We start from the raw sequence: 72,089 nt of genomic DNA, 5'->3' as shown, positions 1-72,089 counted from the left end.
TATTTTTGAAGCCTTTTTTGCTATTAGCTGAAAGGTCTTCCCAATCCCACCACTGTCCATTATGAATGTTGAGATATTAAAATTGACCAATATTCTCTCTTTCTGGCTCTCCTTCTTCAGCAACCATGTCACATTGTAATTTATATAAATATAGTTTGTTTAATTAGCATCTGTCTCCCACGGAATTGGTTGTCCACTAAAAACTGGTTTATTATCCACTTCGCTTCGAATTGAATTTTTGCGACACTGTTCACATAAAATAAGCCAGAAGTTGTATATTTCCATTATCATAATCGTCAGCATTTATTATTCCAAATACGAAGTGATCTGGCACTTTGTTATCAAGAGCAAGAAAAGGTTTTATTTCTACTCCCGTAGCAACATTATTTTTAGTTATGGAATTACTTATTGGTAATTCTAATTTATCAAAAGTCGAAAAAAGTAATTCATCTTTATCAAAAAATTGGTCTTGCATCAAACGGTTTTGATCTAGTGGAAGCTGTCGATAATCTATTTCTAAATAAGTGTTATCTAAATTTAACAGATATTGAGCTCCATCATTTACAGCTCCTGTACCGTCAGCATGTGCTGCTCTAGACAATAACATATACATTTTAAAAAATTAAAATTTTAAATATACCTCTAAATACGTAACATTTATGGTGCAAGGTTATTTAAATGATTGCTTTAAAAATATAACAATTGTAATAATTATATAGTCAATAGATCACTGGTGTTTCTAAAATTGATATAAACAGAAAAATAATCTGATTCATAGTCAGAATCTTCCACATCTTGTTGATTGTTATCACAGTCTTGGAGCTGGAGAGCTGCCACATAGGCATCAAAGTGTGGCTCTTCAGCACGTTCTGTACTAGACTGTGGCACCTGGGAGGAGCTCGGATCAAGCTCCATAGCGAATGGCATTAAGTCCTCTCCAGCCTGTTGTTCCAGTTCTTGAACAGATTCAGCATGGTGTGGTGCATCGCCTTCTACGGCAACAACCTCTGGCAACTGAGATGTTGGTGTGGCTGAGTTAGCAACAGTTGAGCGAGCCAGAAGCTTCTTTAGCTTTCTTCCATATTTTTCCTTTGACCACTCTGCCACAACTTCCAGGATAAGTGCAGGCAGCTCCTTTGATTCCTGCTTTGGACCATTGACGGAGATCTGGAGCCATGGATTGAGGAGGTCGTTCTTTATTCATGACTGCAACCTACTTTTCTGCCATTTCAGGATACTGGCAGCCCTCTCAGGCCAAGCATTGCTTTGGACCATTGATGGAGATCTGGAGCAATGGATTGAGGAGGTCGTTCTTTATTCATGACTGCAACCTACTTTTCTCCCATTTCAGGATACTGGCAGCCCTCTCAGGGCAAGCATTGCTCACAGAACAGCTGAAACAGACTTCAGCTATAAACGACAACATTGGATAGTGTGCGGTCGGCTGTAACAGTCTAGAGAGGCACCAGTCTGTAGCTGTAATGGATTCAGCTCCCTCAGATGGTTTGGGGCAGGTCGTTCTCTTTCCCCTGAAGCACGTCATACTTAGCCTTTTGCCATTCAGGAAAGATCTGTTGCCGGTCGTCTGTATGCTGAGGCCCTGGATAGTAATGGTCCGCCAGCTTTGCAATCATCAACCTGGAGAAAATCCAGAATTTTCTTGTTTGATCGTTAAAAATTTATTCACAAAAGGAATAAAAAGATCATCTCTACCTGGATAATCCCACAATTCATAAATTTCTTCAAGCATATGCCCCAATTTCAACCTTTTTGTAAATTTCAGGCGTACACCAAATACCGGCAAAACTTCTTTTGGAAGCTGAATGCAAACAAACTAAAGAATAATTCATCTCCCCCGAACAAGCTATACAAAGCGAAAAAGACCGAAATATCTATATGGCGAATAATCAAAATCAACAGGCGAACCCCCAAAACATTTGGATGACTAGTTGGAAATTCGTCTTGTTTCATAACAGCCGGATAAAGAGAAGTGAAGTCCACCCCTTTTATAGACTCATCCTTACTCAAATCGGCCTTGGCATAAACTGCTGTAGCCTCTGTTCTCCCTCCCAACAAAGCGTGTCTTGGTTCAATGGGATCTTTACACAATTTCAATTTGTCATCAATTTCTGACAAATGAGCAATAATCTCAGGTTCATTCTTTATCAATTCATTCCACTCACATTGCCACATCAAAATCGCTTTGTAACCCTCATCCTCCAATTGAACTTTCCTATTGTATACCTCTGTTCTTGAAGATCTCATCGTCTTAACTCCAAAAATTGAAAAGAAATCATTCTTGTAACAATTACTACCATGAAAAACATAACCCAAAAATTCCGAAACTGTCGTTGAATCTTTGTGAAATCCACCCACTTGATACCTGTGTCTACTGACATGAATGACCCTTTCCCCAAATTTCTTTACCACGTATTCCAATTCTCGTCCATAATAAAAACAAATCATTATACTTCAACCAGATTAGAGCGGCTTTTGACTGCTGATTTTGAGAAGTGTAATTGTTTTTTGGAACAAGGGAAATGTTGTTCTTAGGAATTGTCGTCCTCCAAACCATGTCAGTAAATCTGGTTACAGTCACATTTTCAATTCCAATGGGTTCTTCCAGAAAAAATCCACACCCCCCGACGGATGGGGTCGTTTTTTAACCCCCCCTCTCACCTGGATTTCCTGAAGCACAAGACCCCCCTCCTGTCTGGATTTCCAAAACAAAAGACCCCCCTCCCACCTGGATTTCCGGAAAAAAAATATTGGCTTAAATTGAATTTATTTTTAATATAAAATACGCACAACCACGTCTAGAAGATGTTCTTTTATAATTTCTAAAGCTTCTGCTAATATTAAAAACTCTATCGCGTGGAACTAAAAAAAGAAAGGAGCAACAATGCGAAAAAGCGAACGAGTTCATCCTTTGTACCCAATGGACAACACCCATGGAATCTTAAAACGGCACGCAGAAAACGCACTGGCTGCTTGTTCAACTGTGCTACGGACGATGGGACTTCAGAGAGGTTACCACTGTATATGTTGCAGGAACCCGTCCAAGGACTTTCTCCTTCTGTTGCTTTCGCAATAACTTACGTTTCCAAAAGTTTTTTCGAGGTACAGATGGCTACAAGTTCCTCTCGAGTATTTTCGACGAAGAGGGAATGTTTGGACCAAAACTCTTTGGAATTATCTTCTTCAGCTAATAGCTCTGCATCCTTGCTTGCACAAGTAAAAAATTCTTCTGCCTGATGCAGTGGAATCCACGCTAAGAATGCAATGGCGGACGTGAAATTACACAGCGTTGGCGCGCTGGGTCTGGTACGAGTAGAAATGTGTCAGGCGTTTCAAACTCTTCGTTGCAACAATGTTTCGATGGCTCGTTCTTTACTATCTTGTTGTTCGCGTTTTCTGCTATAAAAGGACCTGCAAAGGATCTTAGATTATCATTTATTTTAGCTGAGAAATATGTGAACAAAATATTTCTATTATTTTCAGGGTCTGAGAGCGCTGAAGTGTCACCGAACTAAACGTTCGAATCGCGTGAACTATCGGTCGAAATGACTCCTGCAGAAGACTTTCTTAAGTTCAAGCCCCCCTCCCGCCTGGATTTCCAGAGTCTTTGACCCCCCCTCCGGTGAGAATTTCCAGCATCCCATTCGTCGAGGAGGTGTGGATTTTTTCTGGAATAACCCAATGCACAAATTTGTCAGTTCATACATGGCTTTCCACAATGCCAACCAAGCCAATCTCAAAACACTGACATTGTCAGAACAATAAGCCAAAAGCTCTTCTTGAAACTCATGAATTTGGTTCCACAATACGATGCTGGTGGAATACGTCTTTCATTATCTTGATTCTCAGGTAGATTAAAATTGTGAGGAAAAAAACCCTTTATAACTGGAAGATCGGACATTGCGGGTTACTTTGAAAGAGGTGCTTGTAAAAATTTGAAACTATCGATGATAGTAACTTTTCTCCCCAAAGTAATTTTCAAAGGTGATTTCTCGTCAAAATTGTTTTTTTAAATCATCAGTTAAATTCTCCAAAAATGATTGAAGAAGAAAGAAAGAATCAAAACATGCCATTAATGGTATAATACTCGTCTTGTTCAACTAAACTATCCTTTCCAACAAACAAAAATCTTCACCCGCAAAAAACTCTTCAGTCCCATCTTCGAATTTAAAAACAATCAGATTTGGTTGAAACACTGTTCTCTTTAACTCTTCATCATAAATTTTCAATGTTTCCACATCGAAAAAGCAATATTGATTTCGCTTCTTGTCAATTAGTTGTTTGAACTTTGGTTCAAGAGGATCCAATGGTTTCAAAAAATATGAATGGGTTTGTGAATCCACATACTGCCCACAACAAAAACATTTCGACTTAAAACTTTCATGTTTCCTTTTGGTGGATGCCTCTCTTAAAACAACCCCATTTTTCATCAAGAAATCAACCCCACAAACTTCGCAAGAATGCAATTTCTCGCAAACACAAACTTTGGCAGAAACCGTGTGAGACTTGCCCACAACAAGATGATTTTGAAAACACGTTTCAGAATGAAACAATTGAAGACGCAGATCACACCTAATAAAACCGGATGAAAATTTCCGACTCCTACAAACCATCTTACACTATCAACAAACCTTTGCATCGCAAATGTGTCTACTTGTTTTCCCTGTCACAAATCAATGACAAACTGGACAAAACCGACCATCCCCTTCCAATAATGAATTGACAGATTTGATATAATAAAAATTATTCTCAGCCAAATACAGATACAAAGGTTTTGTCAACTTACCCCGATTGACACTCAAAACGACCGAATTGTAACACTCCCTAGAAATCACATGAATTGGATGATGAGCAAATTGAGCCAGTTTGGCCAACTTTTTAACACCCTCTAAATTTATGCTGCACTCTACGACTGATAGACCAGCTTGATTACAGAGAACACGATTGATTAATTAATCAATTAACCCTTCTACAACTAAACATACGGGAAGAATGAGTTCGTTCATATTCCTGTCCAACCAACAAAGCTGCTGCTGCACAATAAGGATGAACAGTTTTTGGAATGTTTATGAGTGACAGAGTGTTCTTCAAAATGTTGTCCATCTTCTGTGCAAACGATCTCAGTAAATAGTTCTCTCGAAATCCAGTACCACTTGGTAAACGTACATCATAAGCTTTAATCGTGAACGATCCATCGTTGATCTCGATATCTTCATTTGATTGTACAATGTCAGAAAATTGATTCTGCTCTTTTGTCCAAATCTTCAATTTTTGTTAGAGGCAACTACATCTTGCACATCCTCCTGTAATTAAGGTGCAAATCAATAGACAACCCTATCAATACCGAAACGTTCATTAAATGTTTTCCAGTGATCTTCAATTCGTACATTGGATCCAGCAAATTAACTTCAAGAGGAATGAGGGGACGAGGAGGAGACGCTCCACCAAATTGTACATCAGGCTCTGGCATTTCAAATAAAGGAAGAAATGGGTCATCACCCACAAGTTCCAAAGAATCCAAGCTAATTTCATTTGAATCCACATCAACCACAGACAAAATATCAGGGTTGACAGATTCAATGTCATGATTTTGTGAAGAATCTAAATCACCATCATTATGTAACAAATGGAGAACATTTTGTACTACCGATGCATCTCCAACTTCCATATTTTTGTTAAAAAATGAAACAAAGCTCTCCATATTTACAGTCTTCATTATGTCAAAACATATCAAACAATCTTTGCAAAAATTTATTCAAGGTCAACACGTGACGCGGTGGCGATCAACAGTTGGTAAACACAGAACATGTTTTGGTCTTAAATCGCAGATGATATTCGTGGTGAAAACAGAAATAAGGAACCGGTAAGATAACATAAGCCAAATTGTTGTATTTCAACCCTTGAGAAAAGGTGAAAGTGTGTGATAAATGTTCCAAAACAGAAAACAAACTTGTTTGATATCTCTGTCTCACGCATTTCACACTCACCGCATTCTTTATCGTACAAAAAGAGTCGATAATCTATACCTGCACAGTGCCATAATCTATTAATGAACAAACTAAGTAGATTAATTCCAACTCCCACGAGTTTATCAATTGAAAAACAGGAAAAAACATCGTCATGATCCAAGAATTCATCTCCTATGACGCTAAATATATTGTCGTTCAAGACTTGATCTAATGTTACATTAGCATCATAAACAGTTCTCCATTTAATTTTGTACTTCTCTATTTAAATTTGTACTTTTTTATGTTATCATTTTTCATAGGATATTCCGCTTTTAATCCAATCAGACAAGCCCATTTAATGGTGGTTTTTCTTGGCGGAATAGTCCGCATCTCGACCAATAAGAAAGTAACTAAGTAACATGATATCTATGAGAAGCGGAATATTCTGCATTTAAACCAATAAGACCAGTTTAATTTAATTTAATTCACATTCCATCAATGGGAATTGAGATTTCACAAACAAACGAACCATTTAGTTTTCAAAACTCTACTCTCGTAATATCCTTTTAGAATTATTAAGTTCATTAGTAACACTTATTGTACACAAAAATATATTATATTTAGAACAGTTTCACCTTCACGGTCATGCTTCACTGAGTATGAACAATGGTGTCGTTGTTGCTCGAATGCCTACAGTACAGATTTTGTTCAGGTATCACCTTTTTTTTTTCCACGTGCAGTTTTTCATAATGGTATCTTATTTGACCGTATTTAACGTTCTCATTTATATTATTGTTCAAGCGATGAAACCCCGTCTTTCGCATTGAAAACAATCGAAATGTCTGTGGTAAGTTATCATACGCCCTGTTGATCGAAATCAATTCACACATCATTTCTGCTCCGCCGATGAAAGAGCTTCAGACAATGCCGCTACCTGGTTCATTTCAGATGTGTCAGAAACGGGAAACGTCGATAAAAACATCGTGCGATCGATGAATTTGCCGCCTACACATCTAAAACATAATTCGAAAAGGTTGACAAAGAGCTTGATAGACTGCGAGCAGAGATCCCTTTTACTGATCTTCCTAGAAAAATCGGAAGATCGAAGGGATCTCAGCTCGCATGGTAAAAGAACTGTAAACCTACTTTTATTTTCCGGTGATTTCCAGTCAGATTGTCGGTATAAAAATGTTTTCCCGACCTACCGATATTATGCCATTTTGCAAAATTACTTTTTTTGCATTAAGGAAATATAAGTCACTAAGAAATCACGCTTACCTGTAATTCTTCTGCCCCTCCGGTAATCATCTGTTCTCGCAATCCATCCTGTTCATCGACATCCTCCACTGCAATTCAGTTACGCAAGTGCTTTAGCAGATAGCTTATGAACCATCCGACTAAGCAAATGCTTTCCTTTCTGTCGAAAATTCTATCATTCCGTGTCATTCACTGGCAGAGTTATACCGCTTTTTACCCTAGCTTTCCTGCACGTTTCCCGCCTTCGTGGTTATTTGGTGCCAAATGCACATTTAACTGGTTGTAAGCCTTGGAATACACGCGTGAATACCGAGATGGAATATTGTTTCCTTAGCAACTCAATTTTTCCCTTGTCCATGTGATTCGAACATCAAACCATGCAGATAATTCTGGACGTGGGTAAATGCCCGTTTACTGAACACACGCGCTGCCGCGAAACCTCGTGTATGCAAAATCCGTCGTTTACCAAAGACCTGTCATTATTGAAATAAACGCATTCATCGCCTTGGGATTCGTTGTATTAGCGGGATATTCCGCATATTTGAAGTGCTGTAAAAATTGCAAGACGAACTTGTTAACATGATCTTTCGTTTACAAAAAACCTGTCATTATTGAAATAAACGCATTTTCAAGTATCGCCCCTGGATTCGTTGTATTAGCGGGATATTCCGCATATTTGAAGTGCTGTAAAAATTGCAAGAAGACTAAACCCGTAACAAGATCTTTCGTTTACAGAAGACCTGTCATTATTGAAATAAATACATTTTCAAGTATCGCCTCGGGATTCGTTGTATTAGCGGGATATTCCGCAAAGCTGTTAGTATTCTGATCTAGTGATTGCGAGTTCTCACGTGATGATCACCTTTACAAGTGTCATGTTGGGATTCGTTGGCTTTATTTGACGTGTAGTAAAATACAATATTATTACTGTACTCTTAAAATTAGTTCTAATCAAATTCTGCAATTTACAAGTGTCATTTCGTGATTCCTTGTATGGGTGGGACATACCGTGTAATAAAAAGTATAATTTATAAATATGCCCAGGAATTCAGTGTTCTTGCAGTTTATAGCTAGGAAACAGCTGTATAGTCAGTAATGGAATTTAATTTTATTCTTTGCTCGGATAAGCTGCTCGCTTTTGTTGTTGTTGTTGTTGTTATTAGTATTATTAATATTATTATTATTATTATTATTATTTTTTTTTTTTTTATTTTTTTTTTACTAATAAAACTTACTTCAAAGCAGGAAGCGTCACAGTTGTAAACGGAGGGAAAAGGATTGCTTGTTACGTACTAGCTTATGCACATACAGCTATTTCAATTAACGTTGTCCACCTCATCCATTTGATATCCTAGCCATTTCTTTCATCCAAATTGCTCCCCATCGTATATCTTCGCTAGAAAGACGAGGCATAGCTGATTTTGATGAACTTATTCATAAAAAAATCCATAGAATCTTGAGGTCTTGTCTTATAGCTCTACACTTTGATCTGACAACGTTAATTGAAATAGCTGTATATGAAAAGGTACAAAAGCCGTGAAAAGGTATATTTTAAATTTATTGCGTGCTATCCAGATCCTTTTCGAGACTTCTTCAACAGGTTTGCAGCAATCTTGTATGGGAAATTGTTGATTTCCTCCTGTTTAAAGAAAGAGCGTACATTTCTGTTATAAGCCGCTGAACGGTGAATCAGTTATTTTTATGATATAAAGTAGGACTTAAAATTAAGCAGTAAAACCGAAAAGCCAATAAATAGCTACCTTCAGAATAGCTGGCTCTAGTCCATTCACAACGCTCTCAGCTATCTACAATCCAAATGAGAACCAAAATGTAATGCTACCGAAAAAAATTAAATCACCTGAAAAAACTGTATCACAAGTATCACAATCTGGAAAGAATGCCCCTCCTTAACAGTATCATTTTTTTTTGCCTTAGTCAACCAGTCAACTCATGTAAATGGAGTATAAGTCCAATTTTGTTCAGGTTCTTCAGTAAATGATCCGGATCATGCTTTTGCATTTTGATTAATATTTTAATTGTTTTGTTCTCTGTGAATTTTTATAGTCAGATTGCACGTTGTAACTGGGGTGTTGTAATGCACTACCTGATGTCCGCGATCAAATCAACGTTAACGTCTGCCATTTGTTAAAAACATCTTGCTGAACTGAGAAAGTAAAATGGTCATTACTAGAAAAGCAGCATTTCTACTTATTTTGGTCGTTAAGTGATAACCGAGCTTTCTTTTTTTGTCGGAAAACGGTTGCTGGTTTAATAATGGTTTAACTGCTTTTTTCTTAGTAATTTTTTAGCTGTTGGGTTTTTTTTTAAAATATTTCCAGGCCTACCTTAACGACGTACACACCACAACTTCTTCGGTCGTCCTGTTGTGGTGTTGAAGGCGTCACCTCTCTCCATGAGGCTGTACTGCCGCCCTTTGCCTTGATTAGTTTTCTGTGTGAGTTGGTCAAACCATATGATAAAAATGCATCGCTCACTCCCCCCCTTCCAACCCTTTTCTATCTCTCTGCCTCTTAAGATCGAGTATCAAGATAAACAATAGTCACCATCATTTACCTCATGCAATTAAAAAAAAGCTCTTTATTTCCTGATTGAATCCGTGTGCAACTGTCGTAATGAACCAAAATTTTAGCTCTAGGCTTCACAACCTAAAAAGAGGAAAAATCACTTGTCAATTGAAATGGTAAATACCCCTACATCAAAATTTCAAGTTGAAGGTAACATTTATATCACCATACCCCTAACGTCCAATGACTTGCATTGTTGACCGGAACCATTACAAGGTCTTGCTTCATAAATTTTACCTACATACAAGAAAAAAAAAACATTTACTAGTTATTCTGCTCCGAAGAAAACAGTTTTGTTTTCTTGATCTAACAGCTAGTCAAAAACTGTACTAACTGCCCATTGTTCATTGTCTCAACTGTCAAACTAAACTACTTCAAACATTCGACCGTCAAACAACGCAATTTTCGTCGTTAACTGTCAAAGGAAGCAGCTTTTGTTAAACGTTAAATGCCTGGAATCTGCTGTTTTAGAGGTTACTTTTGACCAGTGCGACACATTTATTAAAACAGGCAGCAACCTTCAAAATCCCTAATTTTTGACCTTCATCTGTCCAAGGTACTTCCCCTACGTGAAATCGCCATTCAGGTTTAACACAATCCAATTGCCAAACAGGATATCTTTGCATGGCAAATGTCTTGGAGTGTGAACTCCGCCCTACAACTGAACGAGGGCGCATCTAAATTTCCATCAGTCAGACAAAGCGAAATGACATTATGTTATTAACTTTATAACCTTGATATATCGCCGGTAAACGATTGTTAGATTATTTGATCATGTTCATGAAAACAAACTGAAAGTAAAATAAAAAACCGAAAGCCCGGCCTTTTGTGCTCTTAATACTCCACTGATAAATGCGGAATGAAACATTGTACGCCTGCCCTTTTTGTACAAAAGGTACTCTATATTACACAAACTATATCAACACACCTTGTCCAGCCACCTCCATTTATTTTTTAATTCTTCTGTGTTTGTCGTTTTTCTTATACTCTCAATAAGTAAAGAATCAAAAGCCAAAACTTTCTTTCCCTGTATAGATATAAATCAAAATGAGTTATGTCTTCATACATTTTTTCTAACTGAATTCAGAGTTCATTAATTCAATTACTTGTACGCAGGTTTTGAGGTAGTGTGTAACATGTTAAACGTCGATCGTGCAAAACCATTATTAGTTACTGAATATCCGTTTGAATATCCATCCTTCCATTACCATTCGAGAAATTATAACATAATGAAAACTACACATTGCAAGGGAATCCTCATTTTATTTGCGGTATTGGAAGTGCATTGCATCCGACTTTTCCTTGCTAATCCTTTTAATTCTACGGTTAAAATACAAGGAGCTTCCGACTAGTTTAACTGTAGTCTTTAACTGGTAAAATGAGAAGAAGGTGGTAAACAAGAAAGAAACTAGAATAAATGCGAAAAGGAGAATACAATAGAGTAAAACTAACTAACTAACTATACATAACATTTCAAAGAAACGCAGGTGTCCTTTTATGTGCAAATCTGAACTGATCAGTATCTGTTGTTTGTTCAGATCTGTAGAGTAAAAGATTCATTCGTTTAGGTATTCGGCCCGCCGTCCACAACCCCAAACAAGCAAACATTTAAATACACTAAAATGAAAACTGCCTCGTGAAAATAACATTTGACATATGCATTTCATCAAATGTTTTCTATTGGGCAAGCTTTATAATAGGCTCAAAACCTGTCGGTACCTCCTGTCACATTCGTAAACGGCTTCTTTTAAATAACACCTTCTTGCTCTTTTGTTGAAAATTGTTCATTGTTGAGCTTTTCACTACTTAGGTCATGAGCTTTCAAATTTGTCCACTGTTCAGGGTCATCGCTGTCCAATCTGACTGAATGTCCTCTTGAGCAGCCCTTTCTCGTTCAAGAAGCAAGTATGCCTGCCTACATTGCTCAATCAGCTTTTCTTCTGTAGTAACATTTTTTGGGCTTGTAAAGAGCCAGTGAGCAAAGTCCATCAAAGCTTGATTAATCAGCTCTTCAGAATAAGCTTTAAGCAAATCTTGTAGTTCTCCCACAAGGGGAAATCCAATTTAGTCTGTTCTCTCTAAGGATCAACAATAAATGCTCATGACTAGGTATAGGATTGCAAATTGTAGAAGCATTCTTGGTAAACACATTGGGATCAATATGTCTATGTTCTTTTGGAGTTTGTTTCTCACTGTCGTTAGCGCTCTCTATGTCACCTGTTAAACACTCACCGTTATCGGAAGTTGCATCACCTGTCAGGTCATCATCACTCTTTTCGCCATCACTTAATCTGTCATTACTTTCACTACTTATGTCACTGGTCACTAAAACAATCCTTTCTAATGCAACTGAGTTCTCTATTGATGGAATTTTTCTCACCATGTCACGAATTTCCTAGGCTTTAACTAGTGCCTGGATTACTTGCCTTTGTAGCATTGCTGTCTGACACTCCATACAAATGCTTGGCTGACATTGACGACAGCTGCGATCTAGTACAAAGCAATGATTACGTCCTTTTTAACTCGTGAATGCGCGTAGCGCAATGAACAAGTTATAACGGTAGCTGACTGTTGACTTGGTTGGTTGGTTGGTTGGTCGGTTTTGTCGTTAACTTTCGGGCGTGAGCAGTGAATGAGTTTTAAATTCAATAAGTGGAAAAAACATGCGAACATTTATTGTTCACGGCGCATCAGGAAATTCTTATTCAATATGTAGAGAATAATTTGACGATCATTTAGTGCAAGAATGGAGATTTTTCGTTCAATCTGAGCAAAGTTACAAGTTTTTTCAGTTTTTCAGAAAGTCAGGGGTCGTAAACTCAATTAGTGAAAAAAAAACGTGAAAATTTTTTTCACGACGCGTCAGAATTCTCTCATTCATTCTGTAGAGAATAATTTGACAATCATTTTAGTGTAAGAATGGAGATTTTTCGTTCAATCTGAGCAAAGTTATAGGTTTTTTCGTTTTTTCTACAAAGTGCGGTTTCTTTTAAGAATTAAAAATAATTTAATTTAGAAATAATTTAATTTGTCAGTTTTCACGCGAAAGCGGAACGTGCCATGTCACGCATCATTGACGTCGTAAACAAAATTATGCAAATTTCTGGTAAAATGAACACTTCAAGATCTTGTCAGCTTTCACAGAGGTTTCAAAGAGAAAAAATGTTTCATTTTCGAAATTTACAACTCGTAATTTATGGGAAAGCAAAAGGACGTGGTCGATAAATAATTCTTATTTAGCAAGAGCTTGTCATAGTTCATTATTTTTACTTGAGGATTGCGTGGACTGAACTCCAAAGGAAAAATTTCACGCATTTATGTCGGGTATGAAATGTAATGCGATACTTTGTTGAACAGATTTCCCTTTGTGAGATCGGCTTGCCCTACAGTATTATAAATTTTGTAATTTTAATTCCCAAAAAAACTTCACTTGCCCATCGGGCAAGTGATGGTTAGAATCCACTAGCCCAATTGCAAAATCCAGTAGCCCCGGACTATCGGACACGAATTTGCATGACATAGCTGCACATGGCGTGCTTCTATGAACTTTGAATAAAAAAAACACTTGATTTTTTTTAATCGGCGCATCAGAATAATCGGCTTATTCAATCTGTAGAGAATAATTTGACAATCATTTTTATAGTACAAGAATGGTTATTTTTCGTTACATAAGCGGGCAAAGATATAATTTCTTTTAGCTTTCAAGGAAGTTTCCGTAGCCGTCTAAATTTTAATTACTTTGTGTCATCTGCATTCACGAGTTGGCTCACAGGAGCCTTTGATTAGCATCTTTGTTTTGCAACCCATCTATACATGCTTGGAGTTTTAAATAATCCAAAAAACTACTAAGTTCACAGACAAACAATTTTTTCCACCATTGATGGTTAGAGGAAATACTGCAATGGGAAGCTGCATCATTCTTGTGACTGCATTATTAGTTTTAAACTTTGATGGACTGCATCCAAAATGTTTACAAAACAAATCTTTCAAAGGAAGAAATCCAATTTTGAGTATGTCAGCAGCTACGATCAATAAGCTTTAATATTCATCCTTTGAAAACTTAAGCTTAAATTCAAAGATTAAGTACATATCCATTCATAACCATAGAGAAACGTACCTTGGAACAACCAAATACCAACAGATCCGAATCTTCACTGAAAACTGCGTCAATCAGCTGTTTTTTGTTCATATACACAAGTTGTGCATCAGCTTCAAACGGTGAAAACAATGCAATCTATATTTTTCTCCTGTAGAACCTGATAAAAAATCGATACAAAGGAAATTGAAAAGTAGCGGAGACTAGAAACACTTAAAATATTACTGAAGGCACTTTTTCATGTGATCAGTGAAACTTCAAAAGAATATCTCACCTTCATTAGTTTATGAGACATTTCACAAGTAATTTTCAACACTCTCCTGAAGTGATCCATAGGTTTCGATTCATTCCCACTTTGCCATGTGAGACCATAAAGGCGTGCATCCACCCATCTATCTAGCCTAGTAACTTGACTCAGCAGATGGCCTTTCATATGCTTTATATGTTCTGTAAGTTGGTCAGGCTTACATTGATAGTCTTTTTGATGTTTGAATAAGTAGCAACCTTCCTTGACTTTGTAGTTGTTGGTGTAAGTTCGTTTGACTTCTGTGTTAATGTCTCCATTTGTGCTTGGAGATACTGTTGTAGTGAGATATTGAGTTAAGCACTGAGCCCTTCCCAGGAGGGGTGGAGTACATGTTCCCATGATTCCTTAATCTTTTTTGATTTTATCCCGTGTTCCCCATTAGTTAAACCAATTGTTCCTCGTGTTCCCTTGATCCCAAATTTTTTTGCATGGTTCCCTTGATCCTCAAAAATGTTTGTCATTGTTCCCCATATTTGTTTGCTTGTTTTACCTCTCTATTCGTAGTAGAAAAAAAATCACTTTCGAACCACCTCATTCTTCTCTTTGGAATCTGCTTATGCTGTACTTTATCGGCTGCAGATTCTTTCATCACAACTGTCTCAGCTACCTCTGTGACAGTGACGACTTCATTGGTATGTTGAAGCACATCAAGGAGAAGGACAGGATCACCTTCAAGCTCTCAAATATCTTTATGGCAGTTATACCAGGTTAGGGCACAAACCATGTTGCTCACATTGATGTATCTCTCTCCATCTTCCACGGACAGCACTGGCCTGAAATAATCTTGAATGAACACTTTGGCTTTCACCCTCTTCATGCCAACACTCAAATTCTCTTGCAGACAGGCTATGATGAACAACTGATGAGACCCATTGGAATCAGCTTCAACACAGACAGTATGGCGTAGTTTGTACAGTCTCTGTTGTTTCCCTATGCACCACTGCAACTTCACTCAGCATGGTGAAATCTAGAGGCTGTACTGTCGGAATGTCAGCTGCATACAGATTTGTAGGCAGTTGTCCTGGATTGTCCTTTGTTGTCATGATTCACACTGTTTTCTGGAGGACGCTCTGGCCATACATTGCTCTCCATTTTAATTTCAAACACCTTTACCAAAATGAACAAGGATCAACAGGACCATAAGAACGACTTATTCAAGCCTTTCCCCCTATTATTGAAGGATGAATGTTATAACAAGTAACCAAAGCCAGGTTAACCCCAAAAAGCTAAAGAAATAGACTGAGTTATGGCTGTTTATGTAAACATGCAAACATGGCACACTGGTGAGAAAGTTGCCTCCTTATAAGTTCTCTTTGAAGTCCCAGTATCTTTGGATAACAATTATCATACTGTTTTTGACTGTGGATAGAAAAGATCCTGCCTTCAGGCCACTTGGGCAATTTCCGTGAAAAGCCTTTTGCTGAAACCTAAAGCTTGAACTTAGTAATGTTCAGAGGGGAGCATTTGTCCTTGATTCCCAAACCTTTCTCCAATTGCTTTAGAACCATTGAAAGAAGCTTATCTCCAGATAAATTTAGCCCAACTTTAAAGCTCTATCTCTGCATGGACTTTTCCTGCCTTTTGTGTTAAATTGCTCCAGTAGCTGGTACAATTGTGATAGTTCCTCCAGCTGTGGCAACCGTAGTATTCTTGACATCTGACACATCTCCGTCTCCTTTTTCTGTCGTCTTGACTTTTGCCATATGGCAGAAACAAACATTCCCAAGATGCCTTGCGCAGGAACACATAATCATAATACACTCACGTGAACAGGGACCTATGTTAACATTGAGGTTAGATTTTTCATGTTTTTAGTCGTATGTATTGATATTGAATGAACCGTTCTGGAATATCTTCCGCTTGTAAAAGTGTTTCCAGCATTCGCTCTGTGAAATATACTACTTTGTCCACGTCAGCCACATTAGTCCACTGAATAGTGCATGCTTATCCTTGACATAATTTGACAGTAATTCATTTGGGCCTTGATAGGAAGCAGCAAAATGCTGTTGCCTAACTTATGTGCCGTTCTTCATAGAATCACGTTTTAACCAAAACATGCTTTAAGGTGTTAAAGTCTTGTCACCCTTCTGGTGGTCATTCAAACATAAACGTTCATGATTGTTTTGTTGGGGTAGCAAAGTTGTTAATAAGCTGTATTCTGGCAGCTGGAACATCCAATTAGATTCCTTTACTTTCTGAAATTAACTCTAGATGTTTTAACCGGCAATTGATGTCTTCATTTTGTGAGTTCCAATATCTATACATCTTTCTATGTATTCTACCAATTCCACCAAAGCTATTTGTTCATTTTTTTCATCGTCCATCCCATCACTTGACTCTTGCGATTTCTGTGCAAAGAGTGTTCTATACTGGTTCTTTGAACAAATCAAGCATTTTAAATGATACTTTGCTTCAATGATCATTGGCCAATGGATCTTTTTCCACCAATGATGAACCTAATTTCAGGTGACACGATTTGTGCCAAGAACCTTGATTTGAACACAAGCAGTCCACATTGACCTCGTCAGCGAACATAAGCTCCATAGGGAATGCGCCTGCTTCCTGAAATCTACTGACATTTTGCAAAAAGGCTTCATAAACCTCTGTTTTCGCTTTAGTTGACCCATGGCTCTTTCAAGGGCACTTCAGTGCTTTCTTCGTGGATTCCTGGCAAATTATGCACTTTTTGCAGTCAACTGCTGACATTTGCAATTAGTCATTAGATCTCCAAAAAATAATGCAATTCGACGCTAAGTTATATCTTATTGTTATTTGTTCAGTACAAATGCATTTTTCTTTTAAATTGTTGCCAAAAGTTTTTTTAACAGTAAGCCAATCATTTTTATTTTGGTCTTACTTAAGTGACATAAACAACATCTGAAGATTCTAACAACTTCATTTCTGCCATGAAATAAAATATAAAGATGCAGCAACCTGTTCAAAGGAGTTAAAATAGACACAAAGGATATATGTATTTTTTCAATTTTCATTTGCTTTACATAACACAATACAATACAATACTGAAGACTACTTACACTATTGACAATACATGCAATACTACCAATACATGTACTTACTATGCTTATATTGTTAACAATACTATGTTTACAAGACTAACAGTACTTACAATATCTACACTACTCTACTCAATTTAATACTTACACTGCTAAACAATATAGTGCTTACACTACTTATAATTTAATACTTTACACTTAAACACACTATTTACACGCTAAGGATAACATTGTAGGTAAAAAAACAACTAAGAATATGAAATTAATTAGATTTACTCACTGAGTTATATTATGCCTACAATAAAATACCACAAAAGAAAGTCTTGAAAACCTATTTCATCTTGACATCCGTTTGTGCAGAAGATGTGGTATTTTGCTAATAAGATCGAGTATTTTAATGCCTGCCAATGTGTTGTCGCATCAAAGATGCCACACAGTATTCTACTTCAAGTGTTTATCAAACCACCAAACTTGGAAATTAGCCCAGAAAGCAGTTGTTTTGATACAGCTGACTAACAAGTGATTTAGGGTTTGTTTTTCGTTTTTGGAAAGAGGGCAAGTGTCACTTTCTGAAATACCATCACGGAATAGACTCATTTTGGGTAGGCAATATGTTGTGTATGATTTTATATTGAAACATTATAAGTTTTACTTTCTTTGTAATTCGAAAAGGTGGTTGGTAAACTTTATGAACATTGTTTTCAGTAAAGCCATGACGAAGGATCTTGCTTTACGAGGGTGGTGGTATGAAAGTGGCTGTTAATATGGTGGAGTAAATAGACCTTGTGGCCAAAGTTCCGTAGCAAGTATGGCTGACATTACAGATTTGGTCGTGCCCTTTTATCTTATTTTTCCACGCACCCAGAATGGCGTCAATGATACCTTAGAAGACAGTAAAAGGCACATCCTGGTTACATATTGCTTTGAATATTTGTATAAATTGCCTTGCTCGTTCAGTAAATGCTTCAAGTAAACAATGTCAAGAGAAAAAGTTTTTTTTTTAAAAAAACTGACTTCTTGTTGATTAAAATATTGCAGTTCCATAAAATTTCATATTTGATATCTGTTTCCTTAGTGGTTAGCGTTTTGTAATATTGCCAGTGTTCCAGGATTAAACAATAGAAAGTTGGTAGGTTGTCAAGCTTCAGGACTTTAGTTTCATCATTGCAATCTGTTAAGAATGACAGATTGCCGTGGTGTTGTAAGATATAGTTGGGAATAATTTTCCATGAAGCAGGTGGTTGATTTTGAATTCTGTTGATCCAGGCAATCTTCAGTGCTTTCTCCATAATTGTAAAGTCACACGTGTTTAGTCTGCCATTCTTTTTTTTTGTCTCCCATTATAGTTTTTCTTTTAATTTTTGGTGAGTTTTTGTCCCAAATAAATTTGAACGTTATCTTGTTAACTTGTTCCATATAGTGATTTGGAATATGTAAAACAGATACATTAAAGATCTGTTTAGAAAGTCCTAAGATTTTGACTATGTTAATTTTCTTGTATAGCATTAATCTTCTTTTCTGCCACTCATGAAGTAAATTCTTTAAGTCTCGTATTTTGTCACCAAAATTGAGTTTGTCCACATCAGTTTGATTGTACTTTATGAGTAGCATACTCTGAGAGAAAGTATTGGTTCTTTTCGCCATTTGAAGCAAAAGGGAGACTCTTGGTTTTTTTTCCACTGCTCTAACTACATTGCCTCAGTTTTAGCCGTATTTCCAAGCCAGGTTGGGAACTAAATTCCTTGAGAAGGCTGAGGAGCTCGTGAACTGATTCTCTGTCATGGACAAAAACAGAGGTATCATCTGCTTAATGCACTATTTTTATTTCATAATTGTTTAATTGAATGCCTTTAATATAAGTCTTATAAATAATAATGATATTTTGAAAGATTTTGCTCTCTTTTGCAGTCATGATTACCTGCTCGAATCTGAATTACAAAATTTGCTGAGTTAAGAAGCATTGCATGACGATCAAAATTCCAAGTTAATTCCACTGAAACATGGATAAACTCATTCTGATGATGAAAAAATCTATTACTGTTTGGGTTCTACTATCATGTAGGGGTATTTTTGCATTATTGAAGAGAAATATTCAAATTCCCATCAAATGGTTCCAGATGCAGTAGATCGACATGAAGGGCGCCATCTTGGATGAGCTAGTGAGGACTGGGTGCAAATCAAAGATCTGCATACCAAATCATTTATCAAACCGCTTAATACATTGTTACCTACTTGAAAGCTAATTTTGTTATCATTTCTAGGCACTAGGCTGTTGAAATACATTTACACTACAGGGCGCCCAAATAATGGGTTTTGGTCGAAACTAAATAGCCATTTAAAATGAACATATGGAGAGACTGACTTGGGCACCCCTTCTAATACCATTTGGTAGGGCTTAGGCAAAGTGCGTGCCAAATTTCATGCTCTTATCACTCCCATCATGGTCCAGTCGCTAAGCCACCTGACTACGTTGTTGTTTTGTTTCCAAATATGTTAATACATGCAATTGCTGGAAAACTAATGTAAGAATATAAATTGTTGCAGCTTCTCTTCTTAACTGCTCCCAGCATTTTTCTTGATGAAAAGATGTCACTCACTGGGCTTTGTTTTTTCCTTTTTCTGACTTCTGGCACAATGTATTCAGCTTCATGGTGGATATGTCCCTCCATTGCTTCTATTGGCGTGCTTTTTCCAACATAAATGATAATTGGATCCCTGCTGTTTTTGATCTAGTAGTTCATTGTTTGATTTCAAAATAATTGTGAAGAAACCCATTTACCATGGATATACTCCAGAGTGTTTCAAATCCCTGAAACACTCTGGCATTTGTTTTTGTTGTTGTTGTTGTTGTTTATGTTCTTTGTTTCTTTTTTGTGCCTCTGGTGATATAATCTTGACCTTTGTGACTTGAGAACTGAAACATAACGGGCACAAAAATTGATAAACCCAGGAATATGGCGGGCTTGAAATAATATATTATGTTTAAGGCAGCTTAAGATTACAGTCCTAAGGAGAACCATGATTGCCCTGTATTTAGACACCTGTTTGTTAATGATATCAATAATGGGGGGCGGCATTGTCACTGAGAAAGATAACACATTTATCAGCTATGTATTCCCCCCAATTGTGAACAGCAGTTGCTATAGGAAGGGAATGGAACCAAATGGAACCCCGGCTTCTGGTGTTTGGTACTGTTTGTAACACACATGCTCGAACTGGCACCCAGAGCGGTGCTTTCCAGCCTGAAATGCCCAGCAAGTATCTTTAGGGAAGAAAGCCTGGCAAAAGCGTTGATGTGTTTATGGGCTTGTTAGTGGACTGCTGCTGTCTAAGAAAATTAGGGTATGCCGGCAGCCACAATTCCCAGTGAATTTTATCGAAGGGAAACTTTTCAGGGTCAGACTGTGTAATGTATCAAAAACTAGTCATGGCACCATTTCCAATCACCTGGTTTTAAATTTCATCTTGTTCCACTGTGTAGTATTGTCCATAAAAACCAAAACATAGATATTAAAGGTGGACACCCGTCGTTGTATATTGTGAATGTTCTTGGTAGAATGGCATGGCTCAAAGCTGAGTTGAATTTGAGTAGATGACCCAGCAGGAGGGGTCATTGAAAATGGGAATTTTTCTTCCTTCAGAGATGAAGAAAACAAAAGAGACCAGAAATTAAAATACTTGCTAGCCGTAAGGCCCCTCCCTCTAGGGGGGTCTATTTGGAATCTAGAAGCCTGTAAATGCGATTTCCTGCATTCTGGCATTAAATTCAGTACTAAATATTGATTAAACAACGACAGTATTAGTGACAACTGTATTTAGTATTTCAGGTGAATTTCAATTTTAATAAAAGGATAACGTCAACCACAGAATGATACTGAATCTTGGGAATTTTTCATTACATGCAGTATACAGCAATGTGAAGCATTTACAGATGCATAGCTGAAGTCTGGAAATATTACATCAAATGAAATAGGAAAACAATGTTTAGAAATAAAGTGAAAGTTTATCTTGCTTTGTTGTTGTCTTGCTATCAGTCTATGGTCATTAGCATAACCATTACTGATATCCACATGTTTCCATGACTTTTAAAAACTACTAAAAACTGCTCATTACCTAAAATGGTATTTAAACTACTGCAGCATAGGATAAATAAAGAACTGCTAGCCAGGGACAAGTTAGCCAGGACGAAGTAATGTAACGCTTTGCCAGACTATTACTACAGAGTATCACGCACATAACGTTAGTCATGATCGTTGTCCGACTCAAACGCGCTATCTGAGTCACTGTCTTCACCATCTGGTAGTTTCATCACTGCAGCAGCAGCAACAGCATTAACCTCAAGTTGAAGCTGATCTTCTTCCTCGATCTGATCTACTTCGCTGTCATCAATATTCTTAGGCTCTTCGTCTTCAGTTTCAGAAATCTCCACTTGAACTGCAGCATCACTTGTTGAAACTGTAGAGGTGTTACGATTACCAGTTGCAGTCTTCTTGGGAAGCTTTCTTCTTGGCTTCTCATTTAACCACTGTTGGACTGACTCCTTCACAACACCGGTACATTCCCTTACCTTTGGACCGTTAACAGAAATTTGCATCAGTGCCTCAAGCATATGATCTTTGATTGTGCTTCTCATCCGTCTTAATGCGCTTGATTGGAGAATCTGTATTTATGAAAGTGTTTACAGATATTAACTGCAGAAACCAAAGGGAAATATTTTCGAAAGAAATTTGAATTATGAACCAACTGAAACTGCAATTTTGCCGTGTTAAGAAAATCCAGTCACTGTCCACTGTCATTCTTAACTTTGATTTTTTGCGGCAAGTTCGACGACTGGATAAAAATATGAATGGAAAAACAATAATTGTAATAATTAAGTTTACATACTGTTTCTGTTTCCTGTCTTGATCTTTTATAAAAAAATGCTAAAATACAGCCGCATCCCGTACGTTTACGGCTGAATTCCATCGTTGAAAACACATGGACCGGAACTGAAGAGCTCTGATGATGTGATCGAGGAAAGAATTGACACCAGTCCCTCTCCTCTGTTTAATCAACATGGCTGACTTCGCAACTAAACCATCGTGCGTTGAAATCGTTAATACAACTGTGACCTGTCAGAAATATACTAATACCGCGACAGAAAAAAATGGACACAACAAAGAAAACGTTTTCTTTTTATCCCGTATTTGATATTTAACAGGTGAGAAATTGTTTGACTCAAGAAACTCAGGGGACTCAAATGAAATTTAATTTCAGAAAGTAGGCGGCGATGATTTGGGAAGTAGGCAGCGAAATTCGCTGGTGTCCGGCTTCTATTGAAACCCCTGGGGTTGATGTATCAAAACTATTCATTGCAGCATAGCCAATCACCGGCTTTTAATGCCAAGTCTCATACCACTTTGCAGTATTTCATCACTTGTTGGGTTTCCTTTTTGAATCGCTCAATATAAACAAGAACTTGGATATTAAAGGATCATTGTATATTGTATATTGTATATTTGGATCATTGTATATTTTCAATACTCTTTTTTGAAATAATATATTTAACTTTTGATGCAAAGTACAAACATTTACAGCATTTTCTAATTATATTATCGACCAATACTATCAACAGTTTGCGAATATTAATACAAATTCTTAGTATCTAGGTTACAAGATATGCTTTTTTTTCTTTTCTAGGTTTGATGGTAAATGAGTGAACTTGTACAAACTGCTATTCACACAAAAGAAATAACAACAATAACCTAGAAAGCAAAAAACAAAGAAACAAAACAAACAAAAAAATGTGACAAATACTTATTAAAGGAAATATTTAAAAGTATTATGAAAGGTAATAATAGTCTTATTTCCGGTAGCTATTTGTTTTTGAATGTTCAGTTTTTCGCATAGAAGTGTTGAAAGCAAAGTTCAAACTGTTTATCATATCAAGATGTAGTTCTTTCCAAAAGAAAAATGAAAAAAAATTCTGTTGGTAGTCCATCTGTTCCACGTTATTTTTTGTTTTTAAAGTCATGGTTAAAATGCTGATTTGTTTGTTTCTGGGACCACAACTATCATAGGAGGTGCGCACTTATGGCAAGTATCTGTTAGGTGTTAGACAGTATTGATTCTGAATTCTCTAATTTGTCACATTGATTCATAACCTCAAAATGTTACCATGTCGAGCATTGACTTGATGTTTGCCTGAAGTTAAAATCTTTCTCATTTCTATTAATTCTTTTACAAAAGTATATAACTGTATTGACATGAAAAATTTATTTATTCTTCAGCATCAGAGCAGGTTACGCTACATGCACAAACAAGCAGTGGTGGCAGTACACAGTCTAGCAGTTGAAGCACTCCAAGGAAGCCTTGCTCGATATCCAAAAACTCAGCCGTTTCTGTTTACAATACGAGGACTGCAGTGTATAGCATACTACAAGGGTAAATGAGATACTGAATGTAGGTGTTGTAGACTGTAACCTATTACAAGGATAAACCTAGTTTTTGATCTAATACAAAATTGCAGTCAACTCTGGTTGTAATAGCCACATAATAATTTATGAAACTGATCAATTCAAAATTTAAACTCTTCACAAGCCATGCCTCAGACATTTGACTATGTACTGTTCCTGGGAGTGTGAAATTTGATGTTAATGTCACTGTTCCCGAGGAACGTAGCGCAACAGCGATATGCACTAAAGGTATGCGCGAAATACTTAACAAACAAAGATAACGACTCAAGATGGCGTTATTGAGGGGAACACTGCCTTGCGGTAGGTTAGTCAATGCGACTTCCGGTTTGCGTGACAAAAACAACCTCACTTATCTCCCCAGCACTACGAGCTGAATGGTAGACAGCACTTGCTGGATCGGATAAGAGTATTGGTTAGCAGGCGATAAACAAGAGCAAAGACGCGAACAAGCTTGGGGGAAGTCGCTGCGCAGACTTAACCGCCACAGATGCATGCAAGGCAATGCATCCCCCCAAGCAAAGGAAAAAGAAATAAGTTCAATTAGGAGCAAAACAACCCGAAACGTTCGTCATCTTGGGAGCAACTGAGTGCGACGGACTGCGGAGTTCTGATGTAAAGCTGGTAACAGTCTGAAGACAAGCCTCCAAGCACTTTTATAAGCCAGCAGCGGTGGCAACCGATGCCGCCCTGATACGAAAGCTATGACCCTTGAGGCATTGGTAGGGAAGACCCGCAAACCTTGTGCTGTCTTGCAGAAGGTGGGAAACAACGCCCCGGGTTAGATAGCGTCCCGATTGGAAGTAGAAGAGTGGTCCTGTTTGTGGCCTTGCTAAGAGGAAATTATCCCGCATAGCCATGACTGCACAGATTGTAGAAGAGCTGTGAGCTACCATGAGAGACTGCCCGTGCCTAAAGACATCGGTTTTGGACGATTTTAGTTGAATTGTCATATACGGCGGACATGCCAGATTGGGCTGAAGGGTTATACAATCCGTTGAAAGGTCAAAATGGGGCCTAAACTCGCTACAGCGAAGAAAGGCAAAAAAGGCTAAAGTAAAGTCGGCCCAAACCATAGAAAAATCCCGGGGACTTAACCACGCCTGCAAGACGGGGCGAATTGATGAAAGCATGCGGGGGGTCACCGGCTGGCGACGCATTTTCTTCTCACCCTGGAAACGGAGACTACCCCTTAAAACCTTACGCAAAAGAAGCTTACCCTTAAGCGAGTCATTATATCCGGCGGTAATGTGGAGATTGCGAACCGCAGCTAAATAAAGTTTTATGGTGCTATGACGGACTGACCTACCTAGATAGGATGCGAAATAAACAAGTGTCCCTTCAGAGGCTGGAAGCATGTGCCCGGTTGGACTTATAAGACGGTTCATTAGACAAAAATTTAAGAAACGCTTTTTCCCGCCGCTGTAGGTTCTGTTTGTGCTCTTGGCAAGGCCCCAGCTGGTGTAGGTCAGGACCTTGTCCCTCAAAGGGTCATTAATGAAGGCGGGATGGTACAAGGACTCCTGTCAGCGGTGGGGGCGAGGGCCTGGAAACCCTGCATCTGAAAGCGAGAAAGCGCGTCAGCAATCTCATTTGAGACCCCTGGAACATGGCGAGCACGCACCAAAAAATTGTTTCATGGAAATGAGAACTAAGAACCTGATTAAATCCATGATACGGGGTGCCTTGGAATGCCCAGAATTGATAATAGATACCACCGATTCATTGTCGCACCAAAACTGAAGGCGTTTGCCCACGAAAAAGGGGTGCCATATAGCAACAGGGGTTCCCATATAGGGAACAACTCTTGCCACTCGATACTAATGCCCTGCCCCTTGTTTAAATGCAGGTGGGGTGGCTAGCAGCCCTGAAACCACTTTCCCTGGAAAAAACCGCCAAAACCTATTGTGCTGGCTGCATCGGTGTAGAGCTCCAGGGCCGGGGATGGAGTAGTGGAAGACTCCAGAAAAAAGGAACGCCCGTTCCATTTCGTTAGGAAAACCTTCCACATATCGAGGTCCTTGAAAAACTCCCTATTAAGCCTGATGTGATGAAAACGACTGGGGACCCCCCTAGTCAGATTGATAGCGCACTGAAGGAAAGTCCTGCCCGGGACCACCACCTTACACGCGAACTGGAGGGTACCAATGAGTGATTGAAGCTCCACTAGGTGCACGGAATGGCGTTTTTAGAAGGAGGATAGGAGCTCGTTTATCCGGGTGAGTTTGTCCTAGGCCAGGCGGGCCTCCATGCGTACGCTGTCTAAGACAATTCCCATGAATTCAATGACCTGGGAGGGTCCTATGGTTTTAGACGCAACCAAATTAAAGAGGAATGGCGCATTGCAGAGACCAAAGGGAAGGAGCATATCGACGTAGTACTGGGATTGCCAGAAGATACCCAGCAAGCTCCAGTCGTTTGGATGGATTGGTATCAAGCGAAAAGCCGATTTGAGGTCGGTCTTGGCCATGAAGGCACCCCACCCCAGGGACTGAATGATACTGATGGCGTCGTCGACCCGGACATAACTCAGGGAAAAGGGGTGCTTCGGAATATAGTCATTGATGCTGGTCCCTTGGGGATAGGAGAGGTGGTAGATTGTGCGCCATTCATTTGAGTGCTTTTTGGGGACCACACCCACAGGGTGGCATTAAAAGTTAGGCAGGGGCGATGAGGGGTAGGGGCCCGCAACCCTGCCAAGGGTACCCTCTTAACGCAAATTCGAGATAACTACATCATGGTGCTCGGCAGCAGAGATTAGATTAGGGGAAACCCGGTGTGCATGAGGGCCAGAATAACCAATGTGTGCGCCCTCCCTAAGCATGCTAAGCAGATTAGAAACAAAAGTTTTATCAGGGTGATTAGCTAATTGTAACTCTAAGCGGTAAATGTCAATGGGTGAGGATACTTGTGGCGTCACATGCACATGGTGCTGTAGCTGCTCCAGTTTACTTTTTGCCGCACTCACTGGATGAAGAGGATTTCGAGGCACCGGGGCTGGTGGACGACTGCTGTTGACAGGCTGGGGCAGCGTGGCTACTGGAATAGCAGCGGCGGCACACATGCGGGTAGTTGCAGTTGCAGCGGCGAGAGCCGGAGGACTTCTTAAAGTCAAAGCAGACAGTCTGGGTTTGGCGAGGTTTTCTGTTGTGGTCAGCGGAAGGACAGTCATCTTGAATGTGGTATGGACTCGAGCAAACACTGCGATGGGGTTTGGCAAGGCCCGAAAAAGTCACAGTCCACAGTTCTAGGTCTACCTTGTCCCAGCTAATGGTCAAATCATAGGTCGCGCAGCGACGGAACTTGTTGTAATTTAGTGACGGCCCGACTAATAATTTGCTGGTACTTTATGAGTTCAAGGGCTCCTCGCGGGTAGGCTGTCACAAGCACTAGCATGTAGGTCGTGAAGGCATCAAGCCATTTCTGGAAAGTATGTATGACGGGTTTCCGCTTCCGAACCATAGTTACCAGGGAGCCCAGGGAGCCTAGGGCCGAAGCGTCTAACCGTAACTGAAGCTCGGGGGTCTGGGACTGATATAAATTGTCCGGCAACAACAACGCAAGATCAACGTACTCACCGTGGAGTAATTTGTCCTCCAAATGGCGGTCCACTGGCCTTGTCAGACCCAAAGGCGAGGCCATGCCAGGAGCATGGGAACGTTGGTCGAGTGGAGGCAAAACATGGCCATTTTCAGGGGCGCGGAAGGCCACCAAAGCGTTGCTCACAGACTCAGTGACGATCGCTTCGATGGCGGTTCGCTGTGCCGCACTGACGGCCTGTTGTGCAGGAGTAACAGGTTCTTCTGGGTTGTCCTGCCCGAACATATCTTCAATCGAACAGGATGAGGTGTTGTCCGATAGGGCGCTGTCTCCTTGTTCTGGGATGTGTTCAGGAGTCTCCACGCTCGGTTCTGGACGGACGGGAATTTGCCCGGTGGTCCGGCGACTTGCAGCAAGGCAAGGCCTCTTCGCTGGCGAGATTTTCCTGTCTTTCCCCGTGCTGTTAGATTTTGAGTACGGACAGAACCGGTGGTCCACGACAGGGCTGTCTTGAGACAGGCGAGGAGCTGCCCTTTGGAGCCAGATATTGGGAGGTTCAGGGCTTGAAGGCGAAGCTGCAGGACCTCACTCGAAAGGACTGAAAGATCTTCGCGTTGGGCGGATGAGGGATTGGTGGACGAAGCAACGCGAGGACAAACCATGGTAAAATGTTTGACAAATTGACAGCAAATAGTGAGTACACTGCACAACAAAACTGCAAATTGAACCTTGAACAGTTTGCTTGGGCTTTTATAGCTAGACAGTGTCTGCTTACTTAGCCAGTAGTTTAAGCTGTACTATACAGCAGCTTGGCTTAACATGTGTACTTAAGAAGTTATGAATGAGGCCTTAATACTTTTGGCCAATGCAAATAAATGTTACAATAAGCTAAGGACAACAAAGCCATAATGTTGTGAGCTAAGCTACAACGAAACTATTGATTTTGCTGACCTTGGAAGCATGACTACACAGTAGCTCCATTAAAAACAACCCGCCATGAATGGCTCACTGAGAACGAGTAACGTACATGAGTCACGTTCCATTAACAATATTTTACTGATCTGTCCGTAAAATCTAATTTAAAGGGGAATTTTGCCGATCTATGAGAAAGGTAGAGCCAATGTTTCTTTGGGTGTGATATGTAGAAAAAAAGCCTACAAAAGTGGATGCCTCATCACCTGGGACATTGATGAGCAAAGACAGCTACATGTACATTGTACACTTGGCATCTAATGTCTGTGAACTGATTTTTCAGGACAAGTTTTTGACATTTGACATCAAATCATTTTGCTCTGGCAGTTGGAAATTGAACAAGCCAATGTTAAAAAATATTATTGCTAAGGGGGAAAGAGGGGGTGGGCAGGAATAACGATGTTGGAGGTTTTGAATTGTTCAGCACATAAACCAAACTAAACATACAGTCATATACATTTAAACATACAAGCAATTTAATATTTCAACTGCCCTAAAGTACAAACATCACAGTCTCTTTAATTCTCTCTGTCCTGGGCACTTGCATATCCCTTGTGTTGTGTGATGAATATTTTGTGCTTATACTGTGGTAAACACAGGCTGGTAATAGTCGTGTGTTATCTTAACCCATGTAACCACAGAGCCCCTGTGTCTTCCACTGGTATGCAACAGCTCTAATAAATCTAAAATAGACAATGTAAACTAGTTATCAGCCAATTTGTGGTTACAATGAAAAATCAGCGGATATGCAAGTGACAAGCAATTTTGAGCATGTCACTGGCAAATTATAGTTTTTCTCCCACCATTCAATTTGTTGATGGTTGACTGGCTCAAAAGGGAGGGAGGACTCCACGTCCCTGAAAGATTTTCTCTGCTGTATTCAGTGTAGAGATTTTCAGCCAAAATCACTCCCTTTGTTGAAGGCCTTAATACAATGTAATAACATGACTAACTAATCCACAGTAATCGTTAAAAGTTATGTTTATGTAATACTACTAGAGAAAATAGTATTTTTACACTCACTCGTTCTCTGACATTCCACCTCGGTGTCGATAAGTTGACCCATCCTTGTTTCTTAAGGTGGTACTGGAGGCTAAATCGGAACTTTCGAATCATGACCTTTTTTAAACATATGAGAGATTACTTAAAATGGGACCTGTATGCCAAATTTCAGAGATCAAGACTAAAGCGTTCCCGAGTAATAAGCGAGAGAAGTTTGGTTTCTACGGGGTCTTTCGCAGAAAAAACACGGACTGCCTACTGCGAAAATCTTTGTGTTGTGTTCGTGTGCAATTCCCCAAAGAGCAGGATGTTGAGAGATCTGTCAATAGTGCTCTCTTTTACGTGAAAGACGAGACCGTTCTGGATCTTTAGATGGATGAAATAAAATTATTGTCTTCGCTAAAGACATCATCTTTTGCGATCAACTTAGTGGTGACGATAAAGGAAATGAAAACATAGACGCTATTGAGACCGAGAATTTCCTAAAAACCGGTAATTTGAAGATCTTAGCAGTCTATTACATGATTTATATTGTTTGTAGTGATATCGCAATTCGCTTCTTGGCGCGATAATTTTACGCATAAACGCTATTTCTTATTTTCACCACTTAGCCAACTACCTAGCAGCACACGCTATTCCAATATTTTTCTTTCAGGTTGGATGGAACGCCGAACGGGTACGGGTCACGTTGCGTAATCCAACGAACGGCGATTTAGATTGCAAACAGTCGTACTTTTCCCCTCATATCACGCACGTAAAGTGACAGTAAAATTATGCGGCTTCGTCGCTCGCTAGATCCATCGTGCGCTAGATGCGCGCTCCAAAAATTAGGAGAAGACAGAGACTGCTCGCAGTCTAATGGCGATCCTGAAGCCAGGAGAAAACAGGAGAGAAATGCATGATTCTCCAGCTAGCTTCCCCCAACTTGTCAAAATCTAGCCCTATCCTCGACTGTGATCCTGAACCACAAGCTTCATAACCCTTTTCGGACTTCTCCTTTATCGTGTGTAACGGCTTTCTCGGCGGCATCACTTATTTTCCCTATTTTTTGACGTATATCTCCTCTAAAGCTAGCTTCTTTGATCACGCGTGTTTGTCTGTTTGATTCAAGGCCGTCACACTGTTGGGGTTCTGTTGCGGGTGCCGTTGCTATTCAGAGGTGTCATTGTTTATAATCGCCTCTCGTGATTGGTTTCGCGGGAAAAATAGCACCCCATAGAAGGAAAGAAAGGGCCTAAAAAGGACCGTTTTTGATGGTTTACCGCTGTAAACTGTTATTACAGGCGTAAGAAAAACATGGCTGCCATTGAATCCAAGCCGACGGAAGCTTTTAAGCTGATTTTTTGACGATTCCAGCGCAATTTTTGAGAAAAAAATGCATGTTGATTGAAAGGTGGGAGCGTGTTCATTTAAAATTACTTTCGAAGGCTTATCAGAACGGCTTGAAACTTGGCAGTCATAAAATACGTACTTGAACGAACATTTTTGTCGGAGTGCATCAAATTTCTTCAAATACAAGACTCGTAGTGGCGTTACATTTTTTATGAGATTGAATAATTACATTTGTAGACATAATTTTTGTCCGTTTGAGTTTTCTCTGACGCACTCTGACACGATCCTAGGTCTAAACATTACACATCAATTGGCCAATGCTTTTTGAAATGCAGGACATTTTCTTTGCGTTTTATAGATATATGCCAAATGGCAAGGTTTCGACCACACCCATAAACAGATCAAATTTGAGGAATTCCTTTCATTCTTTTGGAAAAATAATATTTTTTACTAAAACTACATGCAATAAGATGTTAAATGTGAAAATTTGATGAAGTTTAAGTGATTTTTTCAACAGATTTTATGCATGTAGATATGTGATGAAAATGTGCAAATTAGCCTCCAGTACCACCTTAACAAAAATGCTACTTTCAGCAGGACTGCTCGGTTTGTTATTGCATTGTAGTCTTTGTGTTCCTTTGTGGACTTAATTTGCTCTATAGATCCATTAAAGCTCATCTTTGCCGATGAACTGGTCACTTTGCGGCAGTCCCGAAACTCGAGAGAGCCAATCAATGTTTCTACGCTGCATCCTTGACAACGGCACCTTCAGAAAGAAACAGCAATAGTGTTTTAATGTACAGCCATTGATTTATCAAACATAAACTTACAATCATACCTCGTCTATAGAGTAGGGTAATTCCAAAAACTTTACTAACCACGAATCTATGTTCACTGTTCTCTCGCATTGCTGTTGCAAAATTGCTGGAGTGAGACCATCAATGCCTGTCTCATCTTCCAAGTCGCCATTATCTTTGTCAGTCATGCCATCTGTAGCGAGCGGTTCGTCTTGATAGGGACTAATTTCTGTATCTATTACTCCCCATTCTTCTTCTGAATCTTGGCTTGATATGCTGCTCACGGGCGCGTGCGTCCACCGCTCTTAACCTGTGTGGTAACCCACGTTTTTTTAGGCGGGAAGTTTCATTGCAAACTGCGTTTTAGAAAAAAAATAGCAATAATAATTTTGAAAGAATACAAAGTCAATTTTTGTCCCCAACAGTGGGAGAAAGAGCAATACGACTTGCGCCGGGAGAAACAAATTGACTGGCACATCATTAGAATCTTGAAGTGAAATCATTTTACTCCGATCCGGCACCACAAAATGTTGGACTTTTCCTCTTGAAGTGAAACGTTTCGCTCACTTGACGTTGTAAAACGAATGAAAAAATCAGCAATAGAATAAAAGGAGTGGTTATTTATGGTGTCAGACAACTGCCATTCGTGAAAACGACATAAACTGAACTGTAATTATTTTGTATTGAAAATAAAGCGAAAGAAACCTAAAATTTTTTGATTCATTTTATTTTGATTTTCAAAATAAAATAAAACATTTTTATTATGAATTGAAAATAAAAATAAAAGTGAAATAAAAGCAAAAGGAAAAGTAATTTGTTCACGGCCGGGAACTGCCATTAAAAAAAATGAATATGTTCTTCGCCAAGAACTGCCATTCAAAAAAAAAATCAATATGTTCATGGCCGAGAACTGCCATTCAAGAAAAAAAATCAATATGTTCATGGCCGAGAAGTGCCTTAAAAAAAAAAAGAATATGTTCCTGGCCGAAAACTGCCATAAGATAAAACGTCTGAGACTTTTGGCGGGAGAGAGTGCGTCTTTCGCGCGTTTGTTTACAATCTTGTACCCACACTCCGTGGGCTCTTTGGTATTGAAAACCTGAAAATTTGGCGCCCTTTTGCAAAATATGGGGGAATGAACTTGGGCAATGTTTCAAGCCCAAATAAAGCAGAAACAAGTACAGAAAAAGACAAAAGCTGATACAGGATTTGGTGCTGGAGTAATACTTCAATGTGGGGAACTCACAGTACAGGGACTCAGTTCTGAAGTCTCTGGTAAGGCGCAAAAGTTTAGCAGGATTGGAGCCAGAGGATTTGTGCCATTTGCTGACTACGAGGACATAACATTACCAAACATCAAACTTGCTTGTGAGAAGCACTTTTTACCAACAGTTGGCAAAAGCGTCATGTGTGATGTTCTGGCGGGAGAACAAGGGCCTTCTTGTTCAACACTTGAACAAATTCCTGACCTAAAACTGAACCACATTGGCTTCATTGAGCGACAGGAACAAGACCATGAAAGCAACATATTTCCCTCTCCTGATGAACCGCCCAAGAGAAAAAAAGAGACCAGCTTCGAGTGTTCCCATTGCTTCCACCCTTGTTGAAAGCAAAAGCTCATGGTCACCCAAGCAGATCAACGTTTTCCTGAAGAGCCTATCAGTATCCGAGATGATGAAGCTTGGAAAGGTTATTCAGAAAAAAGCGCACTTTGATTGAGATGAGGTCCTTTGAATTAGACCCACTGGGATGGTCCTTAACTGCAACTGTTATTGAGTTTAACATAGCATAGGATCCATTTGGGAGGGTAGATTCCGTGAAGCATATAAGTAAGTGCGACTGATTAAAAAAACTTCGGGCGATCATGGTATCTCTGTTTGTTTTTATACTGATCCATTTCCTGCCTCGGGCAACCTCTTATGTCTACAGTGAATTTGGATGTTTGAGCTTTGAAATAGATTTTTACTGTCTTAAAGAGAAAAGGCGCTTGTTGCTGATCCCAATGGGTGTGATCCCACATATAGAAACAATACCCAACCCTCTACATTTTGTAAGCTACAGTACTCAATTTTTTATGGTAATAAAAAATAATGTCAAAAATTGTAAGAGATTGTGCACAATCTGATTCCATGAAAAGACAGTTGTTTTAAAAACCCTCACCGCAAGAGTTGATGGTTTAGGACAGGTTTCAACTACAGAGCTTTATCTGGGAAAATTTGATAGGTCAATAATTTTGGATAAGTGGAATTGCTCATAAGAGATAGTAGCACGTGGTGTTTTGGCTGTTATTTAAGGTAAAAACAAAGTTTTTTTTTTCTTTTTTTTCAGATGAAATTTTAAATGTTTTCCAGTGTAGTAAACAACAGGTTTGCTTTCTCAGTCAATTTATAATATTAAATTAAAGCAATAAATATTAACTTTCTTTTGTGAACAATTCAAAATGTGGTCAGTGAAAGTACACGTGAACTTTTACTCTTCACAGTTCCAAGAATTTTTCCTTAAGATACAGAAATGCATCTTTGCATTCATCTGGTTTTACTTGGTCAGGATATGGAATGATTTCCTCACACTTTGATCGAAATGTAGCATATAAAAAGTCATCTTCAACTGACAGAACACCAGAATGAAGTGCAGCCTCCTTCAGTTTATCTTCTGTTACAGGGCAACCTATCGAAAATAAATGGCATTTATAACAACACTCAGTCACAAAGAGGAGACAGAAAAGCACAAATTGTAAACAGAAAACAACTTAAGGGTAAGTGACATAAAAGTACCGGTAGGCACATCAAAACTTTTCTTAACTAAAATATTAGCCAATATAATTCACAAAGCATGTTATGTTTTCTTTGGATACCACACCCAATGGTCAGTAACAGCAGTAGTTTTAAGGGCATATGGTCCTTACATTTATAAACTGGTTTGTGTTTGCAGTAACTATATTGTGATCTGCCACTTTTAAGACTCCCCACTTCCCCACCCTTTCTCCACTTATAAGCCCTTTGAGCTTCTGGGCTGCAGTAAACAAAACATACATCTGATTATAAGCCCCTGCCCTCCCCCAGATATAAGCCCATCTAAAACCTTTTACAAAGTTGTGAAAGCTAAGGGCTCATAAGCCCTTGTTTACGGTGGTACAAAGATGTCTGTTTTTAAGTTGAAAATATACAGTGATACCACACTCTTCTAGACCATATGTTTCAGGAAAGTCATAGACGTGATCAGGGATTCCATCTGGCAAAGCTGTATCTTTCTGTTTTCATGTTTTGTGACTGTTCCATACAACTGTCCTAAACACATCTAGTTCTTTTTGTACTACTGGTATGAGAAGAAAAGCCAAGAGCATCCTAAAGAGAAAAATTAACACAAATTTATTTTATCAAAGCTGTTCACTGTATACATACTTTTATTCTGAGAAATATTTATTGTCAATAATAATATTTTGAATTTGCCTTAAAAGTGTGTGATTTTAATTTTAGACCATGAGCAGAGCCCCCTTGGGCTGGGACTCCCATGTGAGCTAGACTCAAGCTTTCCTTGACCCCTAAAATACACCAAAAACACAGTACCAAGTAAGAGATACAGTAATCACTTTTAACAATGTGTGATAAAGGCATAGCCATTAAATGCTTTTTCTTTCCTTTTTAGTCTTCTGCTTTCTTTATTACACCCCATAAAGTAATACCTGACCAGGTGTAGGCATTCCATCATGAATACTTTAGACAGCTGTAACTGTTACCAAAATATGTAATTTGTACCCCCAAACAAAACAACAAGCATCCCTTCCCCTTCATAATGGGATTTTTTCTCCCCACCCCCACCCCCTCTCCTACACAGGGAACAAGTCAACTTTTTCCTTGGTATATTACAAAAATATGCAAGTATTTACTGACACCATGTCTGTATCACGTCTATTCTGTATAATATACCTGTCTCTCTCACTATGTGGATTATAATGACCTTGGTTCTTTAACCAGTTAAGTTGCTCCTTGAAGTATTTTTCCATTCTCTCGTGCAGTTCCCTCCATCATCTCTTGTTCTTTAAAAAAATTATCACACCGAATTATTAATAGGATTCAAACTGGTCAATTATGCACCATAATGCACAGAAAAACTTGCAAAAAACTTAACCTAACATGGCAACTCCAGTGACATTCAGACTTCTTTTTCATTGATACATGAATAAAATGATTGAAGTCGATGGCCCGTATACGATCGAGTCACATGGTTCACCCATATCATGGTTTCTTCGCAAGAAGGCATGTATTGTTGCCATCATACCAGTTTCTTTTCCTCTGTCCAGCCTCATCATTGAAGGCATAATTCTAGCCTCATACAAATACTCTAAGTACCAATGGCCAATTACCTTGCGGTAGCTGTTAGTGACCCAGACCCACAGCCACAAGAGCTTTCTACTAGCAGTATCGATACAGCCTTAAACTGCTGATGGGAAAGTGCTGTTTTGGTACCCCATTAGTTTATCATGGCCATCAAGTGAATGAACCCAGTTAGGGCCTTTTGTTGTAAAACTTCCCTTGGTGTTTGTTGTTTTTTTTGCCAACTGGTCCACGGGCCTCCAGACCCTTTGGGTCAAGGTCATACATTGCTGCATGAACTAAATCTCCGTTGGAACATTGAGATCATGAACTTGCTGGACTTTTCGATGCATTGCTCTGTATCCTAACAGTTTTCCTGGTCCGTCAAGCTCCTTTTTTACAACAACTTTCACTCCCTCCACCAACACATTTTTGTCATTGTAATGGATGTCAAAGTGACAAAGGCATCTGTCAATAGTGCGAAGGCTCCATGTATATTGGGCAAAATCCCTTTTCCAAAAATCTAACATTTCTCTCCATTGAAGACCCTGCTTTATGTATTTCTTATGTAGATAACAGTTAGTCTGTTTTAATATAAACATAAATTACTCTAGAAATTTAATTCTATGCCCAAAATGTTATCTATGCATCTGCAAATTCAGAATACACCAACTGTTGACGAGATATGTTTTTTCTCACCACTGCAAACAGGCCACAGCAGCCCAACAGGGACATGATATTTATTGATACATCTAAAAATTATTGGATGACTTGTGTTTTGTATGCAAATTGTATGCCATTATGTAAAGAGCTCTGAACAACTGAGCATGCTAATGAGAAAAATTAATGGCACCTTTTACCTTTATTGGAACGCGATATGGAGTTGCTAATTAATTGAGAAATTTCTGAGGAAACCTCAGAAGATGGAACAATCTATAAAGTGAAAGAGGAAGAAAAGCACACACTAAAATCAATGACTATCGGTAAGTGTTTGCGACTAGCTCAGTTGTATTGAAACACTTATTATAATGTACATTTTTAATATATGTTAACATCTGCATGTTACAAATCCAATTTTTTTCAGGTTATTTATTCTAACCTGGGTCTTTTATAACATAAGTCAATATATATTTCTATCCTAAATGACCTGTTTTTTTATTAATCTATCCTTCAATACTCGTAAAAAGTTTGCTTTAGTCAAGGTAATTAATTATTCAGCCTAAGCACTACAGTTTAGGATGGGTTTAAGTACAATCAAATTAAAAAGCTGTGATCAAAGTAAGTCATGAAACCCCATCCAACCAACCCTTAGATCCGATATGTCATAGCATAGAGTGCAGTAAAACAAGGGGAAGTGTTGTGATGTTCCGTTACCCTATAACAACACGTGGCATTGCACGTGCACTCAATCACAAGTTTTATCTTGTATGATTGCATAACCATTTCGAGTTACTTATGGGTGTGATTATATACTTAGTGTTACGAGTTCGTTTTGTGAGTGGCGAATAGTTCGAAGTCTAAACAGAACGCAGGGTTGTCGGAACAACAACAAGGTTATTTATTCCAAACGAGCGTAGTAAATTCCACACGAAACTCCACAACAAGCACACGCTAGGCTTGTAAATTACAGTTCGACCTCTGTCACACTTGATTAAACACGGCCTCTGCCAAATATACACGCGACCTCTGTCACACTTCAATAAACACGGCCTCTGCCAAACTTTACACGTGACCTTTGGCACACTACAATAAACACGTACTCTCTTCTCATAAACAACAACAACTTCTCTAAAAGCTAAACCGATTTGCTTATATACTAATGAGCGTAAGATTCTAGAACTTTCCGGCGCAACTAAATAAAGTAACATTACAATATAAATCTATTTACAGGATCATACGTAAACGGCTTCAGAAACTGCTGAGTCACTATGATGCAAAACTAATTAAATATGCAAGAATATTCTAGACTAAATTAGCATACAGTCACACAACAATTTTTCGTAACATTTAGCGATTGCATGAATCAAGCATGTATGATTGCTGGTGATTTGGAACTAAAGTCTGTTTATGCTCATCTATTTGTGTGGAGTTTTTGTGGCAGCATACATAATAGATGGTCTGATAGATAGATAGATAGCTTCATTAAAAATCCATTGCACCCCAGAGGCTGGATTACGGACTGTGCAATATATAATGCTAAAATACGCGATAAGATAAAAGAAAAACTATTATAAATAAATAAATAAATAACAGTATAAGTGAAAATAAAAAACAAAGGAACAAAGATACTACGTCGTACAGATGAGGTTGTGCTGTCATTAAGAGAGCAATCATCTACTGAACCCACTTCATCTTCCAATGCTTTTAGAGTTATTTCCCCAGAAACCTGACAAATTGAAAAAAAAAAAAAGAAAAAAGAATACCCGAATTTCCTCGTTGGCAACAAGTGAATTTAAACAATAATTATTTGCCAAAGGTGAAATATTGGTGAATATTGGCTGAGAATATTCACCAATATTTGTCTCAACAGTAATTAGTTTGTCGTCTCATGTCACTTCTGATTGGTTGCTGGACAATGGTTAAAGTAAAAGTGAAAATAAAAGTAAACTTTGTGTTTAAAAATGTCACAAAAGTGTGAGATGATATATACAAAAGCCTTAGTCAATGACCATGCAAAAGTTCATAATAACTCGAGTAATACTAAAGGTTTTATGAAGAAAGGATTTTATGTTGATTTAGGAAGCAGTCTGATACTCTGGGACCCTCCCAATCTGCATAGCTCCACAATGTGAAAATGGCATGGTTTCACGGAGTAAATTCTCTGAGAGAAATCTCTCTTAGCTTTACAAAAAAACTTGATCACAAGCCTTTTGCTATATAAAGATGAGGAAACACGATAAAAGACAATTAAGCCTACCACACTTGTTACCCAATCTCAGCCTTTTTCTTGCCAGAAACTGTGGATTATGTCTTTCAGGTCTCTGTCTGTCAGTGTTTTGATAGCTGTGCCAGTAATATTATTTTCTGCCGAGCAAAGAAAAACACTTAATAATTACAGGTACCTAGCGCATGACTAATGGTTGGCATTATCTTGAGGTTTGCAATAAACAACTGAAAGACACGTGCATGATCACATTAAGCCTAACATAAGTAATTTATTTAGCCAAGCTTAAAAGCGGAGGAAATTTCGTTGTTAAATAATTTATGCATGGAATTGGCAAGAAAGTCATCTAAAGCATTATTCTATAAAATCTGCCCTTCAAATCCGCAAATTTTGGAGATTAAGAAATAGTGGTCTTCACCAGTTTTTCTCTATCAGACCTCGACTTCTTGATATTGAAAATGCTGAAATTGCCTCAGAGAGAATTGGCACCAAAATTATATATTTTTCACTCACCACACATAACTGGGATTAGATCTTCTTTGACCCTGTTTTTCTGCAACCATCGCCCCAAATCAACGGGGTGATCTGGAATCAACACAGTATTGAAGTCTTCTGGGAGGAAAAGGTCACTCATTGTGTTGAACAAATAAATTCAAATTGCTCAAGCATCTGTGAACCGCAATCAATCGAATTAATGCAAGGGATTCCCTGGATAACTCGAGGAAGGCCTGTTTTCTTAGCTCAAGTCCACTGCACCAGAAACTGCTCGTGTGGGTCCTTATATGGAAGGAAGTTACTTGGCTTTGAACACGTAAGCCTCCCACTCAGTGGTTTTTAGGGGACTCGTATTACCTCCTCCCCATTCCAACTTAACTCCCGTATCTGTCAAGAGTGTACCAGAGACTGTAAAAAGCTCATGGGAAACGGGAGCGGCCATTGTAACCAGCAATTTGATTTGATATCATTCGACAGTGCCTCGATGGTGATTGGTTAGGGTCCTTGGGGAGTAAAACAATGGGAAAGGAGTGTGGCCCTTGGGTAAGCAGGGGTTTGTGGGAGGGTATGGTTGGCGAAATGGTGCAAAATTCAGGATAAATATTCATTCACATTCAGCTATAATGTCCATTCACATTCATGATTAATTTTTTGATTAACAAATAAAACCGTTCACATTCAGCATTTATATCTATATTCTGGATCAATATTGGTTCAAATTCAAGATTTGTATTCGTTCGGTAGTTTTAACTTCATCCACATTCAGCTTTTGTATCAGTTCACATTCACAGTGCGCCGAATGGTGCAAAATTCATGAAATAATTTTCACTCAGCAATTTCTGCGCATCGTATCTTGCTAGCACCACTTGATATAAAATGACCTCGTACCCAGAGCCCCCGCTTTCGTGATCAGAATGGCGGATGCGGGTGAACGGACCGAACTATATAATGTCTCTGATTGGGAACTTTTTTTGGAGCAATACTTGACGTCCTTGACGAAAGTGAAACATTATGGGAAACACCACACATGCTAATGCTAATGCTGCTTGGATTATACTCATTCATTCAGGCTGATGGCCACTTCCTTTCACATTTTAAACATTCTCTCATTGTTTCGCACCTATCTAGGAAGCCATCAAGCTGGATGTTGTGCAGTCACTTGTGACCTACAGTGTGCTAACCAAGAACAAGTGTTTGCTGGATCAGATGAGGAAAGGGCTAGCAACTCTCAATGTCTTGCCTCATATTGAAAAGCACCCAGATCTGTTTGAGCAGTTGTTTGTAGATAACGTAGGAAATGTAACCTCTGATTTTGTGAAAAATCTACTGCAATTGCCTGGTGAAGATAGCAGCAGTGCCTTAAAGAGGTCCATTCAGATGCTTCTTTCATTTCTTGACAACGCTGAAGTGAGCGATATGAAAGATTTTCTTCACTTGGTACCGGTAGCTGCTCTGTCACTAGTAAGATGGCTTCTGGTTGCATTCGGGTCAGCTGTGTTGATACAGAATCGTTTTTTGCATCCACATGCCTCCCAGAACTAAAAATTCCCACTAATTTTTCAAATCTTACACATTTCGATGGAGCCTTACGGGCAGTGATTAGGGGAAGCACCTTCAACACAGCCTGAGTTGTTTAAACATAATATTGTACTTCACCCAATGTTTCAATATTTATCTTTGGGGATTTGTTACAGACAGATATTGTTGTAAAAGTCCTGTTGAGTTGTGGTTAAAATGTGTGGTTGGGTGGTTCAAGAAAGTGAAGTTAACTTTTTGAAAGTAAACATTCCTTTTGAAGTCTTTCAATCTCAGTATTGTCAGGTTCCTTTTGATAAAATTCCATGGGTGTTCATTTCCTCCTATTTGAAACTTTAACCATCCTTGTTGGTGCTGATTTCAAAACAGATTCACTGTACATGTCACGCACACTAGAATGATAACATGATTAATATCAGTTGTGCCAGATTTTAGGTGACTGTGAATTCAATTTATTATCATTACAAACCAGCAGCAGTGTGGTCTAGACTTTGAGCTCATTTTTTTTTTTCAGCTCTCAAATTTCCAAATAGGAATAGTTCCTCTAAAACTGTTCAAATTATGTGATGATTCAGTTATTGTAGCTATTAAAATACTTGTTGTTGTTATTACATTGCAAAGTCATTTAAGTAGACTTTTGAAAGCTTGATAGAGCGGTTTTCAGTTGTGTCGGAAGGTGATTATTTTCTAATCACTACGCTTTGTGTTTGCTTAAAAAAAATTGCACCACTTTCTTCACCAATCGGAAGTAAGCCCCCCCACTCCCCCCCAAAAAAAACAACAACAACAACAATTACTTGCACACAGTCTCCTGCGCTTGGCGGCATTTACATATATTTGCTATTAGTTCTAATTGATTAATTGAGTGTTCAGTGTCTGTTGTGATTGGTCTGATTAATTACTTGATTTTGGTTTTACGACACTCATTTGAAAACCGCTCTATAACATGGAACTGAGGGGTGGCATTACATTGCGATAGCTGGTGCTAATTATATAAGTGATCGACCTTTCTTCATATTTGCTACCTACCATTTTGTAGACTAAAATGTTTTAATTGTTATGTTCAGGTTAGACTATTAAAAATTTAAATAATTATTAGCAGAAGAGAAAGTAACATTTATATATTGAAATACATTGTTATCTAACTGTTCGTCAGTTAAGGGTGTATACCCTGTAACATCCCGTAGTCCATACTCCACCACGCGACACCTCAAAGTCCAACGTGATACTAGAAGTATTCTAGCTATTTCAGTCCAGGGAAGGTCTAATGAGCGAAGATTGATCAGCCCGTCTTCTGGTATTTCAAGCCTTGGTCTACCTCTATCCCCATTTCTTTCCACTGTTGGACCGACTAGCGAATACCGAGCGAGATCGGTACACCTCGAACTAATCTGGACTGCTTCCCGACAGTCAGTATCAGGTGTTTCCCATAATGTTTTACTTTCGTTAAGGACGTCAAGTATTACTCCAAAAAAGTTCCCAATCAGAGACATCATATAGTTCGGTCCGTTCACCTGCATCCGCCATTTTGATCACGAAAGCGGGGGCTCTGGGTACGAGGTCATTTTATATCACGTGGTGCGCGCAAGATACGATGCGCAGAAATTGCTGAATGGAAATATTTCGTGAATTTTGCACCATTCGGTGCACTGTGAATGTGAACCGATACAATAGCTGAATGTGGATGAAGTTAAAACTACTGAACGAATACAAATCTTGAATGTGAACCAATATTGATCCAGAATATAGATATAAATGCTGAATGTGAATGGTTTTATTTGTTAATCAAAAAATTAATCGTGAATGTGAATGGATATTGAGTTGCTGAATTTTGCACCATGTCGCCATCCATAGGAGGGACGTAATACGAGTCCCTTAAAAACGACTGTGTGGAAGGCTATGGACATATCTGAGCTGATTTTCAAAAAGGTGGCTACAGAAATTGAGCACATTTTGAGACTTTCTTAGCTGAAGGAATATGCTAGTCATTAACAATACTCCAGTTACAGTTCATCACAAGAAAGTAAGGTCAGGAAATACTATGAAAGAGAAAAGAGGGGCTTTTCTTTGGAATTAGATGTGACATTGACACCCGAGTGAAATGAGACATGACCTGTGATCAGACTAAACAAGCGTGACACTTGGTAATTATTAATGGCGCCAACGCATCTTAAATCTCAACCAAAACCCGGTCTTTAAGCGCTCAAGACTAGCCTTCCACAAAAGAATCAGCTTAATTGGGGCAAGACAGCGTTTTAAATTGATTTTCCGTGTTAATTATAAGTTCAAGACGTAATGAGAATCACGCCGAAAGAACATCTGGAAATTATTTATGACATTGAGTCCGGAAATCCGACCAAAATCGCACTTCTCGACTAATCGATGACTAGCCTAACAACGCTACAGTTATAACGGCGAAAAATTAATAGAATAGCTTTTCAAACTCACGCTTCTTGAAGAGAAAATCCTTGCCTATTCTTGCTAGTGTTTTCCATATCAGCTTAAGTCCCGGATGTTGAAATCAACATTTGAAAAGGGAAGGGTTAGCGCCCTTTTCCACCACAAAAATATACTAAGTCTTTGGCAGGGTGAAAAATTCGCGAAAATTTCACGTTGCCCAAATAGGACTCATCCCTAAGACCTACTTTTTAAAGCCGAAGACTGTCACCTCCTCAAGCAAAGCCCACAATATCCAAGCCTTTAATAGTCCAAGCCCGAGTAACTGAAAATTACCCGTTTAGCTTAAAAGATGACTACTGGTAGCAAGCATATTAGACGAGGCAGGAACTGCACTCGTAAGACTTCTTCCCTCACTAGACTTAATGATGTCCTCAGGAAAACTTTGCTTCAGGAAGCCAAACGAAACGCTAGGTGTAATCACTTAGTTCTGATCTCAGAGCGCGCGCCAAATTCAAAGCCAAATCGTTGTGCGGTTAGAAGGCGTTTGAGAGAGAGTGGGGCTATGTTAGCAAATCAGGGGAGGAAGGGGGGTAGGAGAAAAATATTTTGGTTTTATAAACATTTGCTAATGACCATTGTAATCTGTTACGTTACTGATGTGAAATTCAATAAGAAACGCTAAAAAAAATAAATAAATAAATAAATATCTTTAAAAAAGGTAACAAAAACGTCAATTTCTGTAGCCACCTTCTGGAAAATCAGCTCAGATATATGATCTGCGCTTTCTTCTGCATGTATTTGAGTGAACTTTTCACACTTGAACAAAGACTATACATCTGCAATTCTCTTCTGAAACATTTACGATCCAAGCATAGTCCTCTGTTAGTGATTTTTCGGCATATTTTCAGTGGGAAGTGAAGTAAGTTCTGTACACGACCAAGTGTAGTAAGATATGTGATTTATCCTAATCAGTAGTAGCCTAATATGGCGGCATTACATAATCAATGAAAATAACTAATAAGGGACGTATATCATAACATCTCCCTTTCTTTATCAAACAAAAAAAAACTAATAATTGTTCCTTAATGTGAATAACTGTAACTAATATGAGTTCATACATGTCTTTGTTTAAACATAGTCCTCAGCAAAAAAAGTCCTGGAACCTGATAGGTCGCTTGATAGTTCGGGCACTCGACATTGTTACTGGCACAGAGTTGGTAGTGGGCACAGAATTGGTAGACGTTGCTTCAGCTGTTGTAGCAGCCGTGCTATCTGGTGCTTCCAGCGCTGGCTTTACTGCCTGTCTGTTTCTGCACAGCAATTCGCCATCGGTTTCAACAAGATAAGATCAGTCCAAGAGTTTTTCTAGGCAGGTTCCGGGTTGCCATGGCTGTCCTTTGTTTAGCGGGGCTATTCTTACTTCCTGACCAATGTCGAGGTGGGGTAGCACTTTGACATTTCTGCCGTGGAAGCTCTTGGCTCTCTGTCGTTTCTGGTGGATCTTGTCCGTCACTCCTTCAGGAACTTCCGGGTACAGCAGATTTGTTGCTATCGGGACTAACGTCTTTGTTCTTCTTGACATAAGTCGTTGTGCAGGGCTTGACTGCATCCCAGCTGAAGGGGTGTTTTGGTAGTCCAACAAGCCTAGCCAGGGGTCTTTGTTGTCTGTAAGGGCTTTCTTGAAAAGACCCTTGAAGACTTTTACAGCTGACTCGGCCTTGCCATTGGACTTGGGGTGGTAAGGCGACGATGTGACATGCTGAAACTCCCACTGTTTGGCGAACTCTGCAAACTCTTTGCTGGTGAATTGTGGTCCATTATTGGAGACCAAGACATGAGGAATACCGTGGCGGATGTACTGTACTTTCACAAACTTGATCATCGCGGACGAGGTGGTCTGCTTTAGAGGGCTCACTTCGACATAGTCGGAGTAATGGTCTACTAGGACTATGTAGTCCTTAGACTGTAGAGTGAACATGTCTGCAGCCAATCGACTCCATGGTCTGTCTGGAATCTTGTGAGTCTGCATTGGGTGATGGGGGTTTCTTGCTTGATAGTCGGCCCACGCTTCACACTACTGCGTCTTTGATGGGGCTGTTCATGGCAGGCCAGTAGACTCGATCTCTAGCCTTCCTCAGGCAGGCTTCGATTTCAAGGTGACTGGAGTGTAATCGTGATATCACCTGTGGTCTCAACGCATGTGGAATGATGATGTGTTGGCTCTTAAACAGTATGCCGTTGTGCAATGTAAGATCTTCTCTGAACTTCCAGTAATCTCTGATTGATATAGGAACTTGTTTTCTAGTGTCAGGCCATTCCACCAGTATGGTGCTCTTGAGTGTCTGCATCACAGGATCTTGTTCAGTGGCTTTCTGCAGTTGTGCTAGTCTTTCGCTGGTGATCTTGACTGTGTCCATCTGGTTGATTTCTTCAACTTCCAGAGCAAACACTTGGAACTCATCGTGAGGCTGACCATCTTGATGCTTTAGATAAGCTCTTGACAGATGATCTGCCACATAAATTTGGGATCCTGGCTTGTACTTAACTTTTAAGTTATATCTTTGAAGTCACAACTGCATTCTCTGTAACCTGCTCGGTGCTGCTAGTAGTGACTTCTCGAAGATAGATTGGAGTGGCTCGTGATCACTTTCGACTGTGATCTTGTCTCTTCCGGTGATGTACTGACTGAACTTTGAGCATCCGAATACGATAGCCAGGCACTCCTTTTCGATCTGGGCATATCGTTGCTCTACTTGCGAGAGTGTTCTGGAGGTGAATGCAACAGGTTGGCCATTCTGCAACAATGTGGCTCCAAGACCCTTCTCACTGGCATCGCATTGTAGAGTTACTTCGGTGTTCATGTTGTAGTATTTAAGCACTGGGTGGCTTGTAACTAGTTCCTTGACCTGCTCGAAAGCTTCATCATGCTGTCTTGACCAAATGGGTCTAGTATCCTTGGTGGTCAGTTCTCGTATTGGCTGTACGATCTCTGACAACTTAGGAAGGAACTTGGCAAGATAGTTCACAAATCCGAGCAGACTAAGTGTTTCCTGCTTGCAGGTGGGTTCTTGCATCTCGCTAAGGGGTTTCACTTTGTCTGGGTCTGGCTTGAGCCCATCGCTGGAGAGGACATGACCCATGTACTTGACTTCTGATGTTTGGAGATTAAGCTTGTTGCTGTTAAGCTGCAGATTGGCTTCTCGCGCTCTTTTCTGCAGGCGGAGCAAGTTGTTGTCATGGTCTGCAGTAGCTTCCTGCAGAGTAACACCAGAGCCTATCCCTGGAATGTCATCTCGTAGGACTGCCACGCCCTCCAGGTCGCTGAAGTGCTCATGTAGCTTGCATTCGAATTCTTCTGGTGCTGCACTGACACCAAACGGCATGCGGAGATAGCGGTACTGGCCGAAGGGTGTCCAAAAGGTGGTCAACTTGCTGCTCTTCTCGTCCAAGCTGATCTGTTAAAATCCATCTTTGGCGTCCAAAGTGGTGAATACTTGAGCTTTGCTGAGCTTTGGGAGGACTTCATCTAACATTGGCATCTGGTATTTTGGCCGTTTAACTGCTTTGTTGAGGTCCTTGGGATCTAAACAGATTCTGATCTCGCCTGGCTTGGCGACAATGACCATACTGCTTATCCAATCGGTAGGTTCTGTTTCTTTGACAAGAATTTTTTTCTTTTCCAGCTCTTCTAATTTTACTTTGACTTCATCGGCAGTGTGACTGCAATACGTCTGGGCGCATGTTGCACTGGCGTGACTTCAGGGTCAACTGTGAAGTTTGCTTTTCCAATGTGTCCAAAGCCTTCAAACACGTCTTTGAAGTCAGCAAGGATTTTTTCTTTGGTGAGTGGTGCTTTGGTTTCTTCCATTGTGTTAACTTGTGCTGTCGAATTATGGTTAATCTTCAGTAAACCAAGGGTTTCACACGTTTCCGCAGACAATAGCGGCTTGCTATCTCCTTCTACAACTTGAAACTTGAGTTGGTGTTGCTGTTTGTCTTCTTTGCAAACGTTGAGTGACACTTCTCCAAGTGGTTTCATCACAGATCCATTAAATAATCTAAGTTTCACTTTACTTGATCGGAGAGTCAGATTTCCGTTCTGGTCGGTAATTGACAGATCACGATGAGTGAGTACATTACAGGTCTCTCCTGTGTCCAACTGACATTCCATCTTCGTTTTGTAGCGAGCATTAGCATCAGAGAACTCGAGTGAGGCGAAGAGCTGTTTTTGTTTTGCTTGCACTGACGATACTTCTTCGATTTTGAAGAAAAATTCATCAGAGTCTGTTTCTGGTTCGTCATCGGTTAGTTTGGCTAATTGCTTCACTTGAGATCTTGAAGGTGACCTGCATACTGACGCGAAGTGCTTAGGCCTCTTGCATGCTTTGCATTCATGTCCAAAAGCTGGACAATTTTCTAGGCTGTGTCTTATTTCCACAACGGAAACACTGATAGGACTTTCTCCTTTGATCTGCATTCTTTTTTGGGTCCCAACTTGCTGAATTTCTGGATTTTGTTGGCAAATTCTGTGCATTCCTTGCATTCCTTGGTTTGCTTTTCTTTTGCTGGCGGTCTTTGACCACACGGACTTCTTCAGTTTTCTTTTCTTTAAACTTCATCGATTTTAATTACTGACTTGCAATTTCGCTTTACCGGCACATGGTGAGGGCTTTGTTTAGATCCAGATTTTCTTCTTTGAGAAGGCGTAGTTTAGTGGAATGATCATTGATCCCAATCAACAATCGGTCTCTGATTATTTCCTCCATCAGTTGGCAGAGGTTGAATTGATATCTTTCGTAAACCACATTTCTCTTGGGTTTGAAATATGCTTCTAATGCTTTGATGCACTCGTGTATGTCGTTTTGTTCTTCGGGGCTTAGTTTCAGGTTTAGAAGTATCTGCAGACAATCTTTTCCCATCACGGAGCGGAAAGTAGCTAACCAGATTTTTTGCTCCTGCTTGTCTAGGCTTGTGGCGACTTCATAGTCATTCCATTGTTGCCTAAAGAACTCCCAGTTGCTTACTTGGTCGCCCTTTTACGTTCATCGGTGACGATATTGGGAAGTTTGACGTGAATGTAAGTGGCGGCGCTGGCGGTGCTTGGTCGTTACTAGGCATATCGTAGCGACTTTGTAGACGATGTAGTATTTGCTGTAGTAGTACTTATCAGGTGTCCGCGCTCTTTTTAGAGTTTACTTCTGACACCATGAGGTAAGTTGTGTACAGGACCATGTGTAGTAAGATATGCGATTTATTCTAATCAGTAGTAACCTAATACAGCGGCATTATATAATCAATAAAAATAACTAATAAGGGACCTATATCATAACAGGAAGTTGCATGGCTAACTGCATTTTAGAGAAAAAAAAATAGCAATAATTTTGACAGAATACAAAGTCAATTTGTTGACCAACAGCAGGAGAAAGAGCAATACAACTAGCAGTGGGAGAAACATTGACTGGCACATCATCAGAATCTTGAAGTGAAATTATTTTACTCTGATCTGGTGCGACAAAACGTTGGATTTTTCGTCTGAACGTTTTGCTCACTTGACATTGTAAAATGAACAAAAAAACAGCAATGGAATAAAAGGAGTGGTTATTATCTGAAGAGGCGAGTATATTCATGTGATTTTAAAACTTTACTTGTTTGCTTTCTGGCAAGATTTTGTTTTCTTGCAGTGTTGACACGCTGTTTAATTTAAGCTTGGGCTAATTGCCGTTAACCTCAGAGCAGTTTTTTGAGCTCATTCTTTTCGGTCCATGTTCATTATTTCCCTTGGAGTTTTATTTTCCAATCTCCAAATTTTGCCTTCCAACAGTGGGAGAAAAGGTAAGACAACTCCCGCAAGAAAGGTCACGGCATAAACAGTAGCTGAATCTTGAAGTGTGAAATCATTTTACTCCAATCCGACGCGGCGAGAGGTACGTTGATTTTACCTCTTGAATTGAAACTTTTCGCTTAACGTTGTAAACCGAGCGAAAAATAAGCAATCGATTAAAAGGACTGGTTATTCTCCAATGAGGCGAGTATATTCATGTGATTTTGTTGACAAAACTTTGCTGTTTTGCAAGATATTATTTTTCTTGCAGTGTTAACACTGTTTCCTGTTTAACTTAACCCTTTTCTTTCTGAGTTTTTCTCAAGATTTTGTTTACGTTTTGACATTGCTATAGGAAAGCTCTTTGTTTCTTGCAAGCTTTCAAGAAAACTTCTAAGACCTATACATTTTCTTAAAGCTTGAAAAATTTGCCACCTTTTGACAATGAGAAAATTAATATTTAATGCATTAGTTAATCATTAAAAAATTCAGAACCTATTGATATATAACTAGAATTATGAAAAACTAACTTGTTGTCTTACAATTTTACAATCTACAGCATATTAACAAGCTTTGGAACAAATAAAATTAACAAGACCTGATTCCTGTGTCTCATTTTGTTCTAGAAAGTGGGCTTATAAGATATGCAAATTTGCACTGACTTGAGGACTGTTACTAAGTGAACTAGAATTTGTCATTTGCAGATAAACTCAAACAAAATGTTCCAGTTTTATCTTGTGTGATGATCGCTGAAGCATGGGGCCACACAAAGTCCCACATTACAATCCAGGCACATAAATGAGCATCGCTTGACCCGCCCAGGAGCTTTGCACACTGCACACTCTCGCTCCTTAGGCTGTCCTTTTTCATTATAGGGTACATGTTGTGGGAAGTGCCTCTCAGTAAATCTTGACTCAAGGGGATTAATTCTAGGCCTTCCTTGATCCTTTCTTCCATCATGATTTTCTACGAGTTTGTGCATAAGATCAACACAAAACTCCAGCTGAGTGCGGGGATTATAATTTGTTGATTCCAATTCACAAATAAAAGCATTCACAATACTTCTCTCCAGCAAAAAGAAAAAGATCCTCGGAGGCCATTTCTTTGTTTGAATGCCAACGGTAAAAAAAGAACACATTTGATCATTTCTATCAACTGCTCCCATGTATTTGTTGTACATTTGCACAACTTCTGGGCAGGGAACATCTTCAAGAGTACCATCCTTTTTCCTATGCTTCGCAAACACTCGATCATCGGGTTTTGGGGCAGGGTTGATTGTACTCAAAAAATGTATGGGTTTCTTGTCCTACGAAGTGAGGGCTACAAGACGTCCCTTCACTCGACACAAGTGCTGCCCTTGTGCTAGCTTGTCATCTTTCTTTGGCATTATTTCATGAGGTAATCCCTTGGAATGTGCCCTCACAGTTCCACAAGCAAAGGTTTGTCTTTCTAATAAATCTTCCATGAGAGGGATACTTGTAAAAAAAAATTGTCAAAGAAAATCCAATAGTTTTTGTCATACAGTTGTACAACGTTCAACATTATGTGTTATGGTATCCCATCAAAACAACAAAACGTTGTCTCAACTGAAGTGGTATTCTCAGTTTCTCTGTTTCTGTTTATCTGGTAACATTGTGCGATATCGGACAGACTTTTTTGGAGGAGAAAATCCTAATATAAATCCTTTGATGAACTGAAACACTCATTCCTGTCTCTTGTCATAGCTTAAGTTGAAAGTAAAATATACCGCCATTAATGCCAAGAGAGCATTTAAGTAAGTAAGACTGAGAATTTCAATAAAACTACTTTATCCACAACAACAAAAGCCTGATTAAACAATCCCTCCTCGTTCAATGAACACCACAGGGTGGGCTGTGTTGTTTTGCTTTCTTTCTTTTTGACTTCATCAGCACTTGCTTTCACCTGTGACGATAAACAAGATTATCATACATTCTAGTCAATATCTGTCTTCTCATTGGCTGAAAGCCTACAGTTAATTCTGGGAAACAGCGCAACCTAGCGATTATTCACTAATCTGCTAGCAGATAAGTGAATAATCCGTAGGTTACGCACACAATGCATAATTTCCAAGAGCGATGTCAAATTCACGGGTGATGTAACATGTATGGACCAATCACTTATTCAACATGTGTTTGTTGTTATTTTCTTTAAAACAATCTATAATAAAACTATAATCACATTCAGTTTTTGCGATATCCAGAATAATCAAGGTCGAGGTAAGTGTTTTCAGTTCGGCCTTGGGTGATAACACTTACCTCAACCTTGATTATTCCAGATATCACAAAAACCTCATCCAATAATTGTTTATCATTGTTAGATTCCATTTTCACTGCTAAATTAAGTTAAATTATTGGGACATTGATTTCTGTTACCCTGGTATTTTTTTCTTATAACCAAAATTCAGGACCCGTGCAGGAATTTCTGGTATCTGAAACAATTACTTTTTTTCTGCATAAAATCTTTTACAATATTCCAGTTCACTCTAGCAGAGCAATTCTTGATATTTATTTGTTATTAAGAAGCCCTTCATTTTGGTGTTGGGAAGACCTTGATAAACAGCAGGTCTCATTTCTCCAAAAACATTGCAGATTTCATTTATTCCACATTTTTACACTCACATGATCTTTCTAGGTGAGTGAAATTCAGGCTAGAGTCTTTAACAACCAGGTTGCTTGCAGGCACTAACTAAAAGTGAAGGGAAAAAACTTTATTCCCATGATCTGTATGTTTGATCATGTATTGACATTACAAAAAATAATCCTAATCACTGTATGTCTGAAATTATTATACTTTTTACCATACCTGGGGAAAAACGTTCACCACTGGAAGTGAGCACACTTTTTCAAGAAAAGTGACATGTGCCAGGAAAGATCCACAAATTTCATCTATCAAAAAAAAAAACCAAAAAAAAAAACCAGTGAAATCTTTCTTTTGAACCAAAACAGAAGCGAAAGCTTCAGGATGATTCACAGAATCATTCTTCAGATTAATCTTGTCACTGAAGACTTCATACTCACAAACTACCACTTTAACTCAATCCAAATTAAGTTTACCATGTATAAAATAGAACTCCAAAGAACCTCAAAGAAGTAGTTTTTTTTTAACAAAATGAAGAAACCAACAAAATCTAGAACTGGCGTGCTCAACCCATAAGGAGAGAGTATTTTTGCCGCTTGACCAATCAGGACTAAGTAATTTTGTCCTCGGTGAAAGGAAAATTAAGAAAAAATGCCCTCTGTTACAACAAATCAGCATTCAATAACTTTGTCCTCTGTATTACACTGTTATTGCTATTGTAATCTAAAATGTGTATGACACTGACTTGTAAAACGTTAACAACCAAACGTTTATAAAAACTTAACAAGATGTTCGGCCGAAAATCTTCGGCCTGCGTCAGTTTAAAAAAGTGACAAATAAGCAAACGGTTCACCATTTGGGCGTGCTACAATCACGACACGTAACGAATGATCACTGCGCGAGAGAACAAATCACGTGAGTGAGCTATAAATTCCCAGAACATCAATATGCTCATGACGTGTCTAGCTGTGTATGAAACAACGGCCACGCTTCCACGTTCTTTCCTCTTCAACGCGGTGTACGACAAGGATGTCCTTTATCAGGAGTCCTTTTTGTTCTAGGAATCGAACTTTTTGGAAGAGCTCTAAAGAACAATCCGTCCATCAAAGGAATTCTGGTAAACAATCATGAAATAAAAGTAACACAATATGCTGATGATACCGCTGTTTTCGTCCGTGGTCGAGATTCTGTCGTCCAACTGTTAAACCTCCTTCAAAATTTTAGCCTCCTTTCTGGATTGGAAATAAACACCACTAAAACTGAGGCAATGTGGCTTGGGCAATGGAAAAATAACGAAGACACGCCCTTTGGTTTTAAATGGCCAAAGGAGCCAATACTCGCTCTCGGAATCTTTTTCTCGCACAATCGTACACTTGCGGAAGAGCTAAATTTTGGTGCTAAAGTACGAGAATTGGAACAAACTTTAAACACCTGGAAAAGAAGAAAACTAACGCTCTATGGAAAAATTAACATAGTTAAAACACTAGGCCTGTGAAAACTGATATATAACGCTTCTGTTTGAAATGTCCCCAAGCAATATGTAGAACAAATAAATAAGATTACTTTTAATTTCATCCTGGACGGCAAGCCCGCGAAAATTAAAAGAAGCACAATCATAGGAGAAAGAACGAAAGGCGGCTTAAAAATGTGCGACTTCGCAATCATGGAGAAAGCTTTGAAAATTGCGTGGATTAAAAGAATCCAAAACTAGGTACCCTCCTCTTGGAAAATTATTCCTGATGTTATGGTCCAACAACACGGTAACCTCTTTTTCTTAACCAGATGCAATTACGATCTTAAGATGCTCTCGCTGGAAAACCTTTTCCCTTTCTACCGTTCAATTCTGTTGTATTGGCATGACTTCAAAAAGTCGAAGAAAAATGAGGTAGACTTTAAAAATGAAATTCTTTGGAACAATCGCAATATTTTAATTGATGGTCCTGGGACGAGCGGCAATGGCGATGGGCGCAAACTTCTAAGCTTCGTCTGGGTCCCGAAGCAGACATGTGAAAACCATTAAAAAAATGGAAGGGAAAGACCAGGGAACGAAGAAGAAAACGGGTAGACGTAAAAGAGAAGAAATGAGCAGTTTAAGTAGCGAAAATTCGCAGGGAACGCCAGAAGCAAAACGTGCTGGCAACACCCGACAAATGGCGGACGTTGTAGATGATGCGAGCAATGTAGGCGTATCAAGAAGCGACCCTCAGGTTCCAGTGTTAGCAGCGATATGGGAGGTTGTGGTACGCATCGAAGCAAATACAAATCTTCTCATTAATGAGCATAAAGCGTTAAAGACACATTGTGAAGAGCTTCAAAAGAGCATACAATTCACCCAAGCAGACGTGGAAGACATGAAGAAAGAAAACCAGAAGCTTTATCGAAGGAGCTCACAGAATCTATATCAACGAGAATTTGACTGCCTTAAGATCACAATTGTTCAAAAAGGTCAGAGAAAAAAAAGGACGTCAAAACTGGAGAATCTGGACTTTAGATGGCACAATATATGTGAAAACAGACCCTGAAGGTAGCTCTGCTACTCAAATTAAGTGTGAGGCGGACCTTAGCAGATTACGTTGATAGTTTATACTTCATATGTAGCTTAAGCTTAGTTTATTTATTATGCCCGCAGCCTTTATCTTTCTCTTCCTCTCGACCGTCGATCACGTTACAAAACTGATATTATTACAAATTTTGCTTCATTTGCTTCGATGACGGATGGAGGTTTAGGATTTTGCATAGCTTGTTTTTTCACTTTCGGACGAACGCGGATAAATCCCAGAAGAGTAATTTAAGCGTTAGTGTCCTTTTGTTATTAGCCTTAGTTTAGTGTCAATTATTTTGTAGTCCGTGTTTTGTTTCCTTTTTGGGGGGCCTCATTTTCTTTAGCTTAATTTATGCTCGAATTTTGTTTCTTACTGTTTTGTGCAAACAATGTCTAACTTGAAGATTTCGTCACTGAATATGCGTGGCCTTCGTAAAGCAGAAAAAAGAAGAGCTATATTCTGTTATCTGAAAAAACAAAAAGCTTCAATTTTTTGCCTTCAAGAAATATTCTCAAAGACAGAAGACGAAACTATTTGGCGTGCTGAATGGGGTGGACAGATATTATTTTCTCACGGCTCAGAGCACTCTAGAGGTGTATGTATATTAGTGAAACCAAACGGCTTTCCCTTAGAAACCATAGAAAATGATGAAGAAGAGCGGTATATCTTTGCTAATTTGAAATTAACAACAGAGGAATTATCATTAGTCAATATTTATGCACCAACGGATTGTCGCCTGCAAATTCCATTTCTGCAAAAAATTACCCACCTTTTGGTAACTAAAACCTGTGTTTCTAGGGTCATTATGGTAGGAGATTGGAATACAACGCTTAGCCATCTAGACAAAAGTGGTGGCCTTCCATGGAAAGAAACAATTTATAGGAATGGTTTAGTGAGTTTGATGGTGGAACTTAACTTGGTTGATGTTTACAGAACACTTCACCCAAACACAAAAACATATACTTATGAAACCAAGAGTCAAAAATTAAAGTCTAGAATAGATTACTTCATAATTGCAAAACAATTAATCAACAAGGTAAAGAAAACAGAAACACGATCCCCAATTGCTCCCGATCATAAAGCTGTCTTTCTTAGCCTTGAAATCGATCAAACATTTAAACGTGGACCGGGTACATGGAAATTTAACAACACACTACTGAAAGACGACGAATATATATAGATTTAATTAAAAACAATTACTCTTCTATTCAAAAGAAATACAAAGAAATTGAAAGCCGTTAACTGTATTGGGAATTGGTAAAAATGGAAATAAGAAGTATGACAATTGTCTTCTCCAAGAAGAAAAGGTTCAATTTGAGAAACCATGAAACAGCCATCCAACGTAAGTTAGAAGAGCTAGATAAGGAAATTTGTAATAATCAAAATCTAGACGATGATATTCTAACGGAGTACGAGAACCTTAAAAAAGACCTGTCCGAAATTTATCATTGAAAGGGAAAGGAGGCGATGTTCAGATCAAAAATAAGATGGATTGAGAATGGTGAAAAACCAACGAAATACTTTTTTAACTTGGAAAAACGGAATTATGAGAAAAAGATTATAACCCAGCTTAAAACAATAGACGGAGAAATAATCACGGATTTAAGCATGATAAATGAAGAAATAGAAAACTATTACAAAAACTTCCTGACTGCTAGAATCCCACAAGATGAGAACAATAATTTCGACGACAACTTTGCCCGCTTCACCTCTGATTTAGAAAATCCAAAACTAGCTCAAGACGAAGCAAGCGAACTTGAGCAAGAACTGACAAAAGATGAACTACTGAATGCCTTAAAAGGTTTCCAACCTGACAAAACTCCAGGTGATGACAGTTTCACGAAAGAATTTTATTAAATCTTCGAATTGCTATGGAGGAACCTCCTCGACTCTTTCAACGAAGCCTTTCAAACAGGCAAACTGTCTATATCTCAGAGAAGAGGAATTATTTCGCTAATACCAAAAGATGAAAACAATCTTATGGTTTTAAGCAACTGGCGTCCAATAACATTGCTTAATGTCGACTATAAAATATTGGCTAGAGCTATTGCAAAAAGAATAGAGATGAAGATGCCCAAACTGATTCATTCGGACCAAACAGGGTGCGTAAAAGGACGATACATCGGTCAAAATGTGAGGCTTTTAAATGACCTTATGGAATTTACCGAATTAAATAAAGTCCCAGGAATACTACTCTTTATAGACTTCAAAAAAGCCTTTGATACATTAGAATGGCCTTTTATCCATCACACCTTAAGATTCTTCAATTTTGGCCCGAACATTCAAAAAATGGATTTCAGTACTCTATAGCGATGTTGAAAGCGGAGCTATAAACGGCGGATACATGACTAATTATTTTTGAGTATCAAGGGGCGTAAGGCAAGGTTGCCCGCTGAACCCTCTATTATTCGTCCTATGTGTAGAACTTCTTGCACAAAAAATACGACAAAATCCGGAAATAACAGGTATTGAACTACCTAATTCCATTGTAGCTAAGCTAAGCCAGTTCGCTGACGACACTACATTAATATGTAAGGGCACGATGTCATTACGTGGAAGTATGTCAGTTTTGGGGAGCTTTGGTGAAATTTCAGGTTTAAAGCTAAACAGCAAAAAGACAAAGGCTATGTGGATAGGCTCTTTGAAAACAACAAAACCAAACCCTTAGAGATAGATGTTCCAGCGGACCCAATTAAGACCTTAGAAACCTATCTTTCAAACAATAGAGACAAAAATAACAATTTGAATTTTTATCTAAAAATTCAAAAGATGGAAACTAAATTAAATATCTGGTTGTCTCGCGACCTTACACTTATGGGAAGAACCCTGCTTGCTAAAACTCTAGGAGTCTCTAAATTGGTGTATGCAGCCTCAATGTTGACTGTTCCTCAAGAAGTTATTAAAAGAGTCCAAACCAAGCTCTTTAATTTTTTATGGGAAAACAAAAAAGATAAAATAAAAAGGGAAGTTCTTTTTCAAGAAACAAGTAAAGGTGGCCTGAACTTTCCAAATTTTGCAACGACAGTTAAAGCACTCCGCTTGAGTTGGATTGTGACCAAAAAAGAGCTCAAACGATTTAAAATAGCAGATAATGAGGAGTGTATTTTCTGTAATTCAGCTGATTCCTTGGAACATGCATTTCTGGAGTGCCCTGCAGGCCTAAAACTCTTTCAAGAAGCCTTAACATGGTTTAATAATAAGCACAAAGTAAATTTTACTCCATCTAAACAACAGTACCTATTTAAAGACTATGATCCACCCCCGAATACTAACTCAAAATAAATGCGGAAATTCCAGATCCTTACTGTACAAACTCAGAAATATTACTACTCATGTAAAATGTTAGAAAAACCTCCAAATATTCTAGAAGTGAAGTCAGCGCTAATCTTACAATGGAAAGTTGAAAAATGGGAAATTTAAAATTAATTTAAATTAATGAAAACGCACAATTTTTTTTTCTTCCAGTGACAAAATTTCATCCTTTTCTTACTGCTTTCCTGTTTTTTTTTTAGTAGCGTGTAACCCGCAGTTTGTAAGTAAATATCTAGTTACTGTTATGTTTAAGGCTATCTGTATTGAATTGTAAGTAGAGTCCTGTTTTGTTCAGTAGCATAAGTAACCAGTAAGCATGTATTGTAGGTAGAATACTGTATTGTCTAGTGATATATTTAGCCCGTACTGTAAGTAATGTAAGTAATGTGATTTTGCAAACAATAAAAAAAATATATATATATTTTAATTGATAAGAAACCGCTTTTTTACAAAAGAATTTTTTGCAACAACATCGTCTACGTACGTGATTTATTTAACAGACACGGAAATCTCTGCAGCTACTCTGAGTTTAAGACTTTGTATAACCTACAGGTGCCCTTTACAACATTTTATGGTTTGTTAGATGCCATTCCATCTTTGTGGAAAAAAACAATAACTCTGCAGAATCACACCAACGCTGAAGAAAACTCCGTGACAAACTTGTCCACTAGCTCTATCTACTCGTCAATCTTAATGGATACATTTGAACCACCAACCTCCCAAAATAAAATTTTGAGACATGGCTTTACCGAAAAAACACTTGAAAAAGTATACCAGTTACCGTTTAAAATTACAAAAGAGGTCAAACTAGTGATGTTTCAGTATAAAATTATACATAACATACTACCCACCCAATTTAGCTTACACCGCGATGGAATAGCCGAAAGTGACATTTGTCCTCTATACAAAAATGAGAGACAAACCTTATACCACTTGTTCGTCCTCTGCACCAAAGTGCACTCCTTCTGGAATAAATTTCAAGACTAGTGGCTACAGAGGACCCATGATAAGCTTTCTTTAAATCAAAGTAATATACTTTACAGCTTTTTCTAAAAATCTTCATATTGGCAGGCTTTAAACTACTCATAGCAAAATACCACATCTTCTGTACAAGCAAAGGCGGGGGTGTACTGAGCTTCCAGAGCTTCCTTTTACGACATTCCGATAAAATTCAGACTCTACAACAGATTGCTGTCGCTAGTAAGTGTTTGTCAAATTTTAGACTTAGATGGGCATTTCTTCTTCCTTCAAAATTGCTTTATATAAATATATATATTTTTTCTTTTAATTTAGTAAGAATCTTTAGCAGTTGCTTTCTAGCTTGATCATTTTGTACGGAATCACTGTAAAATTTGTAAAAATTGTATTTGATGTAAAGTAATGTTTTATTAGTAAAAATAAGAAAAAGTGTTGACTAAAAGACATAGCGTTATTCCCGTAAGTAGTGTGAACATTGTAAGCACTTTTAGTTTTGTAAGTATAGTAAGTATTGTTAACAATGTAGATATAGTCATTGTGGTTTGTACTCTGTGTATTGTAAGTAATGTTAATAGTGCTCAGTTTTGTAAATCTCATGTCATGTATGCAAATAAAAATTGTTAAAAAAAAAAATATGCTCATTGCCCGCATTTCGGTCTCCAGGGGAGTCCAGGCGTCAAGGAAAAGTCTCTTGTGGTAATCACGCGCCTTGTCGACAATGGTGGCTTGGTCAAAATCTATACTATGGCCAAACTGATTCAAACTGATGAAGCTATGACTGGTCTGGGCTTTTTGCTGAGGTTTTGTTTAGACTTACCTAATAGATGCACTCCGCAAAACCTTGTTGACTTGACCTTGTCTTCAGTGATCTTTAAAGCTGATGACATTGCTTTCTTGACAAGATCAGTGCAGTTTTCACTCTCTGACTCTTTTATTTCATATATAACAAAGTTCCAGAATCTGCTGTAAATACTTTGTCTAACTAGCTCCTCCTTGTTTCTCAGTTGATCTTCGCAGGTGTTAACTCTCTCTTTCACTTCTTCTTGTTCTTCTTGCTTGCGGGTTTTCAAGTGACTTGACTTTCTCTCTTAGTGAAGAGATTTCTGCATTTTCTTGGTCTAGTTGAGCTTGTATATTGCTTATTATTAAATTCTCAGCCTCGGATATTGCATTTCTAGCGTTCTGATTGGTTCACTAAATCTCGGTTAACAGCTCATATACCGTAGTTTGACCTTATATGAAAAACGCAAGCCCCAGGTGTTGCTAAGCTAAATTTTTTTTTCGGCGGGAAGCAAAAGTTTCTTCGGAAAAATGTCGGAAAAAAAAAGGAAAAGAAAGAAATACCAAACAATGCCATCTCAATATAACAACAATAAAAGCCACAAAGTTCGGTATGACACTATTTAATGGTACGTATCTCTGAAGTTTCCTTTAAAATCTTCAAAATTGCAAGATTTTACGATTTTTAGATCACATAACAACAACAATAACAACCGGTTACCTTATAAAATTTCAGGATGGCCTGCAAATCCTGACAGTAAGAGGTTAAAGCCAATTGAAGAAATTTCTCAGGAAGAGCTTCATGCCTGCCTTTATGTTTTTACGAATTTACGAGGACTCCAGATGGTTCATCTATGAAATCCGTACGAGCGGCGGCCATAATCACCACTCAGCAAAACATTTGCACTTATGTGCACAGCTCTTACGCTTCTCAAATATGCTTGAAGTTTAAAAACTTGCACTGAATGCTTGTCTCAGTGTGGTTGTACCTCGTACACTTGGACTTGCCTGAAGTGTTTTAAATCGTCCGCGAGGAATTCAGTTCAGCATGAAAAAAGCCGTCCTTGCCCTGATCTCTTCCTTCGCTCGGCACCACACAACAGAACATTTGCTCAAATGTGCACAACTATTACGCTTCTCGATGAGCTGGAACTTCAAAAGCACTTGAATGCTAGTCTCAGAAAGGCTATAATTCGTACAGTTTTCTTGAATTTTAGATGTCCGACTGTGTCCGATTTTTTTTGCTTTCGATCCGCTTGTGATTTTTCATTCAACTCCGTTTGCAAAGCGCTGCGCGTGTCATGTGATCATTAGGTTTTGCGCGCTTTGGTCGGAGGTTAACTCAACATCCGGTCGTTTAAATTTGAAAGAAATTTTTTCTTAAAATATAAAAATTCAGTAAACTTCAACAGCAATGTCCAAACGCGGAGAATTTAATAAAACAATTATTCCATTCGCTCTTGTTGGATATGAGATTGGTTATAGCCAACTTGGCGCTTCGCGCCTCGTTGGCTATTTACCATCTCATATCCAACGCGTGCTCATGGAATAATTGTTAAGTATCCTTACGTTTGCTTCTTCTTTGCATTAAAGCACTGATATCTGTACCATTCATTGGACACAATCCTTGGGTAAAAGTGAAGAACAGCTCACCTCCACCGACTGTTGGCCGACAGTTGACCTTGAAAAATTTAAGCAACAAAAAGTTCATTAATCCTTCCAAATGTGTGTTTAAATTCCAGGTTTAAATCTGTTTTCCTTAAAAAATGCGAGCAGCTAAAGATAAACAATCAATTGTGATGCACTCACCTGAATTCTGATTGGTTGACTGTTGGTAATCTGTTGGTAAGTTGTTGGTGGACTGTCGGTAGAAATTGTAGTGGATGTTAACATAGAAATAAATCCAACTCACATACCCGTCTAGTTTCTTTAATATAATTTCAATGGCGACTTTTCTCCTATTCCCCGTCTGCCATTTTGTATTTGTAAGTTATACCTGCGCCCCATCCCCTCTCTCATTATCCAGTTGTGATTACGTGAAGTGTGCAATTTCATCTTTATTATTGGTTGTTAACTTTTTCAAATTTGGTGGCTCCTAAAGGAGCCGTTTTTTAGGAGTCTTGTGATGACTCTATTCGTAGAATTTCTCTTCGAACTTGAGGGGCAGCAGCTTCCCTTCCCTCCTCATGTTTGCCATTACTGGTAAGTGGGGCCGAAAGCTATGGCGCGCCATCTGTCGGAATATTACTTTTCCAAAGAAAACATAAGTCAACTTAACAAGTCATGACATGTGAGTAATGAACGTGAAATTAGAAACTCGTCATGCATAAACTAGCATGTAATTGAATACTCGTAATACTCCCATTACCATGGTTTTAAATTGTTTACATTGGTTTCCATTGCGTCACAACACCGCTGGTGAAACGCTGGCGTCATAGCTATTTGACATGCTCAGTTCACTTACAAGCGAGGAGAACGTGTGTGAATCTGTGATTACTGTTAAGAAAGAATGATCTCGACTTATCAAATTTTTCTTTTCCAGATTTAGTGTATGCAATGCGTATTGTGAAGTTTATAGTGTGGTTTTGTTTTCCCCGTATGGTGCATCTGAATGGAGGGTAAGGTTTTGTTTTGTGTCTCTAGTAGGCCAAATTGTAATGTATTGCATGCCTTCGTGAGAGTGTGCACTTATTGTACAGTCGTCTGCGAAGAGGAAGTCCCATAGGGTGGCCTTGAACACTTTGGTCTTGGCTTGGAATCTTCGCAGGTTTAAGAGTTTCCCATCAGTGCGAAACTGGATGTACACCCCTCTGTCGCAATCGCTGAAGGCGTCGAGCAACATCACTGCAAACAAGATGGAGAACAAAGTTGGGTTGAGAACCCAGCCCTGCTTCACTCCGTTACCCACCTTGAAGTGATCAGAGGGTTCACGGTATCCAAGCCCTTGGTGAGGTCTAAAAACACAAGCTTGAGTTCCTGATCGTGCTCACGACATTTCTCCTGTAGCTGACAGACAACAAAAAAGCATGTCGCTGGTGTCCCTGCCTGCTCGAAATCTGCACTACACTTCAGGGAGTATGGAATCAGTGATGTATGTGATGACTCTGTTGAGGATGACCCTGGCAATAATCTTCCCAGCACTGCAAAGGAGTGATATCCCAAGGTAATTGTCACAGGATGTCTTGTCTCCCTTCGTCTTGTACATGTGCACTTTAGATGCATCCTTGAAGTCTTCCCCGCTTCCCAGATAGACCTGAACAGGGATGTTAGCTGCTCCAGGAGCAGGTCACCTCCATTTTTGTAGATGTCGAAAGGAATCAACATGAAGATCAAAAAAGAGTAGATTTAGTAAGCAAAACAATAATTTTGCCTCCGTATCAAACTTTTGGTACATTTCTTTGCCGTTTCTTTTATGGGAAGTACCACATGAAATTCCTAGTTTGACATTTGAGGGAGGACATAACAAATGACAACAAATTTTTTTTTCTCTTTTTTATATCGCTAGTTTTTACTTGCCTGTGTATTTCTAAAGCATTATTAATTAATTTTAATTTTAAATTTGGAGTCGGGAAATAAGAATCATACTGCAGGAGAATTTCTTTTTCTGTGATTTTTGAGAGGACATATTTGTGTGTTTTTCGACAACGTGCGAACACTAAATTGTTATAAGACAAGGATATTTTAAACTGCTATCAATGAGCGGACATCTTAGATAACAAGTGGTTTATTTCGACAACTTTTATGGCTTGAGATAGGTTGATTTCAATCCATTTAGGTTCTTATATTCGGTTCACAAAGCAGGAGTCCCTTTGTTGCTGTTGTATATAAAAAGAAACTACTGTTAGCGAAGAAAACTTACAGGCAGTAAACAGATTATTAAAGGTTGTGAAACGTCAGAATTCAAAACTGGTTGACGCACATTAATTTGTTTTAATTATATATTTTTTGGCACATTGTTTTCAAACTTCTATAATAATAATAATAATAATAATGATAATAATAATAATAATAATAAATAAATAATCTTTATTGAAAATGACCAACTCTTAACACAACCCTATGCACTTCTAAAATAATAATAATAATAATAATAATAATGATAATAATCTGCATTCCGTAGAGCAGGAAAGCCAGGTGATTAAAGTCAAGGCAGCTGTGAAGCTATACTGAATGATGAATGTTAAGATGAAGATTGTGCACAATTTCGAGGAAAGAGCAGAAGAGTGAGGTCATCAGTCCCGGTGAAAGATGCAAGAAAGTGCACGGAGAAGTTTCGTATTCAGTTGATGTTAAGAAGACCCAGAGCCGACTTGTTTATCAGCCGAGAACAGGGATGTCATACTATACTCGCGAAGATGCTGAAAGTGAAGTTGAGGGCAGGTCTTGTGAGCAAGTTGCAGTAGGAGGTGCATAGCCAGAAGTAGACGTTTTTGACTGCGAGGGAAGAGTACAAAGCCCTCAATTTTGACCAATTTTGAAGGATGTTTCTGGTGGTTAAGCTGATGGCAAAACTGCCCGACACATACAGTGGCGGGTTTGTTTGAGCTTTACGAGCAGCTCTTGCCAACAAGGCTGTATGGCTCGCAGAAGATGGGTAAGGATTAGACAGGTGCAGTGACGTGTAGGCTTTATGATAAAGCTCCACAGAGTGTCCCCAATGTCCTGGCCGGTATTATCGTACTGGCCCAAAATAAGTACCTCACCCGACATAATGCAGCCTTGAAGACCTTATTCTTTGAGATCGTGCATGATCTAGGGCTCATTGAGTCAGTGCCACCTTGGTACTCGCCTGTGATTAGGGTTAGGTATTTGCAGTGCATGAAGAGGAGGGTGTCTGGAGAAGAGCAGCCCTCATTAGGTTGTAATCCACTACTGCTAAGTTATGATGGACAAAACAGGTAAACAAGTTAGTTATGAGGTACTAAATCAAATGCGACCCCAGCAAAAGGGGCTACAGAAAAAAAATCGTGCATGGCTATTTGGAGGTGTATTTGAGACAGACTAAGCGATCAATTAAGAGCGATAAGAATGAACACATGACATCGAAATAGAAGAATTGTAAAAGAACATCACATGAGACAAATGACGTGACAGCACACCAGGGGCCTGTTGTTCAAAGCCCGATTAATCAAATCCTGGGTTAACATGAACTTTGATTCGAGTTTAATTACTAGTCAATTAAGATTCTTCCAAAAGATTTTTGTTCTTTTGTATTGAATAAGACTTTTCTTTACCTTTGGCTTGACGTTAGGCTTTAAGCCCATTTTTAATGAACAACGATGAAAGCCTCTATTAACTTCTAATCGTTAATCGGCTTTCGAACAACCAGGCCCAGGATTCTAATAGGCGAGAATGTCATGAACCAATCTGTATCGACATGTGAGGAGATGCACAAGAAAGGATTGAGTGATGAGAAAGTCTTCCACGCTAAAGGAATGAATTCAATGTAGTTCAATTAATGCTTACAACAGAATTCGGTAGCAGATTGGATGGCAAAAGGAAGGACGGTGCTGGTAATGAAGGATACAGACCAGGGGGTAAATAACATGCTTACCGCCGTTGTTGAAGCTGCACACAGGTGTATTGGCAGATAAAATGTATGAGCATCTTGAAAACGAGCATTTACTACCACAGGAACAAAAAAGGAGGCCGGAAAAATTCTAGAAGGACTATAGAGAGTAGCTGTTAATTGATGAAATGGTCATTAAGAACTGTACTGAAAAAGAAGGAAGACAGGCCTTGCGATGACATAGATGGATTATAAAGGCACTTTTTATGGCATCCCATTCTTGGATAATTCAATGTTGAATGGAGACGGTGGTTATTAGTATGGAAACAGTATCAGTTCAAAAACCTTGATGATTTAAACATAGAGAAAATACTATGTAGCAAGAGTTGTTGGAAACTGTTTGGTGCATTTAAGTCGAATCACTCTATAAAATAAAAGGCCTTTTCAAAGTCCTCTTATAAACAAATATTAACAACAGGTGAATAAAATCAAGAACACATCATTTATTAAATTTCGTCATCAAATGCAGACGAAAAAAATGTGGCAAACAAGAAAACGTTCATGAATAAAGGGACAACGACATCCAAAGGGTTATCTAAACATTTGGGTACAATCAACATATTTAATAAAAAATATAAAATGTATAATTTGAGTACCAAAGAAAAGGTTCATGATGAAGATGGCTAATGTTAAGGAAATCAAGTAACTTTTGAATGAGTGGAACTGAACAAAAAGTTTGCGGCCATTGTTTAATCAAAATGTTTGATTTTAGTGTAATTTACTTAAAGGGCCCTAGTCAGCCACACCTTTGTTTTTGTTTATATGCAAGAGTTTGGCTATTATATTTAATTCGGAGTATGTCAATATAAACGAAATCACTGTGAAACTACTAAAGGTAATGAAACATACTTTCAGGAACACAACTTACAGTAAAGCAATAAGATTTGGCTTTTCACCATGCAATATCAATAATTTCAATGGCATCGGAAATGGTGGAGGCTGACTAGGGTCCTTTAGCCACAAATTCGAGTTCAAGTTGGAAATGTGACATTTTATGGGATAACAGGAACAAATAAAAGGATTTAAGAAATGCATTATGTACAGAAAATTATCAAAAGCTTTTAATGTTTTATATAAATGCATAATATCAAGAAACGTTTTTGAAACCATAGTAGTAACACACATTCCCAGTGAACAGCATTTGGCATGCCTAAGTATTCTGTACCATAACAAGAATTTATGATGTAGTTCAGTGGTATATACAGCTATTTCACGTTGTCGGATTAAAGCTTAAAGACATCTTCAAAGAGGCTGCCACCTCATCTATTTGATATCCTAACATTTCTTTCATCCAAATGGCTCACTGTCATATATCTTCACTGGACGGACGAGGCATAGCTGATTTTGATGAACTTATTCATAAAAAAATCCACAGAATCTTGAGGTCTTGTCTTATAGTTTTATACTTTGATCCGACAACGTTAATTGAAATATCTGTATATAAGTATGATAAAAGTCTCTATGTAAGTATCTATCTGGAGGAAACATGTAAATAACTTGTCTTGGTTTTGTTTAGTCAACTTTGCCTTAAACAAACAGGGCTTCAGAGATATTTTTACTTGGGCGGAGCGCCAAGTTATAAAATAGGATTTCTTCGTATACACCAAATAGCAGAGATCTACTGCATGTGCGCTACATGTTGGCCGAGTCTGCGAGTCTGCATGTATTCATCATAAGCTGCCATTACGGGACAAAAAACAAGGACGTAAAATTAACACAACGAATATCGTATTCTTAAAAGAAATCGGCTAGTATGTGTGTTGTCTGCTAACTCCTTCCATTGGACGAAACTAAGGGGCAACTTTCCTTTCAGGACGGATATTTTCTAAAAGTTCGACTTCTATTAGCCTCAGACGCTCTTTTGGCTCTTCTCAATAAATCCCCATTTGGTGTCAAACGTAATCGACAAGATCAGGCCGTAAACACTGAATTTACGTACAGCCGAGCAAAGCATTTCATTTCTCTGGCCGCAATATAAAAAAGAAAATGTTCAATTAACTTTAAAGATTCAAGACCATTCCGTGGGTGAAAGGCTTAGGGTAAAGTAGGAAACTAAAACTAAAGCTTCGAAAATAAATTTCATTCGGGGTCCAGTGTGAGTGATAAGATCTATTCACCAGAACAAATGTAAACACTGAAAGTTTGCTAATGCACAGTGACAATCAACGCTTGACGAATTAATTTCTTTATTTACGTTCACGTGGATAAAACCAAAATGTGATCCTCACGGGAAAACAGGGAAAAAGGTGAAAGCACGGGCACGCCAAATTGACACGCTAAACATAGAATCTGAAAAGAAATCTTTCCTTTGGAGTCGAGTGTTAGCGATAAGATCGATTCATTGGAACAAACGTAAACGCCCAAAGTTTGCATATTCATACCAACAACAACTGAGTACCGCAACGCTAAACGCATTTTTATTTTTACGTTGGATGAAGCCAAAATAGCAACTTTAGCATCCGGGCTTTAGCAAAACTGAACGCCCCTTCCGATGTTACAAAACGTTGAAAGAAGCCGTCGTTTGGATGCAGAAAGGAATTGCCACGCTGAAAACACCGGGAAGAAATCGGTCACGTGCTAGGCAACCAAAATCGTTCACGTGTATCAAGTTTCATCCGGCGACGCGGCATTCAGAAAAAAAATATTTTTGGCAGTTCTGGGAAGGAAAACTGGACGGTTTCTGCTTGTTGTTCAATCGCCACAGGAGCTGCAGTGTCTTTCCACTTTATAAACTCAGCTTCTTTCATTTAAAGCCCTTTTAAATCCTGGAAACACTCTCTTTTGTGTCATGATATTTTGTCCATTGGCAATCACGCAAAACCACTAAAAGAATGAACGTACACTTTGACCTTTGCATTGCCTTCCAGTGCAAGTGAAGTTTATTTTCTTTTTTGCGTGTTTAATAAACAAATAACTGTAGACATAATTTGAAATAGTTCATTCTTTGGTCACTCACAGAGCGCTTTGATTTTGTCATTAAAGTTCTGTTCTATTCCAGTGATCATGAAATAGATTCGTTGAGTTAACTTTCTGTAAATCAGATGTTCTGTGAGGTTTGTCTTATCCGCACGCATCCCATATAGAACGCATGTCTTTTCGCACCCGTGTCATATTGCACGTTCTGCGTGACATTTCGCGATTGTGCACTGTTACCAGTGAGAAAGCTGGAACATTTCTCATAGAAAGCCCAGAAAAAAAGGGTATCAGGGTGGAAAGGTATTCGCACAAATACCCCTCTGTCGCCAAAATTCATCATTACCACTGGAACCGCAAATACTCCTTTGTCGCCAAAATCCATCATTATCTTAGATGCACCTCATGGTTACAAAATCCGACCTGTTTAGTATTAAAGAGAGTAATGTTTTATTTTGTTTGCGTGACATTTTCGGTCGAACTACATCACGTTTATCGCAAATATGATGCCTTAGACTCTCAGCGAATCTTTTATCGTTCACCCGTCACCAAAGACTGAACTAACGTGCATGCTCAGATACTCCTAATACAACGGCGCCCAAGTACACACTCCCACAGCGTCTTGTTATACTTAATACTGGACAAATGGCAACACTAATGTGAACAGGTTAAATCCAATTAATTGCTAATTACATGATTATTAAAATTATTTAATTACACAAAATAATATTATTCCTGACCTGGTGGCATTTTTTAAAAAAACTTTCCAAACTTTTCAGTCTTTTCAAGGATCAAATTTGGCTGGAAGAATTTATCTGGAGTTCGAGTAACTGTTTCTAGCCCCGAAAAGTTCACGGGAGTCATCAACCCTCTTTTTGTTAGAGTATTGCAGATTCCAGAAAAAGTAATGTTAATTAAAAAAGAAAACTCGAAACTGTATGACATAACAGCTTTGCTGAAGTTTGACTTTGTAAATGGGCAAATTTTTGGTATATTTCGTTGTTTACAAATAAGTCAGTCGTGAGTCATGGGACGTTTATCTATGACCTTTGTAGAAATAAAACAAATGTAGAATAGCTATACAGTACTACGGTATTCGCAAACCTCCAGCAGGAGTCTGCAAGTTAAAAATGACTGAGAGGTGCTCAAAAATTAAACCCCCAAAAATACCTTTTACTTGAAGCAAAACCCCACAAAAATCTCCTGAACCAAAATTAACCCCACTCCAAATATCCCATGCTTAATTTTGGACCAAATCTCGGAAGAATAGTTTAAGAGATAAAATAAGAACAAGAAAGTCTTTGACTTGACTTGATTGATGTCAGTTCTAAATTTTACTTTTTCTTCTCCACAGCGGAAGCAACACCTGTGTAGATATGAAAGATAAAAGGAGAAAATTAGAGGGTAGAAGTTCTACCTGCTACCATCACATAGTTTAGAGAGCCATTTTGGAGCTGTAACATCAACACAGACATAGGTGCAAGATTTCCTTACCAATTTGGAAATGTCATTTAGATGCATATAAGCAATGTGCCTTACTAAAGAGCATGACCTTAGTAAGAGTCGCCCATACTAAGATCTGCTTTTCTTGCAAGGTCATAAACTGTGGAAAAATACTTCTGCATTAGGAGGTGTCGTGAACTCTGAATAAGGAAGAAAACAAAAAGGAAGCAACTAAGAATAACTATAACAAAAAGAATGACTTTATATTAATATTTTACCTCACATTTACACAAAAGCAAGGTATGTTCTATATACACTCCAAGTGTATTCTCACACCCACAGAGTGATGATTTCCAAACATTTCAGCCCTGGCTACTGAGGGGGGCTTAATATGGGAAGACTGACACTATCGGCCAAAGTCCAGCTTGCACCAACACAGGTTGCTTGCAATGAAGCATCATTATCCTAAGAACAACAAAAAATGAAAATGAAAAGGTCCAGAAGAAATGGTAAACAGGCAGGTGCTGTTGTTAGGGTCATTTTATACATTAAGCACTGATGAAATATAATAATTATATCTATTAAACACAAGAAACACTGGAACACACACTCTCGTGTGTCAGGATAAATAAGAGAAGTGTGTCAGGATAAATAAGAGAACAACTAAACATTTTCAATGTTTTGAAATGTTCTACCCAAAAAGAAAACTAATGCAAACATAGTATATGTGTAAAGTGAAAAAAAATAAATAAATAAATAATAATAATAATAATAATAATAATAATAATAATAATAATAATAATAATAATAATAATAATAATAATAAAATTAGGGGAACCAAACCCACAGCACAATGGTTAACCAAAGGAAAAGTGTGCCTTCATGATAGAAATTTTCCTGTACTCTGATTGAAGCATCTAGTGTAACAAGAGAAGCTTAAAGACTGCAGCAACAAAAATGATGTTTTGTATATCTGTGTGCAATAATGAATCCGGAATGGAGCAACCTGATTAACTGCTAAAATAGAACATCTTGCAGTTTTCACAAGGACTATTGAATATTGACTTACAAGGCGGGCTTTTAAAAGGAGATTTGTTTGCTTGGCTGCAGCATCCTCATGCCCTGCTACCTCTTTGCAGTCAACTGATGTTAGTGGACAAGGTCAACCCTCTTTCACACTCAAATGCCTAATGAGGTAGCATCTTCTGCCTTGAAACAAAGAGAGATAAATTAAATGGAATCAATGTCTCGTACATTAAAGTTGATTAGATGTTGTCACTCTAAAAATTAATTCATAGGTGTCATTTCCAAATCAGAAAATTTATTTATCTACGTGACGGTTGTTTACGATAACATTCACATATAAAAGAAATTACAATGCAATGCTGGAAATAACCGTTGGTCATCTGCCATTACAAGTCCAACCAAAAATCAGAACAAATTTCACTTCCTGGAAACCATGAAAGGAAATGACAGACTATTCAATCACCTACCAGAATACATGTACATATACATGAAGCAAACAATTTACCTTTGGACTTCACTCCCACATGAACTGATGCATGGTACCGCCTTCGCCTCACACACATCCTCGTGGACTTCACATTCCTGAGGTGAAATGTACTTGGAGCAAAAGGGGCATTTCACCATCCTAAAAGGGCAAGAAGCAAGGTGGCCCTCCGATTCACCCTTGTAGGTACGGAGAAGTCACCTTCTTGGCTTGAAGGTGCACTCCACAACTTGCATGGTGCATTCAGTACTGTGGCCTTCTATAGCGGAAACCGGCCCTGTCCATTGGCAACTAGGGATAGTTGCTGTGGAGGGGCACCTAATTAATCTCTTTTTAGGACACCCTCCACAGCAAGGTTTCTTACAAGGGGCCTGGCAAACCGCTGACAGTCCACAGGGCAGGTGGTGTATGTTGACCTCCACTGGTCAATACATGCCCTGCAAAAAGTGTGACCAGACTCATAAGTCACTGGTTGGTTGAATACAGCATAGCTGAAATAAAAGATGAAAACAAATGACAAGAGTTGCAGTATAATGTGTGTTTGTGAAAATTAACATACCAGACAAAATTGGAGAAATATACCCTATGTGATTGAAAATAACAATAAAAAACAAAACAATGGAGTTAGTGAGCTAATGATTAAATTCCAACGAATGTCAAAAATTACCTAGCGAGTAGGAAATGGGTATAACCTGGTAAATTTTTGAGAAAGCAGCCCTAACTTTTCTGGTTTGGAAATCAAAGTTTCAAAATTGGCAATATCAATGACAGCCGTAAACTCTTAAATGCTTATCAATCACTAAGAAAAAATACAAAATGTTAAGGACTCATCTTAATAAGCATGTAACATCTCTTTAATACGCAAACAATACTTGGGAAACATGTGGTTAAATGTTTTCCTGGACGTATTTGATGTGGAAACCAAATCAAACCATGATCACACAACGGTCATTATAATCTAATTAGTGTTATAGGCATTCTGCCAACTCCAGTTTTTGTATTGTTAATAGTAAATTGGTTTTATGTAGCTTATCTTTTCGTAACTTCCTATTTTCTTTGTGCATTGACTGTATTTTGAAAATGTAAGTAGTGCAATTTAGATTTAGTCATGGTAAGTTATGCTACGGTATTGTAAGTAACGCGTGGTATTTATAAAAAAAATGATCACACAACAGGAAAAGCTGTTACAGACAACGGACATAGAAAATCAAGCTTTCCTAGTAATGAATCACATTCACCATTTCATTTGGTGTTAGTTGACTTTAAGGTAATATTAGAATTAGACAATCCAAGGGTTTCTTGAGAGCTCCTGCTCCATAAGGACTAATTACCAATAAACTGCATTATTAGTCGTGGTTACACACACCTTGGGTTTGGGCCTTCCGAAGGGTAAATGGCTTGGGTTCGGTTTAGCTCAGGTTTCATTTTACCCTAGGGGATGCGGTTACACAGTGAAAGAACTCCCATCAGGGTAAAATATAATTAGATATGATTTCACACTGACCATGCATGCAGTTTGGTGGGAAACGTACAGATCGACATGCATGACACAAATCGAGATCTTGTAAGCTTAATTTCGGTGATTCTCCTGCTAATTATTCGACAGTCCTCCATAAATATAGCAATCCAACAGTTTTTTGCGAGAAGACAGCGAAGAAGGCGCAAAGAAATACC

At 38.6% G+C, this 72,089-nt stretch overlaps 2 protein-coding genes, 3 long non-coding RNA genes and 3 pseudogenes across 7 annotated transcripts; 1 reads left to right on the top strand and 7 right to left on the bottom strand.

The window, feature by feature from the left end:
• The window catches only part of LOC146471087 (uncharacterized), a 1,590-nt pseudogene extending 315 nt beyond the window's left edge, over positions 1-1,275 (bottom strand).
• A 5,442-nt stretch (positions 1,276-6,717) lies between these two features.
• On the bottom strand, positions 6,718-10,097 carry LOC146471086 (uncharacterized). Its single transcript, XR_014866874.1, has 3 exons — positions 9,569-10,097; positions 8,984-9,028; positions 6,718-8,862 (listed from the first exon to the last, which is right to left on the bottom strand). It is a non-coding gene; the product is annotated as an uncharacterized LOC146471086 (long non-coding RNA).
• Positions 10,098-17,347: 7,250 nt separating this feature from the next.
• On the bottom strand, positions 17,348-22,505 carry LOC146471085 (uncharacterized). The gene has a single exon (XM_085121233.1). It carries the CDS (start codon positions 21,856-21,858, stop codon positions 21,466-21,468), a length of 393 nt encoding a protein of 130 aa, XP_084977359.1. The 5' UTR covers positions 21,859-22,505; the 3' UTR covers positions 17,348-21,465.
• A 671-nt stretch (positions 22,506-23,176) lies between these two features.
• LOC146471084 (uncharacterized) lies at positions 23,177-25,470 on the bottom strand. Its single transcript, XM_085121218.1, has 2 exons — positions 25,393-25,470; positions 23,177-25,200 (listed from the first exon to the last, which is right to left on the bottom strand). The coding sequence occupies exons 1-2, from the start codon at positions 25,468-25,470 to the stop codon at positions 24,334-24,336; spliced, it is 945 nt and encodes a 314-aa protein (XP_084977344.1). The 3' UTR covers positions 23,177-24,333.
• A 6-nt stretch (positions 25,471-25,476) lies between these two features.
• LOC146471083 (uncharacterized) lies at positions 25,477-31,787 on the bottom strand (annotated as a pseudogene). Its single transcript, XR_014866873.1, has 2 exons — positions 31,095-31,787; positions 25,477-29,263 (listed from the first exon to the last, which is right to left on the bottom strand). The product of XR_014866873.1 is annotated as an uncharacterized LOC146471083 (transcript).
• A 1,581-nt stretch (positions 31,788-33,368) lies between these two features.
• Positions 33,369-35,435, bottom strand: LOC146471082 (uncharacterized). 2 transcript variants are annotated; one of them, XR_014866872.1, is made up of 3 exons: positions 35,278-35,435; positions 34,495-34,664; positions 33,369-33,987 (listed from the first exon to the last, which is right to left on the bottom strand). It is a non-coding gene; the product is annotated as an uncharacterized LOC146471082 (long non-coding RNA). The 2 variants fall into 2 exon arrangements; XR_014866871.1 differs by lacking the exon at positions 34,495-34,664 and having other exon boundaries at positions 33,399-33,987.
• A 50-nt stretch (positions 35,436-35,485) lies between these two features.
• Positions 35,486-36,359, bottom strand: LOC146471081 (uncharacterized; annotated as a pseudogene).
• A 29,984-nt stretch (positions 36,360-66,343) lies between these two features.
• LOC146471080 (uncharacterized) lies at positions 66,344-67,683 on the top strand. Its single transcript, XR_014866869.1, has 3 exons — positions 66,344-66,689; positions 66,916-67,150; positions 67,548-67,683. It is a non-coding gene; the product is annotated as an uncharacterized LOC146471080 (long non-coding RNA).
• The last annotated feature ends 4,406 nt before the right edge of the window (positions 67,684-72,089 follow it).

The sequence above is a fragment of the Pavona decussata genome, unplaced genomic scaffold, assembly GCF_977016875.1.
Source record: "Pavona decussata unplaced genomic scaffold, jaPavDecu1.1 SCAFFOLD_106, whole genome shotgun sequence".
In the NCBI taxonomy this organism is placed as follows: domain Eukaryota; kingdom Metazoa; phylum Cnidaria; class Anthozoa; order Scleractinia; family Agariciidae; genus Pavona; species Pavona decussata.
This window is presented reverse-complemented; position numbering and strand designations above follow the sequence as displayed.

Coding starts and splice junctions, on each gene's coding strand:
- LOC146471085 (XM_085121233.1), bottom strand. CDS start 21,858: ATGAGAAGCACAATCAAAGATCATATGCTTGAGGCACTGATGCAAATT.
- LOC146471084 (XM_085121218.1), bottom strand. CDS start 25,470: ATGGGAACCCCTGTTGCTATATGGCACCCCTTTTTCGTGGGCAAACGC. Junction 25,201..25,392: donor GGTGCGACAATGAATCGGTG/GTATCTATTATC, acceptor CACCGCTGACAG/GAGTCCTTGTACCATCCCGC.